At 37.1% G+C, this 55,411-nt stretch overlaps 2 protein-coding genes across 2 annotated transcripts; one reads left to right on the top strand and one right to left on the bottom strand.

Moving 5' to 3' along the window:
- The first annotated feature begins 23,585 nt into the window (after positions 1 to 23,585).
- LOC139708903 (cytochrome P450 2U1-like) lies at positions 23,586 to 30,305 on the top strand. Its single transcript, XM_071620868.1, has 7 exons — positions 23,586 to 23,746; positions 24,462 to 24,658; positions 25,160 to 25,308; positions 25,901 to 26,042; positions 27,630 to 27,829; positions 28,516 to 28,978; positions 30,121 to 30,305. The coding sequence occupies exons 1-7, from the start codon at positions 23,586 to 23,588 to the stop codon at positions 30,303 to 30,305; spliced, it is 1,497 nt and encodes a 498-aa protein (XP_071476969.1).
- An 8,834-nt stretch (positions 30,306 to 39,139) lies between these two features.
- Positions 39,140 to 53,654, bottom strand: LOC139708908 (actin-related protein 2/3 complex subunit 4). The gene is made up of 6 exons (XM_071620873.1): positions 53,582 to 53,654; positions 44,669 to 44,787; positions 43,845 to 43,956; positions 41,830 to 41,925; positions 40,041 to 40,211; positions 39,140 to 39,356 (listed from the first exon to the last, which is right to left on the bottom strand). Exons 1-6 carry the CDS (start codon positions 53,582 to 53,584, stop codon positions 39,351 to 39,353), a joined length of 507 nt encoding a protein of 168 aa, XP_071476974.1. The 5' UTR covers positions 53,585 to 53,654; the 3' UTR covers positions 39,140 to 39,350.
- Positions 53,655 to 55,411: the final 1,757 nt, after the last annotated feature.

Genomic DNA, 55,411 nt, shown 5'->3' with positions numbered 1-55,411 from the left:
GACGGTACTCGAAATATCGAGAAATTGAGAAAAAGGGGTTTCACGAACCGACGCAGTAAAGATACGCCGGTTCGTGAAACCCGAATTGCTAGGGTGAAGAGCAATGCGGGTTTTACGAACCGTCGCAGTTGCATTATTTTGAGCTTTGTTCAACTTACTGGCCTAGAATTAGGTTTTGGCCCTAATCCAGATCTCAGAGTGAGAACCAAATCTTCTGAAAGATAAATGACGACCTAAGCCAGCCCACTGTCCACGAGTGAAGTGAATGATAAGCTATAATCCTATTAAAATCATGCTCAAAATAACAGTTTCAGTTGGACTACCATAACCATTAATTGCGGTAGAGTGTAGTCCCATGTATTCAATCGCGTGATGCTTATGAAGCCTAGTCTGTAAACGCCATCCAATTTCAAATTAGATCCCAAATCATATTATTTATAGTTTCTTTTCAACTTATGTCGTTACTTCTGAGACTACTGAGTACTGTAGTCGTAACGTCTGTGTGCAAGACATGCAAGATGTCAAAGTCTCGAAGACACTCATGGCTATGCCTTGACTTTCCGAGTTGAAAATGAAATCATGAGATTGACAAAGTAGGCCTACTAAACTAAAAAAAAGTAAAAAGTCTAAAAGTAAAACTCAAAGGAAGAGCAAAGAATAAAGTTAGACATGTTAGACTTTAACTTTCAAGTTTAACTATTAAGTCTAAGTTAAGACTTTACTTGTAATGCCAGTTACTAAAACTAAGATCAGCTGAAGTCTAAGACCAAGTCAAATTAACACAGAGTCTATAGTCTAGCTCTAGATCTACATCTAGACTAGTGGTAATAGTAGGTAGAGTCCACCCATTTTCCCCCCAATTTTTACCGGTCCATTCCTGAAAAAGTTACTGGTCAGTGTCCAACAGTGATTTTTCCTGGTCAGGGACCGTCGGACCAGTGCCAGTGTGCAGCGTTGGTGTAGATGTCGTCTATGACAGTATGTGGTCTAGTGATACTACCTAAACACTACGAGTAGTACTCTACAGGTTAGGTGGCTTTCCTGTACAGTGCAGTGTTATAGTATACTTGTGAATTCAGCCCTAGTACCGTACTGTGTGTAGATATGTGACATTATGTCTAACGTTAGTTCGAGTGGAGTACCTTTGAAGCACAGCGGTGGGGCTTTTTTCCCCTAAAACTTGTGAATGCGGCCCAACCAAATGGCGTTTACATATTTACGCGTGATTGATAGTGATACAGTATAAGGTAGCGCTGTCGATTTCCACAGCAGCCATACATAATCTTTTGTCCTTTCTTCTTTCCTTTTTTTCCCTTTGTTCTTTCACCCGTTTTATTCTTGGAATCGAAGGACTTCTAAGAAATGTCCCTAGACTGATTTAACCAGGACTCTTGAGTCCTGGTAAACCTAACCTAACCGAGTAACCGTTAACATTTGTTAGGCCTAACATAACAGTAACACTGACTTAGCCCTGTATTGACTTTGTCTTTGGCCGACTTACTGAGATGGCGAGTCTAACTCTTTAACGTTAGTCTAAACGTAGTCGTTAGATCTGTCAGTGTCAGTGTCACCGGTTATTGTATATGGTGCCATCTCTAACGTACGTTAACAAGTTGATGTTAGTTATCTATGTCAACTTACTGATTCAGTAATAGTGGTACTGTCATCCTGTTGGATATCGCCGCAATATCATCCGTGACGTGTTAATTTCGTGTCACAAAGACAAAAGTTGCCAAGATCTAATAGTATTAGATGTCTAGATCTAGATGTAGTCTAGATCTATAATATAAATTTTGTGAACCACTGGTAACTTAAAAGTGAAAGGTCTAGACTTCACTTAGTCTATAATTAGACCAGACATTCATGAGGCAAAGGCCTATTTAGTAGATCTATTCTTATTCTATTTTAACGTCAATTCCTACTACTGTAACTCGCCACGTGTTATTCCTAAGGCCAAGGACTTCCGGGTTAGTGATTTTTTTTTTCATAAATACCAAACAGCAGACATGTTTCATTTGCATTCTTGCGCAGACTTCATGAAAATATGTGCAGTATCAAACAAATATGATGCACATGACAATGCCAGTGTTTTATAGGTGAATGGTTAATACCTTTAAAAGCTGAATGATAATGTAGAGTCTAGGTCTAATTAAGATGTTACAGTCTCTGATAAGAAACAGGTTTGATTGTCATAGACTGTTTCCCAAATGCAGGTACATGTAGTAATATTCAGCTATTTCAATGCAATGCCTTGTTTACAAATACATGTAGATTTATATTCATGTGAATGATAATTCAATTTCTACATGAGACATACTAAGTGCTAAACATAATATCTTGCATCAGTAAAATGTGTAAATGACGAGACAATTTGAATATGCATCAAATACGAACAGCAGCATTTTTGACATTCTTTGATCCTGCATAGGCCTACCATTTTGTTTTATGTTTAATATAAATAGAGCAAAATAATTTCAACTTTAGTTTTGTTGGCTGATTTTTTTTTTCATCTCAAAATTAAAGTTGTATCTTGTGCCATGATGTTTGATTTTAATCAAAAGTTCTTAATTTCTTTCTTTTCTTTCAGATGACTGGTGCCATGTAGTAGCAAAGAACTGGACTGTCTCAGAAAAGAAAAGGAAAAGTACAGGGTCGTGTACATCACCAACGGATGTGAATACAATGGTAATGTAGAGTCTAGGTCTAATTAAGATGTTAAAGTCTCTGATAATAAACAAGTTTGATTGTCGTAGACTGTTTCCCAAATGCAATTAGTAATATTCAGCTTTTTCAAAGCAATGCCTTGTTTACAAGGACATGCAGATTTATTCATGTGAATAATAATTTAAATTCTACATGAGACTTACTAAGTGCTAGACATAAGATCTTGCATCATTAAAATATGTAAAAGGCGAGACAATTTGAATATGCATCAAAGACGAACAGCAGTATTTTTTTGACATTCTTTGATCCTGTATACCGTTTTGTTTTATGTTTAATATAAATAGAGCAAAATAATTTCAACTACAGTTTGGTTGGCTGATTTCTTTTTCTCAAAATGAAAGTTGTATCTTGTATCATGATGTTTGATTTTAATCGAAAGTTCTTAATTTCTGTCTTTTCTTTCAGATGACTGATGCCATGCAGTAGCGAAGAGCTGGACTGTTTCAGAGAAGAAGAAAAAAGTACAGCATCGTGCTGATCATCAAGGAATGTGAATACAATGGCTTAGGAAAGAAGACAATCTACAGATAGGATAGAAGGGAGAAATTGGGATGAAGGGCGACAACATAAGGACGGTATATCTACAGTGAAATGTGATTGTAAAGTGGAAACATGAAAGGAGATCCTAAGATTGAAGGTGAAAACAATGCATTCCATTCTGTGATGTCGTAATTACAATTTTGCTACACTTTAATAACACTACAGAGAGACATTTATATCAAGGAAAGCTTCATGTGGATATGGAATGTTAGATTTTTTTAAGTGTTCATTGGTATGTATTTCATGATAATAAATCTTGAAGGTTTTATGTGGTAATCATAACCTTGTGATAAATCTTGATAGATTTCTAAGTGCACATTGGCAATATTTAGATGATGCTGTAATCAGATTAAGTTCTATTCTCCTTTATTCTGTTATTTATTGTTTTGTTGTCTTCAACCCACTTTGAATGTGTCACGTATGATTCTTATAAACATGGGAACATGCACTCCATGTAACTGATAGGACTTATAACAAATTGACATAATTATTCAACCATCACTAGACAGTTCTGTTATAAGATGTTCTTTATCTAACTAAAATTGTAAATTATGATACGTGTATGTTCCCATGCAAACTCACAACAAAATACAGAAATTTTATTTCTTTTAATAATAATTCATTATGTCTCTAAATTTACAATTAAAGAAAGTGATTGCAATAAGGATGTCAAACATTGTATATTAAAGTAATAGATTATTCATTTGTCTCCATCCGTAGTAACGCACGCAACTGCAGTGTGCAGTTTGTAGGCTGCTGTGAAAAAAAAAAAAAATCACAGGCAGCCCAAGCAGGATTCGAACCCACGACCTCTGGATTACTAGACCAGCGTCATAACCACTAGACCACCAGAGTGCCCTGGCGCTACCTTTACACATGAATAATTAAGTATAGAAGGGCTTGGGGGCGCTTCGAAGTTTACTGCTCTTATTAAATATGTACATGTCATTTGCAACTCAACTAAAGATGATTAAACACGCTGAAATTCTTACTTTAAATGATATTCATAATCTGTTTTTTTTTTCTTTAATAGCTTGGGATGTACACTTTATACACTGTATCGGTCTACATTTCGCCTACAATATGGAATTCTTTACTTCGAGACGTTTGTTTTTAACAAACAAAAAATTAAGAGTCCTTTAAAGGTGCTGTAAAACAGTGGTGTTTGTTTGTTTGTTTGTTTTTTGGTGGGGGGGGGGGGGAGTCAAATTAGCCTTGGCCCCTCTCCGCCGTCTTTTTTTTTTTTCCTTTAGCTGCATTTTTTTTAGTCATCACAAGAAAATTCGTCTGCATCCACCCCGTAGTTTTGCTGATGACCTTTCTTTTTAATTATTTTAGCCACACACAATTTTGGCTGAATTTCCCCACCCCTCTTGTGAATTTGCTAGTACATGTATTAAAACACATTCTCAGAATGTGTTTATAGTACTGGTGGATTAAGGATTCACAGGGAGGGGGGGGGGTCGGCCAAAATTTCTCTTTTCTCATATGTAACAAGCCTACGGGGCGAAAGGCTGATATTATGGGCTTTCTACACACATTTTTAGATGCTAATTATTGGTTAACATGAGCATGATCATTTATGTTGTGATTAATTTGTTTCCTTATATATGTATGACTTCTATTAGAGACTTAATTGGCTTGGCGCTCCTTACATCGACCTATTTTAGACACCCATTTCCTTCTCTCTCTCGTGCTTTTTCTCTACTGTCCTGTGAATAGTGTAACTACATGTACATGCAGTACCTCTTCTCTTTTGTATGATATACATCAAGTTTTTATCTGAGCATATGGGTGTTGCAGCACTTTCAAGCTTCATGCATATGCAGCAACATCTTTGTATGTTCATATACATAGTTATGCTTGATATATTAATTTGAGAATGTTATTCTTTCTCTTGTATATGTCCCGTCCGCATGTAAATGTACGATGTAAGATTTGGTGTGCATGTTCGAACTGTGATCCTCTTTTCGTGAACACACAAGAACTGATATAATAATGAACTTGAATTACACATATTCTTGAATCTTGATTCCATCTCCATTTGCCATTAGATATGTATTGATTTATGGAGCTCTTCCACAATTGTTATCCTTCCCATTGTCATTACTCATCTCTGAATAATTCAAATTTGATATTTTATTGAGGACCTGTGTTTCTTCGATTACATAATGTACCTCTTCAATATATTGCTGCAAAAGGCATAATAAAACATGACCATTATTATATATTTAAAATGAAGCTTGAAATTCTGATAGTGTTGATATTTATGTATTTTTAGGAGTTTATCAGTTTCGAAGAGTGCATGCAGGATGAGTTTTATGTTTTTATATGATCAGGTGCAGCTATCATAGAATCTGTTGAGCAGGAAAGAGAAAGATGGAAAATGAGGAATTATGAGTGAATTCGCATGCGAGCCAAATGACAATAATGACACTGATAAAAATTGTGACAAAGTAAATGACACAAATATGTGGAATAATAAGAAATAAAGAAATTAATATATTATTTCAGAGAAAGAAATAACAGAGTGCATGCATGAGTATGAAAGATGAGTAAATACAAGTAATCATTACTGACTGGCACGCCTTTTTCCCAAGATTTAGCGGTATCCTTCATCTTAGAACAAACATTCATAATTATTATGAAAGAAGTGAACTGAATTTGAATTAAAAATAATGTGAAAAAAATGAAAAAGTAAGTTAATAAAGTTTTAAAAAAAACAGTAAAAAGTAAAAAATATGAAACACAGTATACCGAGTAAATGTATTACCAAATGATAGATGTCCAAATGCAAAAGTGTTAAATAATAACATATCCACAAAAAAAAGGGGGGGCAAAGAAATCTTTGGAACGATCAACCACAGCTGTAATAACAATACATGCGTGTACTAAATGAAGATGAAAACAATGACAACACTCTTTTTAGAACAATTAAGAGAAACTGGCTTGTATTATCATCTTAATTATCACTAAATGTATTGTAATCATCACAACAATCATTACATGACAATTAATTTCAATCAATAAGGTTATTGTTGATAAGCAGGTATAGCCCTAATAGTATTTGTATGTAAACACATACGAAAATGAAATAGCGACGGTTCGTAAATACACGCGTATTGCACGTTACCTATTGTACAGGCCCTACAGCGCGGGTCTCACGAACCGGCGTAATACAACTTACGTCGGTTCGTGAGACCCGCGCTTAAGTACATAACCTATGGTGCGCGCAAGAAACGATGGATTTACGAACCGACGCAGTGAGTTTGAAGACAGAAATATCGTAAATTGTTTGAATTCACACTGAAATTACACTATGGATAGGAAGAATAAGTTCCACTCTCATCACCCTGTCAAAATTTTCACACACAAGACAGGAAAAGTCATTGAAAACGTTGTCTAAAACTTGTGAGATCTTTAAACGCGATTTTCTCAGAATTGCATTTTCGCTCAAAAACGAAATAGCGTCGGTTCGTGAAAACGCCGACGATTTATTCAAGACTATTACGATGGTTCACATAGTATCAATACGTATGGCAACAGGCTATCCAACTTAAAAGGGAACAGTGGCATCTGTATATTGACATTGATAAATTTTAAAACTAATATGACCGTAATGGTTCAAGAAATGGCGATCTAATTTACCCGGTTTTACTAAATGCATCTCAGTATCTGGCACTTGTCTGGTATCTAGTGTTTACTATACATCGGTCTATAGCTCGGACTAAAGGGCCGTTCACACTGGAGCGGTTTTGCGGCAGCGGCAGCGGCAGCGGCGTGCCGCAAAAATCCCTCGCGTGTTGTTCATGTACAACCGTTCACACTGGAGCGGTAGCGGTGACTTTTCAGAGCGGCAACCGCAAGCGGTTTTCTCGAATCGCTCCGCAGAGCGATTTTTCTAGTCTGCCGCTGCGGCGAGGTTGCTATTGACCAATCATGATAGAGTACAGTTCGTGACGTTATTATGTGGGTGGGGTCATAAACTTTAGCTTGAAAAAGAGTCTCGCGAAGGTGCAACACGTCGGTCGAAGAGCGGAACGAAGACGTCCAGAAAAGACAACTTTTGTACAATAAACTCAATTATGTTCACAAAAACACTCCTAAGGAAAATATCGAATTGGAGACCATTGGTGATGAAATCGGGCTAAATGGTAAGTTGCTCATTTGGTTTTCTCAAGGTTTTGCCATTTGTTTCGACCCTTGACAGCGGTCACTCTCTTGCAGAGGCTACATTGCAGATTGTAACTTTCCACGTATTTTGCCATAGACGCAGACTCGCCAGCGAAAGAAAGCAGTCTATCAATATCACAGTCCCATATACGCGTATCTATGTCTAGAGTATTCTGCCAACGTGGTACTGAAGCCTTGAAGTCTAGAGTAGATCTAGAACTACTAGGTCCAGTAAGCAGTAGGAGCACTCCTACTATCCGACTAGTCCCACACCTACTAATATGACCAGTAATGTATCCATGGGTCCATAGATGGGAAGGGCTTCTCATATGATAAATGGACCACAATATGGTCGATTGTATACCGGTAGGCAGGCGGTAGGGCCTGGCCCTATGTACATCCTCATTAAAAAAAAAAAAAAAAAGTTACGTAGGCAGGTGTATACAACATATTCAACGTTACAATATGCTTCTTATTACGCTAGTAGACTAGACACTCTAACGTGAGATATATTTGATATCATAGAGTATTTTTGAATTATTTCTAACAACGGTTGATAAAATTAAAATAATATAGGCCCTGCCTAGAGGGAAATTTTTTTTGAATTAGAAAGTAATTCATAAGTAAAAAATTGGCGTTAATTAGAGCTAATACGGGGAAAAAATGGTCAATAAACGGCAAATAAATTCAAATAAAAACAACAACAGAAACACCTAGCCTTTAGGCCTGATACTGTTATTGTTAATGTTAGACACAGTTCTAGACTCTAGTCTAAAGTTTCTAGACCTAATGTGCATTAGGCCCTTTAGGTATGTTCTGGGCATTGACTCTGCCTCTATACAGGCCTAGATCTAGGTCATGTACTACGTAGGTGTTTTTGTGCTGCCATACTGCAACCGCACTGGTATAAATGCATACACATAACCACAACTTTGTCCATTGGCATTGGCATGACAAAGACAATCTACGGTACGTTGAATTTCTACTTGCGTTCAGTCTCGCATCATCAGACAGGCAGTGAAGTACAACATTTGTAGGACTGATTTGTCTTGTTAGAAAGTGAATCAAATCCTCTCATGAGTCTCAGGCTGAGTCTGACCAAGTTAAGGGTAATGTTTTAAAATCACTTTAACTGTAACTGTCTAGCTGGTAAGCATACGTGTGCATTATCTTGTCTTGCCTTTCCAAAGATGCCCACATTTCCCACAATCAATAGACTTGGACGGTTTTTTCAATGTATGGTAAGGGTACCAGGTCAATTCCACCGAAAGGTTGCATTTTATGAAAATCAAGCTATTGAGTATAGATGATTAATGAAGCTTAATTAGATGATCTGGTATTGTTTACTCAAGGCAGCCTTTCACAACGGATATTTTGATACCTCATTTGTGAACATCGGTGAATGTGGAGTGGAGTTATGTCAGAAAAACCTTCATTTTTCATGAAAATTGCCAATTTTTGCAGAATTTATGTATCATTTCTGATACACTATTATGACCATAATACAGCTTGTGTAATTCTCAGATGGCTTATTTTCTGAATGTTCTTTGGTCATAGATTGGTTTTATGATGTTCTAGAACTTGTTCCGGCATGAGTAAATATTATTCTGTCAATCTCAAAATGTGGTAGTTGATAGCGTCCCATAAGTCACGTTTTTGTGTCCCATCAGTCACACTGGTTTTCCCTATCCTGCTACTGTACCAATGAGTAGATATTCATACCACTTGACTCAGGGTAAGCACCAACCCTTTGCTACATTCAGGAAAGAAAATATCTTTCCAGAGACTCTGTGTATAAGAATATTTCAGAACTTACTTTCCCATGTGAAAAACGGTGGTCCTCAGATGTCCCATAAGTCACGACAGCAATTTTTCGTTGCTGTACGTAATGCAATGATACTTTTCAAACTAAGTATGGTGTTTTCATAAACTGTGATATGATGGATCTAACCATGAACTGAGAAAAATGCATTTGATGCAACTATTTCCTCAAAATACTGGTTTGAAATTGCTGAAAATTGTCACTTTGTCCCATAAGTCACAATGGAATTGACCACCAGCTATCGGCAGGGTACATCGACACCCTGCGTATCATGGCTGTTTGCGTATAGAGCAAAAAGGTATGCGTGGGATTAAGTGCCATTTTATAGCTCTGAAAACAGTAACAAAGAAACGAAAATCAAGCCAACAAAACAAACTAAACACGTTTCAATTACACATCCACACAGTAACAGTAACTTGTTTCTTTACGTTCCATTACTTCCTCAAGACCCCTCCGTTCCTCCTCTACAATGCAATTGACTCCTGGACCACGTACTTCCACAAAATACGGTGATCGTGCTTTTTCTACAATTGCCCCTTCTCTCTGGAATTCTCTACCCGCCTATATACATCAAGCCACTTCCGTTAATCAGTTTAAGATTTTGCTTAAGACTTATCTTTTTAGTAGATAGTTCTTTGGAATAGTCCAGTTGTGGGTCGGTCAATGGAGGTGCACACTGGTTTTGATTTTCATTATTTATCGTAATTATACACTGTATCTATTTTTTTTTTCTTTTTGGTATGTTTGTACTTGTATTTTGGTATTTTTGTATTATTCTGGTATAGATATTAATTTTCCGGTAAACTGTGCGCTTAGAAACATCGGTATTAAGCGCCTTATAAATGTATTGTATTATTATTATTATTATTAACAACACATGACTATGAAATTCACATGAATTACCTATGGAGGGAAGGGGTGCAGATCGTGAGGTACCCTTTTTCAGCCACACGAAGAAAATGCATCGCACGTACTAAAATTGCATAATTTTACAACAGAGATTTGGATATCAACAGAACGGTCACAAGATTTGAAACTGCAGTATTTACAGCTTATTTGAGGAAAAACTTTGGTGAATTTGTTTTATACTTTTGGAATAAATGAGCTGCAAATTCATAGGGTGCCGATAGGTGGTACCCTCATTCATACAATTTAAATGCTAGTGATGCAGTGGTTGGTTAATTGCTGACCCTTGACATATGTATCAAGGGTTGAAGCAGCCATTAGCTCTTCTGGGAGGCTGTGCCAGTCCTTTGTGTTCCTCGGTAGGAAAGATGACCCTCTGTATTGTGTTCTGCAGGTAATTCAGTGCGTTAATTCATGTTGGTAGCAATACCAAATGTCTATTTTCATGAATAGTTTCATGAAGCACTTGGCATTTTAGTAGCACTTACACTGTACTGCAAAATGAGCAATTTAAGAGCAAAAAACAAATATCAAAAGTTCAGGCAATCAATTCCTGCATGTGGTGTTGGTTATGGGAGTGAAGGGCTAAGGTGCTTTTTAAAAGAGACCTGTTTATATTACATTTTCTTTGTGCTGAGTAAAAAGTTCCCCCATTCATGTAAGGAAATAACGTTATAATGCATTGTACATGTATAACACATCATTTGTATAACACCTCACTTGTATTCATGAATATTATTTACCCTCAGGTAAACAGTGATTGAATCTGCTTCCCTCCTATTCAGCGAATGCAGAAAGACCATGCAAAGGAGGCTGCATCCCTGACTAGGCTTTGATGCAAGCTCACTCATTGACTGGAAAGCTGTGAGTTTCAGCTTTCAGGATTTACTGAAAGTGCATTATTCAAAAGATTGACATTCTAGGTACATTTATACCATAACCATTGTTCAGAACTTGACCTTACTCCTGTGGGAGGAAAAAACAACAACTTTATTTTGGAAGTGATGGTACATGTATTGTACCGTACCTGATAATTCTAATGACAACACAGGTACATTATTTTGTATGTCACCTAGAACTAAAGAGTGAACTTAAATTAAGAGTGAAATTTCTGTGAAGGCACATCTTTTAATCTTTACCCTGCCCCTTCATTCAAGGAAATGTACATGTATGTAGATTCTTCTCTTTCTTTATAATGTATGGCAACATCCCATACATTTGACAGGTATGACAATATGCAGCATGCACCAATCAATCATTTTAATAGTGTATATTTTAGTGTACCATAGGTGCCTAGGTCTAGTAATTGGCCCATACCAATTTAATCAGTTTCAGAGGACATGAAAATGCATGTCAAATATAACTTTGAATGTAAAATTGTCTGTCACTTTTATTTTATTTTAATCTTTTTTTTTTGGGGGGGGGGTTGGTCCAAAAAAAATTGACTTAAGACAAAGTTACACTTCTTTGCAAAGACAGTTCTGGTTTGTAATTAAGCTAGACATGGGAAAAAACAAAGAAACAAACAAACAAACAAATAGCACCATGAAGGCCAGAATTGTGTGAATTGTTCTGTTGTGATCTGTAGCTTTCTTACAGGCCCGTTCTACCTCCCCATTCCCTTCTGAAACAATTTTGTCCCCTGTTTCCAGATATCATGTTTGACTCACTCCTGCATGTGCATAGTAGATCTTCAGCTTTAAAGAATGACCTTCTGATCTTGGTCACTCTTGCTCCTAGTTTGCTGGAGTTGCTAGTAAATATATGGTACAAAATTACTGGAAATATCATGTGTATAAGGTCTTGTTTCAGATCAATGGTGTAACTGATGGACAAAATGGCTAAAATTTAGAATTGCTTTTCATGCTTCGAAATGTTCGACATTTCACTTAGGGTTGGTATTTAATGGGAAAAAAAGTTTCAGAGCTCCCGTTTCAATGAAAAGGAAATTACAGGGAGGCATACTGAAGCATGGAGCTAATTTCATGAAAAATCCATTTTTCCATTTTTTGACATAGAAGCATAAAAATATTCAACTTCTCTTTCCATCATTATCAATATTTCATGCTTCCAATATAGACTACAAATTTTAGTCAACATTTTTTGATAAGGAGATGTAATTTTTTCATATTTGAGGAGGAAAACTTAAAATATGTCATTTTTTTACAAAATGACCGTTTCTTTTTTAAATTTCTTTATTAAAAATGAGAGAAAATGAATCACTAGTGGTATATACAAAACATGCTTAGGAAGTAACACAATGATATAGGTATCACCAGATTTCAGTCATTTTAACTTGTGGTGATATTTTTCTGACTCGGGTGTTTCGGACGTGACTGTTAACAAAATGTTATTGTTTCGGATGTGACACAGTAGTTAACATACAATTTAAGTGGAATAACAAAATCAATTTCATTAGAATTCAAATCTTAATGGTGGCCAAGCCACAGTTTATGCATAATTACCCTTTTAAAATGCATTCAACATATTAATAGTATACAATGTACACGCAGGACATTCGTTTCGGACATGACACACAATGTTTACACAAATTTGTGTCTCTAATGTTTGATACGAAGCCTTTCACAAAGCCTTAACTATTGTCCTGGCAACGCAACGCACTGTATCCCTCAAGCTTGCCTGCCACATTAAAGTGGTGAGGAAAAGCAAATCTATTACCAAATGTCCTATTAACTTGATGGAAAAAGCTGTAATAGCCAATTCATGCAAAGTATTCAGTTATCAAGAAGCCTGCCATTACACAAGTCGGTTACAGGTAATGTTGAGATACAGAAGGATTTTATAATAGTGATTCATGTCACCTACACAAATTTGAAAAAGGTCAGTTTTACAAGTCAGGAATAATGATTGAAGACCCACTAAGCTTTATAGATCAGTAAAATCCATAATGTTGTTTCGGACGTGACTCTTAAAAGTTTACATGACACAGAGTGAAATAAAGAGCTTGAAGAACGTAATATAGATACATGTGCATTCTATGCTGCCAAAAACTCAATCAACCCAGATTGTTCCGTACAAGTTTCCAAGAGTCATGAAGAATACAGGATGTACCTGTAGGTAGTTTTATGTCCTAGTGAGTGACCTGTGCTTTGTACATAACAACCAAGTTATGGCATCACTAGAATTTATAATCTCCTATTTATGATTTCTTACACAAATATTCAAGAATCAGTGCATAAATAATATGCATAAATTGCAACAACATTCTCCTGGTGAATTCAAACACATCCTTCAATTGAAGTAGAGCTCACTTGTCTGCTGAAATTGGTTACTAGCTAGATAGATTACTACAGTAGTTACCTTTAGAACATCTGTCCAGTTAACTCCTGCACATGCAAACATGCTCAATTATTCTGTGCATTTATGCATATTCAAAGTGAGGAATGCTGTTCTTTTTATTTTTGATACCTGTGACAAAGATCGAATCATGGCCTCCAAATTTTGTAGAACTGTACTGGAATCAATTGGTCCTGCGCTGTACCATCAGTAACAAGTAAAAAAAAAATGTTATTTGTAATAAAATGCTAAATATCCTGACTACCATGATATTTGTGACACTAGGAACACAAGTTAGGTAACATTATGCATACACATACACGTACAGCTGTATGTGCCATCAAATTTAAATATATTTATAGGGAACTTTAGCAGGCAAGATCATATTTACATCCCCTTATACCACTTTTACAATTAGTTGCCAGTTTGTTTGTTTTTTGTATGTGCCTATGTAATCATTAAATTCAAGTTTCGTTTTACATTTTCATTCACTTAAATTTATCTATTTACAAGTGCATTGCTTGTTCAAATATATTGCACTACCCTGTCTGTCTACAAATGTATGATGCAATGCCCTTTACTGTATGTGTTGGGACATCATATAACTAGCTCACTCGGGGATGTACAAGTACATTACTTACAATGTGTGTACATGTCCTTTAAACATTCATTTTTATCGGCTATTCTAATGCTAAATCAGCTTCTGGTTGGGAGTGGATGGTATATGATGTGATTTCAAGTTTACATCTCTTTCATTCAATTTGGAGTTTTGATTGTTCTCCATATACATTGTATTATATGTCCATATGCACAACCTGTAAAACTTGACTTGTCATATTTTGGTAGAGCAGATTGAGATGCACAAAAGAATGACCCTTATAGAATTGAGAAGGGGAGTTGTAAAAGTACCTTACTGCTCGTAGCCCTCTCCCAGTTATTAGTACTCACACTCTAGTTTCATACACCTTTAATAATATAGCAGTTCAACTGCGCAGTGCACTAAGGTGGAACTTCATGGGGGGGGGGGATAGTTGACTAAGGGTAACTTGTCTGGATAGTTACATTTCCAGATCATGTGATTATTCCTCACAAAAATGTTTATTAATGGATTGCAGTTTATCTGAAATCAGGATTGACCCTACTCATACACTGTACAAGTAGGGAGAGAAATCTGACATTTTGATTTTCACAGTATTCTTAGTACTACAGTTTGTGTGTTTACAGAAGTTGATGTAACGAAATATCAATGAATTATTAATGAAACTGATTCACTATTCACAGCACTTTAGCATGACACCAATTTAATAACATACATGTACTGCTGCAGCACACTTATGAGTCGCTGTGCACTATATTGTACAGACATATAACATGTGAATGTCCAATGAGAACATTATGCAATATACATGTCCATACATGTATCGGATATTCTTGACAAATAAAGGTGAAAAAGAAAGAAAAATAAGTAATGGTAAGTTAATTTTTTTCCAAATAGTTTGCCTTGCATTGGTATTTCAATGAAACTGACTTAAAACACAAATGGATATGAGCAAAATTGTATAGAATTCAAGTAAAAAGTAATGTTAACACTAATATGTCACGTCCGAAACAGTGTTTACTATAATGCAAACATTTGTTGCTGTTCAATCTACCAAGAATTTAAATAAACTGCAGAGAGACTATGTAAGAGATATCAAATATGAATTACATACTGAAGATATTACACATATTTCGAAACTCTACTCCCCATTTTCCCTCTGTGGATGAGGAAATGAAAGACACTCGGTTATCCCAATCCTATATTAAATTTAGGCATACTTGTGTCTCTGGGCAAGTAGGTGCCGTTAAATAATATTAGTTGTAGTTCATAACACATCTTGTACCCTGTAAATGATAACGATACAAGAAGAATGAGTGAACAAATGTATATTGCTGTGTCTGGTCCATTTGTCTAAATTGGTTGTTAACACGTCACGTCCGAAACACCCTTTGTTTACATTCATTACTCCAAAATGTACAAATGAACCTGAGCTGACATAATTCATGCATACATATAACCAGTGTGTTGTTATGAAAGTCAGACAAGCAACTAGTTACCTGGTAAGTCTTTTAGTGGAGAGCCTGACTTGAAAGTTATCATGTGTATGTTTCAGATGTGACACGGTGTTTCGGACATGACATGTGTTAAAGGAAAACGTAAAATTCCCAGAAAATTTTTATTAAAAAACGAATACTTTCCTAATATTCACAGACTCTTATGAGAGTAGCAGTGGTGATTTAGAAATGGTGAAAACTGTTTAGTTATGTTTTTTGGTATTGATTATCTCAATTTGAAATTTGTTTCGGACGTGACAAAAAGTTAACGGAAAATTGTTAACAAAAATTTATTTTTGAATGTTTTCTTTTCAAGCGTGGGTGATGCCTTCATACTGCTACATGTAAATCTACACATCATTGGTCATGCATTAAATAATGATTTGATGCTCTCTTTTTGAATTTACTTATTCCAAGCACTAATTCTACTAGACCCTAATTTGTTAACGGAAAATGTCACGTCCGAAACATCCCTTTAAAGGTGGTGTCACATGCACATGAGATGTTGTAGTGTTCCAATGGTGATAGGTATTTAGTATGACTCCTCCTCTTCTACAACAGCAATAATAAGATTTTAATTTTGGAAAGCTTCATAACATAATATTGATTACCCTAAAACCTTGTAAAATTTGTCCCTGAAGAATGGCACTTTTGGACCACATATGCCTCCCTGGCAAGGAGATGAATTGACCACACAAGTTTGTTATGCTACGGGAGGTAGCACTTTTGGTGCCCTTTCAAACCACCAAAGGAAAAGGGAATACGACTTTGTACTTATTTTTTAGAGTTCATAAAGTAGTCATTTTCAAAGTTACACCATTGATCTGAAACAAGACCATAAAGGCATAAGAAAATAGTGCACATCAATATGTCTTAAAATTTTTTACAGTGTTTCCATATATGCCTGCCTTTTTCGTTCTTCCAGGAAGGACTGTTTTAACTACTCATATGTGGTCGACACAGAACATCCGCAGTCACAGCCCTTCATCCTTCTTATTGGAGAATGCAAATTATACCCTCTTCAGGTACATGTATCTGCAGTTGTGGAGCACAGGGCATAGTCCTCAAGGCATTGTGGGTGCAGCTGATCTTGTCTTCAAATTGATCTTCGTTCTAAATCGCAACTACTGGCCACATTGCATGGCGGTGAGACCATTTTAAAAGGGACTCCTGTACAAACAAGGAGGATTTGAAACTTTGGCATCCATCCCTTATTTTCTAAATTTGCCGAGTCAACCATAATGCAACCATTTATTTATCATCTCCACCCTTCCCGTATCAAGTCTGCATAATAAAACAGCATTTGCTTGAGAAGTACATACAATGTTATAGGGAAATAGGCACTGACCCATTAATTGTGATCTCCTCATAACAGTGACCATGTTATTTCACAAGCCATTTGCCATTTGGATATTGTTGTATTTTGACTATACACCTGTACCATAAGGTACCTTCATATTGATACTATTAGTGGTTAATGCTTCTTTGAAACATGTACATGTATTCACTTTTCAAGGAGTTAGTTTTACTTATGATAATGTAGACAAGTATCGAATATGTGAAAAGCTGCTAATTCCATTATTACACACCACGCCCACACATAGTGTGTACAAGTTGACAAGGGATGTATAGAGCACCAAACTGTGACATTGCCATGGAGACTACCATAGACCTCGCCTGGCCTAAATATCTGTCAACAGTATTGTTGCTAACCATGCTTGCACCTGGTTCCAACCCAAGTTACAACAACTCTCTTGCTTTTTCAGGAGTTGACCTAGAACTTGGCATATGTGGCCACTATTACAGGTAAATGTGGTATGTAGTTAATGTGTTGCCATGGTAATGTAAAAAAATCTATAGAAAATCTAACCAAGATATTGTGGATCAAATTACTTTCAGTCTTTATAATGTGAATGGTAATTTGAAAACACAAGATATAATTGTCTTCAACTGGCATCCTTCATGTATCACTTGAGTAGTGAAGATGTACCCCACGCAATGTCATCTATGTTCGTAAGAAGTGATCAAGTTCTTCATGATTATCATACAAGGCAGGCTAGTGTGTATCACTTCGCAGTTAGAACTCGACTCTGGAGAAATGTGATAGCATAATACATGTACAGGTCCACAACACAAGAATTCTTTGAATTGCTCCCAGGTAGGCCAGTAGCCAACATACTATTCAAAAATGTGATGAAATTCCACCTTTTCACTATGTACCTACATAGTACCTGTCACATGTGTGTATTTGACTTTGGAGTATGGATGTAATATTGTATTATGCTGCATGGCAATGAGTAAAATGATTAGCAGTAGACCAAGCACTTTATAGTGTACCTGAAGCATGTTACTACAGATTTTTGAAAGCTTCAAGTTTATCTTGAAACCCAAATCTATGAATGTTGACATGGCATCGAATATTATTTTCATTACATGTATAATCTTGAATACTCAGTTTGTACCTTCCTTGCATTAAATTAGTATTTGATGTCAGACAACTCATAGCAGGTCATTGCGTTGGATATGCGTAATATGTTGCTATTCTGTTTGCTACTTAATTTTGTTATCTGACTAGCTAAATTGAACCATGTAAGCACCTAGGTGCCCATTTTTGTTGTATTCCTTTGCTTATCCTGATTTTCTTGTGTTTGTGTTTGTAACTTCAATACATGTCCATATCATTGTAAATCTCAAGCCTCATCCACCCCTATGTATCCGCTCTTTCTTGCTCACTTCATTTGATGAACTCTGTACTGCTCTGTTCTCTCAATCCTATTCTCTCCTATATTTTTCCTGTCCTACATGTATGTACATGCGTATCCAAGCAATTGCCCCAGAGGGCAATTACCCCCTGGCTAAATACTGGTTAGTGGTAAGGTTAGAGTAAAGATTAGGGTTAGGATTAGGTCAAGGGTTAGGAGTTTGGGTTAGGGTTAGGATTAGGTTCAGGATTAGGATTAGAACCACGGGAAGGGTCCGGGGTAATTGCCCAGTTGGTAATTGCCCTAGACCCATGTACATGTAATACAAGTACTTTTTGTTTCTTATTATACTTAGAAAGATTGGTCCTTATGAGGTTTGAAAGTGAAATGTAAACAACTGATTTGTTTTATGTTGTTAAGTATGCATTTCTGCTAGGAATTTGCACTGAATTAATTCTTCTTCTTTTTTCAGATGTAGGAGATGAGAATAATATGCTTGTAGAAAATTGGTCCAAGATACAAATTACATTGGTGTTAATTATCATACTTGTACTTCAATCATTCATAAAATCCAGTACCATACTACCATTACTGTATTGTTTTGACAACTCATGTCTGTCCATTCAGATTTACAAAGTTGCTCATACAGTGTCAGATCTTGTGAATTTTCATTTTACATGTGAATGTGTTATATTACTTCCCTTCGCAAATGTTAACAGTATATGTATACACTGTACTTTATTTCTGCAACAGACTGCCATATTAGATCACATCAAATGAGATTGTATGTTGCAACAATTGTCCTGAATTAGTGTCTCAAGTACTAAATTTGACATGTGTTGTTTGTATTAGTGTATGTACATTGTTTGATATGTATTTCGAGTGATGTTTGTCATTTACGGACGTAAGTTGGTTAAAATTCCTGTTAACTAATGTTTTCATTCGGTGGTTAAATTTCGAAGAAAAGATTTAGTGTAATTCCTCAAAACTTGCTTAAGATAAAACCGACCTCAGTTGGCTTTTGGTAATCACTTTACCCAACAGTTGTGTGGTTCACTTGGAAATCGACTGTCTGTTAAAATGCTATCCAGATTTCTGAAAGCGTAGATTTGATGGTGTAATGCAGATGTATGAATTTGACATCCAAACTGACATCGTGTGTGTGTGTGTGTGTGTGTGTGTGTGTGTAGTTTTTGTTTTTGTTTGTTTGTTTGTTTTTTCTAAGAGGATGCAAAACTGCCATTAATTTCTTCCCATGCATAATATAAAACACATGTTGTGGAGAGTGAAAATGCTACTCTTGTTTTTCCATAGCTGGGAGTACAGTAAGTGGGTGAGTTTATTATGGGCCGTTTGTGGATTACATTATACTCTACATACGTAGATCTAGTAGGTGTGAGTAGGAGAGTGAATGGTAGGCATATTCTCTAAAACATCCCCTCACCTTTGTAACTACACTTCCAAAAAGAGCATGAACTGACACAAATCAAATCAAACATTAACATTTCATCCATATAGAGTTCATCGGTAATAATGATAATAATACAGTGTACATTTAATGTGCCAATTCCACATGACTAACGTGCTCAAGGCGCAGTAGGAAAAGTGAGTTATGAAGTACAAAAATCATTACACAAACGTGCACATGAAAATGAATGACACAATCATGATGAACCAAAAAAAAAAAAAAAAATATATATATATATATACTTCTTTACTTGTCATTCCAATCTTTTACCATAGAATAGTATATATATATATATATATATATATATATATATATATATATATACTATTCTATGGTAAAAGATTGAAATGACAAGTAAAGAAGTATGTTGCTGGTTTTTTTTTTTAAGAGCTCATCTTTCATACAGTTGACTACTTTACCGACACCAGAAAAAAGAAATACTAGTAATTTTCTCGTTAACATGAAACAAGATAAGATATCATTACTTTGGATGCTGACTAATTTTGTAAAAAGAAAAAAAGAAAAAAACAAAAAACAAACAAGAACAAGGAAAATGTGACATTCGCAGATCATATTTGAGATATTGAGGTGTTGGATGTACATATTTTATGTACCGCCTTCTCAGTATATATGGCAGTGGTCCGATGCAATAATTTCTGCGTGCATACCAATATCAGTAACACAAGGGATATTTTGCAGTTTCATTGAACAGTCTGTGTTGAAAGTGTTCTTTTCTTTTTAAGCAAAAAGTTGAAAAGCTGAGATTCCAGTACTGATTGTCCAATAGTCTTCTTGCATGCTACGCATCCTTGATTTCCTTTATTGTTTGTTTCGTTTTGGAAAAGTGATTTTGTAAATTCTCAGATCCATGGGGAATGTATTCACGGTAAACATGTGCATGATAATTATGTAATTGATTACTAGTAAACTGCAGGTGCCCAAGGGCAACAATCTAATTTGCATATTACGCGCGGCAAACCGCTCCAGTGTGCACAGCGTGCCGCTGCGGCAAAGTTTAGCGGCAAACCGCCGCCGCTGCCGCTGCCGCAAAACCGCTCCAATGTGAACGGCCCTTAACACAGCCACTTTCCAATGACTAAAATATTGCGTGGAGAGAAAGTTGTCGGTACTGCCATATTGAAACATAGTTATTCAGATTCAAACGATACAATGATTGAAAAACATACAGGCTTAGAATGAGTGCAATATCTTGTCTTATAAGCCTTTAATATTCTTAATGATCTATATACATTACGCTTTGCTTATCATTGCACTTTGAATGTTAAAAGCAATTTCAATGGTGTGATAACAATGGCGATTGAAAATTATGATAATCATATTCATTTTTAAAATGGTAGGGTCCTAATTACATGGTCATCATCATTTTCAGCATTACCATTCTATTCAACCGCTCTTTCCAAGTATTCACGTTCTACTTTCTATCACTAATAGTGCCATCGTTATTGATATTACAGCTATTTATCTATTCTTCCGGCAGAAGGAAATCACTTTGTCCAAGGTACTAGTATAAGAAGACATGAATACCAAGGTATCGATGAGCACATGACGTCACAATGGAAGTGTGAGATGGAGAGTGTCGAGATGAATAGGTTACTGTTTTATGTTTTATTGATAGGTGACATTAAGGTACTGTTTACCATTGATAGCAGCGATTTGAATTTTTTTCGAGTTATCACATTTGATGCATTATGTGTAGGTCAGTTGTGTCACAAAACTTCTTCCGATATGAGTATTTTGCAATGAAGCCTAAAATATAAGGAGGTATCACTATTTTTCTCATTAAACCATAACTGTAGACGGTTTAGTCTGGAAACAATTTTTATAACTATATAATTGTTCACATTTTGTATATTTAACAATACTTAATGCTGATTGTACTTATCAAAGTTTTTATATTGATTGTTTCTATCCCCAGCTCACATTTTTAGAACTATTTTGAAGCACTACAGCTGGGTCTTTGTTTTAGCTGCTAATGGTAAATAATGCCTTTAAATCAGTAATTTGACTTGGCAACTCGTTAGTTCCTCGCTTACCCATAACACACTCAGCCTCAGGAAAACCTTTTGATCCCGCGGTTATACCGAACTAATCATGAGCTCGTAATGAGCCTACACAAGGATGTGTACCAAAGACGACCCATGATGTATCTTGATACTTATGGCATAATTTTTTATATACTGTGAATTTGTATTATATATCTGGTATTTCTGCTTCGTTGACTGCTTACAGAGGCTTGAATCAATTGAACTGAAGTATAGTTCCATATACATCAGCGGGCGCGACTGGCGAAGTGGGGTAGGGGGTGTCAAGGTTCAATAGAATTGATGTCCCCCCCCCCCCCTCCCTTATGTGCTTGTGTATTTAATAGTGAGTCACAATTACTATCATGCAACAATAAAATTTTGTATTCATTATGTATCTAACCATCCTAGAAAGGACATCGCATTGAAAAATAGTTTATTTTCCGCAACCTATATCCTTGGCGTATAGCTATCAGATAAATGCAGCTCAATGACATAGATCCAGACACGTTGCATAACAAACTCTGGATGTGTTACAACAGAGTATAGCAATGTCATTGATACCACTTCTTAAGAACATCCCAATGTAGCGTTAATGCCGCAGATCGTATTGGGTGTCCCTCGCAGACCGAGGAGTCATCTTTGTCAGCCAATGTCACAGAGAACACCATTCAGGCTTCACCAATTCCCGAAACCGCTCGCCGAGATGTCTGAATCGTTCGGGTTCATGTGCGCTTGGAAGGTAAGACTAAGAAGTTGTTGTGTCTAGACACCAGATTATTATGTAACCTTCTGATGCCACATGCCATTGTTATTTTCATCAGGCATGTTGCCTTACTAAAGTAATGCTACGATTTCGCATGGCTGTATTTATAGCTTCCATGCCCCGGTCTGTTCATAGGAAAGGTTACTAGTGTAATGACTGTCATGTCTGTGTTGCATGTTCCTTTGATGGTGGAGTCTACATAAAACACTTTAAGCAGCAATGATTTTTCTCTATTTCTCCATTACTTTGTCACTCATCTTATTCTAAGCTTCAGTTTACTATACAACATCATTTCTGGCGACAATGATGAAGTTAAACTAACACTTTTTACCGTGTGTTTCCGTCGTATAAAGCATTATGGGTTCCACCCATGAACTTCAGTTTATTTTTCTGCATCCCCAATTCACGGGGAATGAATACGTGCGCTGCCTACAGTCGGCGGAGCGTGCAGATTTTGAAGTTGTTCATTGATTTGATGACCTGGGAACTGTCAATCGTCGTATTGTCATAACATCAGTTTGTGACAGGTGTATTCATGGGGCCGAAGAGCATTCATACAAACTGATTACCTGCGTATTGACTACTTGGCCTCCACTAGCCTTGTCTTCATGCGTTTATCCAGATTATTAACCAAGAACCAATGTAGAATTCCACCGTTCTTATTAAGATTTAAAAAAAAAAACACTACTCAACAAATCAAAGGCAAATCAGACAAACTTCACCTGATGACTTTGATATAATCTATAAGTGACACACATCGTAGAGTCCGTTAAACGATGTCGTGACCCGTTGATTTTTGAAGATTAGTGTTCGGTGGTACTATAATTATGGACACAGCATTTTATATGCCCAACGATGTCACGCGTCACGCTTCCCAGTTTTCTTTGTTGAGTTGGTTCTCTCTAGGTGTGTGCTTTTTTTCCTGATGCATATAATGGATTATGCTCTCCTGCTGTTACAGCTCAAACAGTTCTCTAATTCACAACTTGTGTGTTTCTATTTATGGTATGAATGCCAGGTCTGCATTGCATGACATAAGAGGCTACAGAACATGGAGTCAACACTCTTGTCGGATCCATGGTTCTTGCTGACCATCCTCGTGGTCACCTTATCGGTGATCTGGATTCTGGCCAGCCGAAAGTGGACTCGAGCCAATTTACCACCTGGGCCTGCCAGCTGGCCCCTGCTCGGCAACATACCGACTTTAATCAGGTATTTATAACCTAGATTTACATGGTATATTGACTGTGCAGGTGTGTATATAAGTGCATTATCTGTGATTGTGTGTACGTGTGTGTGATATAACCGACCTAGTTTACCGAAAGTATACATCAGTATACATTCAGCTCTTCTTTGCAGAGTATACATTGCATGCTCCGTTAAATAAGTTTTAGCTCATGTTGAAGTTTATGCTTGCAAAACTCACGATCCATAATACTCACCTGCTCTTTTTCAGATTAGAAATAGATTAGAAATAAAAGCAAAGTACATTAGGCAAATGGGAAAAGGTATAAAAACGCAACGTAGCATACTTGTCTCATGAATATAACATATAAATCGCTTGATGTGGTTTAAGTTTAGGATGCTCACATTTCAAAACAACCATATAATGCTCCTTCAAACAATTTTGTAATGCACATTGTGTAATGTGCAAGTGAACCGAGGGTCAAATCGACAGTGTGATGAAACGCTACCAGTCCCGAGTGCAGGAGAATGGCAAAACACAATACTTATTCTATTCTAAAAGACATGATTGCGCCCCTAACTTTGGTATTTCTCAATACATCGTGTAGACAATGTGATTTTTGTTTTTCAATGCAGTCAAATGTGACAGAGCTGGCTGCTCTGACAGTGGCATTGGCTTTTGGAGGTATGGCGTAAATCTATCGTTTGTCTATTTCTGTGTTTCTTGTAATCTATGATGCAGCTCTGCCCTTTCACCCCTAAACCTGTTGACTGCGTTCGCTGACAAGTATGGCGACATCTACAGGCTGCGCATATTTACGACAGATGTTGTCATCCTCAACAGCTACGAGTTGATGAAGGACGCCTTCCAGAATCCAAACATTCTGGATCGACCTCGCATCGTCCCCATTGAGGACTTCTTCGATAGGAGGAATATTGGTGAGATTAACATTTCGAAATAGTTTGGATACTGATAGTATCCTCAATATCTCCACTTTTATTCATTCATCTTCCCTTGTACATTCCAGTACCATACTCTTCTTCACACTACACGTCGACGCAGTTATATCAGCAACATCAAAACAGCAAACGACTCATACTGATATGGAATCACATTTCTAGGAAAACCATTTCTTATTACCTATACTTACCCAGTATATAGCCGTCAGTAGAAAGGGTACGAAATAATGAAAGCGTGTGACAGATTAAGTCCACGGAAAGATCATTAAGTTTTGTACAATTACTTATAGGTTCATCCGACGGAAACTCTCTATAGTGCACTTCAAATTCTGTATTTCTTCTGTGTTGCTCTAAATTACTTCCAGTACATCTGTATTATAACATGAACTCCGTATTTGTTATTGTTTTGTTCTGTTCAATTATATGACTATTTAAAGTTGTTACTATACTGGTCTTATCTTACATCTTCCCTCCTGGCAGGCGTAGCTGGTTCTTCAGGTAAAGTTTGGAAGGATCATCGTCAGTTTGTCCACGGTGCCTTGAGGAAGCTAAACATGGGTCCTCGAACGATTGACGACATGATTCACGCCGAGGCTCGCACGCTTCTCGAAGAGGTCGCCAAAATTCTGGTGACTACTTACATACATAAGCAGATATGAATTCTATATAAAGAAAAGAAAGAAAAAAGAGGGAATGATTGTTCATTGTTAATACTGTTTTTATCATATCTTCATGATTATTGTATTTTTATCAATAGCATCATCATCATCATCTTGATATCTTTATCATTTTCTCCGTTTTGACGTACATGTTAAGACATCACAATATTAAAGTAGCTTACCACCGCCCGAGATATAACATCATTTCCAGATTTGCAACACATCCACCGCTCACAACATTGACACTTCACTTATGCACTTAGATAAGTCGATTGCGGGTCTGTTTAAAGTATCTCTTTTCGAGTTCATTGAGATGTTTTCATGACAAAACTGAACTGAATGGTGTTTAAGAAATGTTACATTTTCATAATTTTGTGAAAAAAAAAAGTTGTCCGTGTTCACATATAAAATTGGCTAATTCTTTTGCTTATATAGGTACTATATCTATATCTAGATCTATCATGAAAACCATTGGAAATGGTGAGTCATCCGCTTTCTATAAAAAAATCCAAATCGAGATCTGACTTTCAGTAATTCAAATTCATTTTCTATTGTATGAAAGGATCACCCTCTCAATCCACAAAAGCTTTTCAACTGCGCCGTTTCCAACGTGATTTCTGTGCTGCTGTTTGGGAGAAGTTTCAAGTACACAGAGCCTGCCTTCAATCAACTCCAGGAAATCATCAACGAGAACCTCAAGCTAGGTACAGTCTGAAGAAGTAATATATCTTTATAGGATACTGTATTGGAGACTCTGTCTTTCTTTAAAAAAAATGAAATTGAATATTTTAAACAAAGATAATGCGCTGGTGAGATTTCGCCCGTTCAAGTTGAATGCGATACCACGAATTCAATTTGATTTGACTCGAGATGCAGCTTTCTAATTCAAGCAAAATTCAGGTTAGGTGGTCATTATAATAATATCATAATATTTCTTTACTATGGTTTCGGTATATGTTCACTCTTATTGACTTGAACCTGTCACAGAAGGCAGCTAGTTACGTAACGATTCCATTATCAAGATGCCTACAAACAAAACCTGCTCAGAAATTTGTGAGATTTTCAACGAATTAGCCCATTGTGTTATACATGATTACCACATATTATCTTTCGAAATAACATTCGGACTTTGTGACGGACTTCGAGACGAAATACTAGTAATCTCTCGAAAACAATATGCCAGTACAAAACATATCATATTACAATATAGAGAATCTTCATCCTGGGTTTTAATAGATACTAGAATAATGATATGCCCTGTGAAGGCCTATAGCAGAAAAAAAAAGTCAACAACAAAAACCGGGGACAAGGTCAGTATACCAGCCGAATTTAGAAAGAAATAGATATGAAGCACTTATATCTTAAGCGATAGTGATAAGCTGTAATGGCGGAAGAGGAAACGGAGGTGAAACTTTTTACCTCATCATGAATTCAAGTTCTGATATCAACTGTGTTTGACTGATAAGTACACGCAGTGCATAAAGAAGCTTGACATAGCATTAGTTACGTGATATGGATGTCGTCTGACATGCATTATTTTTTTCCCCCGAACTATTGGTGGTGGTTTTTTTTTTTTCAGATGTGATGACGATGATCTTTAGTTATTCAACAGGTATGCTGTTTGTAGCATCATTTTCAATAACTGTCAACTTGAGCATGTCATGTATTATTACATTGTGCTTTCTTTGGTATTTTTACCTCAGATTGGCATGAACAGGTTCCACATTAGATTTTAGCTGATAGGGATTCCCATGTAATGTTAATTTGCCCACGGTTTTCAGGAAAACAGCGATCTCGTAACGCTTCTTTTGTATCAGGTCGATGTTCGGAACTCTCGAAAAACACTTTGGAAGCACCGTGATTACATATTTTAAGTTTTGCTCACCCTGTGTTGGATTCTTGCCACGTGCGCGTATCAGATTTATGACAAGGTGGTTACCCACTTTATCCCGGTGTAGGAATGGGTGCTGAAGCCGGGGTGAACATGATGACAGGATTATCCAAAAGATCAGCGTAGATATTAAAGATGCTGCCATGTGCAGAGAAGACACCATTGGTTTCCTCTTGTCGTTGATTTTGCAACAATTGTTATCAAACTTCGCAAAACAAACTAACAAACAATCAAACAAACCGACAACTGGATATATTGTATCTACTTTTTCATTATAAACGGAAAACTAACAAAAGCATGTGAATGGCACAGTGCAATTTGCGATTTAGTTAAAAATGAACAGCTCGCTTTGTAATTAGAAGCATTTAATCAATTTTCTGGTCTCTGCCATTGTCCACAGCTGCGTCGGGTGGGATTTTCATCTTCATACCGATCCTAGCGAAAGTTCCTTTCAGCCCAGCCAACAAGATCAAGAAAGGCGTGGAGAATTTCACGCGCGTCATTGAGAAGATCGTCAATGAACATCGGAACCAGCCCGAACCCAAGGATCTTCGAGATTTCATTGATCTCTACCTCTCTGAGATTCAAAGAACGAGTGAGGTATAAGCCCTTCTGTTTGTTTGTTTGTTTTTTTTTTTTTATGGTGTGTGCTTGTGTCGGGGGGGTGGGGAGAGTTATTGGATCAAAATTTCAAATTCAATGAGAAGAATTACTCGTTGCGTATTTCTGTCTAAATTTCTTATGGAATAGTTATTTTGACGGCTGTGAACTGCTGCCTTAGGTTGGTGTCTACTTGGTGGAGACTCGAGTCTCGTTGGTCGCGGAAATATCTCCGCCATGTCTCCGCGACGCCTCTTGAGGCTAGCCTGGGCTCCGGAGAGCTGCGTTACTTTTTCCAGTCTCCACAAGATGGTCGCGGAGATGTCTCCGAGGCGATGTCTTCTTAAAGTCGCGACCAAGTCGTTTAGACTAATTTTGTCCGAGACGTCTCCGCAACCTTGGAGAGACCTATTGGCGACCTCCTGAGAAAAAGAAAAAGAAAAAAAAAGGTTGTCACCTTGTTTGGTTGCAGACGTCTCGGAGGTCACCCTGCAGATGTAGTCGCCTTCTTGGTGAGGGCGCAAGCCAGTTTTTGGTGTTTGTAAAGTTACACGGGTCGGTGGCCCTTTAGCCATCACATGACGCATTAGAATTTTCCTAGATAAGAGGCTTTTTCTAAGCAAATCCGCACCTTTTTGAATATTCAGTGAAAGGATATTTTTGTTATACCATTCTTCTCCAAATAGGACAGTACGTCGTCATTCGATGAGGTCAACCTCAAAGTTTGTATTGGAGATATGTTTGGTGCAGGCACCGAGACAACGACCGCCTCCTTGAAGTGGAGCATTCTCTACATGGTGGTCCATCCAGATGTCCAGACACGAGTACAGGACGAGCTTGATCGAGTCGTTGGTCGAGACAGACTTCCAACGCTCTCCGATCGTCCTAGTCTCCCATTCACAGAAGCAACCTTACAGGAGATCCAGCGTATGGCACCAGCAGTACCCCTTGGTGTACCACACACGTGTCGGACAGATACGAAGGTGGGTGGCTATGGCATTCGCGCAGGAACGCTCGTGGTGTCCAACCTGTGGAGAGTCGCAAGAGACGGCAGAGTCTGGGACTCCCCTGATGAGTTCAGGCCAGAGCGATTCATCAGTGATGTTGGTGAATGCGTCAAACCGGAAGAATTCATCCCATTCTGTACAGGTGCGTACCTTTCTTGTTGGTCACTGCTCGTGCACTGCATGCATTTTTGTTATCAGTGCTCCCAGGTCCCATACACGTATCATTAAAACGCATTTGAAAAATCACCAAGTCAAAAATCTATGCAGCAGGGATCGAGGTGTTATACTATTGCTCTCCTTTGAAGTTATGCTCGACATCGCGTCGAGTAGTCGAGTGTCCAGATGCTTTGACAAAGATCCGCATCAGTTATGAGGAGCTTTCATGGTAGAAGAGATCTCCCTGCTGCAGTTACTTCGCTTTCTCTTACAATGTGCTGGCACGAATCATGCATCTGTAGGCTTTGAATTGGAGCAGCAAATCAAAATGCAGAGTAAATATTACAGTTTTACGAGCAAGAAGTAGAAAAACGCGCGATTGAAACGAGCTTTATAGTGGAGTGCTTTAAACGAAAGATCAAAATTGTATATGCCATCAGATTAAGACAGGAAATTAACACAAGCAAAAATGTGCGCATCGTGGAGATCAGTTCAGAGGACCTACACGACCTAATTTTCATTTCATTCCGATTTGCGCATTACGTGGAGAACAGAAATATATGTGTACAACTTAAAATTCTTTCCTAAACTGTTCCAAACAAATTCTAGTATTTCATTCAAAATGTTACTTTGAAGTACAGCTGCTTGTATTCTGAGAAAATATGAAACTTTTTCTTCGTCTCCGAATTTCGTCTTGGAGCTTGAGCGGCGCCAGGCATTACTCTAAAGCGTACAGAAATGTTACACACCTCTTTGCAATGCTATAAAACTCAAACATGGATTTGCGTGGATTAAAAAAAAAAGTTGTCATTCCATCTCCCTGCTACCAGATACACGTATCAGTTTCCCACAATATGAAATCGTATGCGGTATGTTTAAATGTGAGGAACAGAGTGCATGGGAAAAGTTTCGGGAAAGGTGCATTTGTTTCAATTACGACATGAAAAGAAGGAGAGAGAGAGAGAGAGAGAGAGAGAGAGAGAAACATTTTCAGTGTTTCAGTGACAGATTTTACATTGAATCGTGAATTTCCTGATAATGAGCCTCGTGCTTATGCCTCGTTATATGTGATTCTGATTAACGTAAACCGTCAATTCACCTCTCTTTGTTTGTTTTTTTGTTGATCAGGTAAACGAATCTGCATCGGAAAGTCTTTGGCTCGGAGGCAGATATTCGTCTTCTTCACTAATCTCCTGCATCGATTCACATTCAGGAGAGTGGAAGAATCGTCTTCCCCTTTATCACTCGAGGGTCGTCTAGGATTTGTCTATGACACCCCGGTCTTCCAAGTTTGGGTGTGCGACCGCATGTAGCGATATCATCGGCTACCGGCATTACGGTTCCTCTTCACTTGCAGAGACTGTCTTCCAGGAACCTTTCACCTTAAATAAAATCTCCTTTTTGGGTTGTTTTATACGAGGATGTCTTTAAGTTTGCTTCCTAGGAAACAAATTTCCCTGGCTGGTATTTCGTGGTTAGGTTCTCTTCCGTTCACCACTTGAATGTATGTCTCTTTTTGGTCAAATTTGTGATGCATACTCACAAATACACATACACACACACACACACACACACACACACACACACACACACACTATATGACTGATATCTATATATTACATGTATATATACATATACATACAAATAAAGGTTTACAGACAAAAGAAAATATCCCTTTTCATGCCAATTCTCACATATTATTGCCGCATGGATTTGTCTATTATCAGTTCGTGGACCTCATTGTGTTTTTTAACAGTCACCTCAACATGAATAGTCGCACAAATAAAATTTGCCGTCGCTGATCCTTTGCCTTGAGGACAATAAGGAAAGTTCTTTGTTTCGTCCACAAATTCACTGAAATAGTGGTTTTACCCTTGTCACATCGATTTTGGATTGTTGTAACAGTCTTTTCATCCTCCGGGGCAAGCAGGTCTCTATAAGCTTCAAAGAATTCAAAATTCTGCTTCCCGCCTCGTTATTCTTTATTGTTAACAAGCGTAAACATATCCCAAATCTTTCAAGATCTGCACTGGCTTCCTGCTACACTGTAAAAACATCGGTGTTAGATTTAACACCATGGGTGTTAAATCTAACACCGATCAAACTTCAGTAGAGGACCACACCCACAGGTGTAGAAAATGCACTGCGATGGTGTTGAAAAGTGTTCACCTGACACTTCGTGGTGTTAATTTGACACTGTACCTGGTGTTATTTTGACACTGTACTGGTGTTAACTCAAAAATGACACCACATGGTGTTGATTTGATATTTGTTGGTGTTAATATCAATGGTTTAACACCCGTCCAGCTTCAATAAGAGACCACACCAGCTGGTGTTACTGTGGTGTAAATTTATTTTCACATTTTTTCAAAAATCTAGTATTTTAATGTAAAATTCTTGATCGTCTTGTTTAAATTAAAAATCAACAAGAAGTGCAGTTACTAAGAAACTCTTCAAAAAACAGTTTTATATTTGGAAATGACACCCGGAGGTGCTAATTTAACACCATAAATGAGCACCGAAAATTTAACACCAGCTCGGTGTTCACTATTTAACACCGGACTTTTTGCAGTGTAAGTATCGCAGTCAGCACAGGATTCTTCTCGTAACCTTTCAAAGCAGTGCATGGAACAGCCAGGGAGGTGAGATAACTCCCTGGAACAGCCCAGCATTAAGCTGAACTCATAATTTCGCATAATCCTTCTACACAATGTCTCCGGTCCTCTGCTCGAAAACTTACAAGTGGTATATACACCCTCCATCCGTTCAAGTGTTATGGGGAGAAGGCGTTTATTGCACCAACACTTTGGAACTCTCTACAAGACCCATGCACTGAGAAGTGAGATGCTGATTGATAATTCCATGCAGAAACACTAAACTCACTTGACAAATTTGCATGCGCTCATTATATTTTAATTCATACACATAAATAATTATGTCGAACATATAAAAAGCTTCAAGCTGTTATGCATACTTGCATGCATGCCATTTATTTATTTATTTATTCCGTCATATTTAAACAGGGTAGTCCCCTCAGTTTCACAACTGCTTTCCAGGGGAGCCCTGTGTACATATACATGATAAAAACATTGGATTACAATAGACTTAATAAAAAGAAAAAAACATATACAAGAGTAACACATATACACAAAACAATACAAGCTTTAAGAGATACTTTAGACCATGGAGACTGACTTAAAATGTATTCTGAATTCGGCATAAACAAAATGTATTATTTAAAATAAAAAAAAAATTATTTACATTGGCATTGTAAGTTTCGTTATAATGTACTATTTCATAATTTGTCTTTGTAAAGCGCATTTATTGTAAATTCTTTACAGGTCTGAAATTTGCTTTATGAAAACTTGCTATTGTTATCATCATCATAATTGTTATTATTACTATTGACACAAACATTATCATCTCTAAGATGTATATAGGCCCATGCTTGGGATAGAAAGTGCCGGCATTCTCCATTGTTGTACTATGTCATCACTAATGGTACTGAATATTACTTTTCTGTATTATGAAGGTGTTTGCAAAGCTTGATGAATTCTGCTTTTTAACATCCTCAATCTAATGTTACTTTTGTGATCTTGAAACTCCGTTTCACTTGATCTTGATGAAAATCGCATTTATCAAATTTGTTAAGACAGACGTCTTATACACTGATCACCAAAATAAAACCATTATCGCATACCCTGTATGGATTTCAAGCATGACAAATTTTCGAGTACGTATCAGTTTAGGTAATTATTGCGTCGTGTAGACCTACGTTACATGTGACTCTTATTCTGTTTGATGATTATTGTTGAAGTTAAATCTTTGGTAATCACGTGCTTGAAATTATTATTTGTTGTTGTTGTTGTTCAGTTCTTTATATGTTTTGGCTGCTGAAATAAGATTATATAACCAGCTGATAACGGTGTGCGTTATATATGGATTTCTGATATTTTCATATTCAGAAAATAATCTTACGTATATTCAGCTCTCGTAATCCTTAACTAGTCTGCACTTCTTCTTTTTTTATAACTCCAAAAATCTGTCAAAAACGAAAGAGCCGTATGAGGCAAAGTGCAAAGGTGTTCGAATAATTTTCTGCAAACAACAAAATCATGAGTAAGGTCACTAAATTTTTATGTTGAAATGTGATGATAACTGATGTATCAGCTCGGTATATGAAGTGTCGTGAATGGAAAAAAAAAAAGAATCCACGCTGTTCAAGCTTGTTCCAGCCATATAGCTTGCTTAATCGCAGACTGGTGTTGATTCTGTTGTTCTTCTATTGTGGTATATAATTATGTCTTATCAAGATATTCAACATTTATGTTTGTTTGTATAATAGCTCTAATTACTTTATCAGAATTATGAACCAAACCACTAGGAATTCATACTGCAACCTCGGTATAGACATGTATTTTATCAGCTGTATGCATAGTGCAACTGACTTTTAATCCTGAAATCACTGACCTTTCACCTTCCACTGAGATATATGCTTGTATATCAAGATTATAGAAATTATATATTGGTGATATAATCACACATTGTGTATTACTATTGCGTTTACTAAATATAAAATTCAACTGTAAAAAAGGAAATGACGTGAATTTGAATCAATAAAAAATATATTACTGGTATTTGGAAACGACGTATCATCATTTCAAGAGTCCAGTTGAAACTAATGCGGAGAGCACCGAATTTGTGGCACATTATCAGGTATTACAATTTTTCCTTCTGGAGGTTACACCTTCAGAAAATCATGAACCACTCTTCCTTCTGAAAGGCATAGCTGCCGAAGAGTGTGTGCTCGCTTGAATTTTTGTTTCTTCTCTGCGTAGTGTCACACAGGTCATGCCATCCGCAAAATTAATATCATGTGCAAAAGATAATCTTCACCATACTGATCGTTCCTTTTCTGTATACTGTATATGACTTCATGCGGCAATATGACACAATAATACGTATCATATAGGCTTACTAATTTTTAATGAGTGTTTGCACAAATTACGTCCTGAGATTGACTTTGTTTGAAGAGTGATAGAGTGATAAACACGCTGGTGAACATTCTCCAAAGTTCACTCCCCCGTTTCCCTATATATATATATATATATATATATATATATATATATATATATATAATTACATGTATGTAAGAAGATCAAAAATGTAAAAACTGGCCCCAAATTTGGTCCCGGCCCCATGGGGGCCATCCCTGGATCTACCATAAACAAACTTGAAAGGACCCTTACTCGCTAATGTAAATTGTCTTTACTTAAAATGTCTCTGGTTTTATAGAAGACATTTTCAATGACTCTCTAATTTGGGGTTCTGGGCTCCCTGCGAAGCAAATAATTGCCCATTTTGGTGGAAATTCGACCATGCGTTTTCATAAAGATAAAAGTGTGAAAATTGAGCAACGACTTAGTGCTCCCAGGCCCTTAAGGGAGTACCCTTGGATCCGTAATGAACAAACTTGAAACTATGCAGTCAACAAAAGCTCATAACACCAACTAAAAGCTCAGCCACTTCTGGTTCAAGAGAAAATTATTACAGATTCTATAGCCCTTTGGGGCTTTTGGGAGGGGTGGGAGGGCATGGTGCCCAATTTATTACGATCCTAGGGATGATACCTGCCAAGTCAAGTGAAAACCTGTCCCGGGTTTTAAAGAAGAAGCTGAAATGTGAAAATTTGGCCGAAGTGCCGGGATGCTACCTGCCAAGTTTGGTGGAAAGAAGCTGAAAAAGCACGAGGCACAACGGACCGCGCACGACGGACGCCGACCTACATGAAAGATAAGCTGTACATGTAATTGTTTTCATTACTTGTTTCTTAAGTTACCCTTTCCCCCTACGTCGTCAAGGTTTCCTCTAATCACTATTAAATCACACTCACCAAATACAATGTATACCATCTCACAACTCCAGGTATAGCAATATCCATGATATACAAGTTTCTTTATTATTGTGCAAAGACTTTATTTTCATAACTCTGTATATAATAATACCATGATTCACAATGCAAAAATTTTGTCAAGTCTGCCTTGTTTTGATTCATCAATAAACTTACATGATAAAGCTCTACATTGTGTCATTTTACTGTGAAGATTACAAATGTTTATAAAAGAACAGATTACAAAGAGGTGGCATGGTTGACAAAATAAAACAGGTTTTTCATGGATTGCCAGGTGCAAGCATGCTACGTGTGAAAGTTTGAATAAAATATTTAGCTTCAAGTGTCCATTTTACAAATGTGTCTACATTAACATGGCCGAGTAAATATTACACGGTCATAAGGTAGACTCCACCCTCACAGAAGTAACTTTAAAGAATCAGAATTGAATCTAGCTGGAGAAAGGATGCCATCTTTACAACCAGAATGCTGCCATACCACCACAGGCTTCCTTTCTCAGCCTGACTACATCAAAGGGGATGGATGGTCTGAGGAGGTTTGTTGATGGTGTAGGAAATAAAATGGTTGCATTTAATGGCATGTGCATCAGAACACTGATTCCCTTTTAGTAGGCCTATTTCAACATTTTTTGCAAGAGAATCATGTGAAGAAGTAAAATAAAGAAGTGTATTTCGAGGATTTTCTTCTGGTGAACATGTTTTTACATGAAATGTGATTAAAGCTTTGATCATGTGACTCTCCTTTTACTTACCAGTCATCATCTCTGTTCAGAATAGTTAAGATTAGTCCAGAAAACATACGACTTATGTGAACATAAGAAACTGGAAATGAATCACATTGAGTCAAATATGAAACATTCTTGATCGAACAATTTCTCAGTTATCAATTTTCCACACTGGCCAGTCATCAATCTTTGCTTATGTCGCAGTCTTATCATTCTGTGAAAGACACATGAAAATAAAATGTTACACTTTACTGTACATGATATGTCCACACACTATAGTGTACATACTAAGGGGTTTGTGACATATGTACATAATTATGCTGCATGCACAAATATAGGCTTCTTGACTTTACATATGGGAGTCTCATTTCATTTTGAGTGACAAAAGAGGTCATTTTGCTGGTACATGTGTACACGTACTTCTAAATCATTTTTCTTTTCCACAATATGGAACTTCTGCATTTATCCATTCAGATCACATAATGTTACCTGACATTGTTTAACCCACAAAACAATGTCATGACTCTTAATGTGTAACAAAGGATCAAACAAACTACACTCTTGGAATGTTCTTGGTCTGCTCTTCTTTTTTTTTTCTGTAGGAAATGTAAAGATTCATCTAGTCATCAGAAATAATACCACCACAGTAAAATCAAAATAAGCTATGGAAATATTGATATACTGCACTCTTGCCTTCTGGATTTAACTTGCATGCTCTACCTTTAATTCAATCTATGTTCATGGCACCTTTGATCAAGTAGGACCAATAGAAACATATACTATAGTAATATATTTAAATATCTCCACAAACATGACACAGGCTGCCAGTGAATGGAACATGACGAGATCTATAGAAGAGATGAGAAATCATGTCCAGGTTTGCATCTTGGATAACCAACACATTCTCTAGTAGGCACAACCATGCCTACATTTGTAGATTCTTAACTGCCCAGAAGACAAGACTCAAATACAGAGTCTGGAAAAGTGATATACTATGATTCCATTAATCCTACTGCCATCCCCTGTACTCATCTTGTTTTACAGACGTAATAAAGAAACAAATATGCATTTTCAAATACAATTTAGACTAGTAGAAAAATTAGAACTTTGTTAAATTCTACATCAATAAATCATCTCCTGCCCCATTCCCCTTTTTCCTAAAGCATTGAATCGGGTGGTATTAATGCATCATTATGTAACAGCCGGTGGTTCAGTGCAAATCTGTCGTAGGATGCATGAATAACACTCAAGCAGTACCTAGTACACTGGCTACGATTCTGAAGTACAAAATGTACCAATCAATTTAGATTACTACTGAGGTAAGCAACAAATCTTACACTGTGGCATGATTTGTTAATGACAGCTGAACTTGTCCTAGACCGTCAGTGTTCAGTCATTGTATTGGTCTGCACAGATTTGCATCTAATTTCACAGGTTAACTGGCGGTGGATGTCTTGCCTAGCTCAAGTGTGGATGTCTTCCCTAGCTCAGATGTAGACTGCACACAAGCTGCTAAAGTCCATACAAGCAAATCTTACTGCCCTCCACCCACCAGGCACAGGAACTGAAATGCCCCTGATAACTTACTTCTGGCTCCAGCTGATTTTAAGTACAGAAACAATTTGATGTATGCTAGCTATGTACAGAAAAGCAGGTAAAATAAAATATACATCTTGTATTTTTCATATAAGTCTTCATTTATATCCAAAAGATAAGAATATTTGAAGCATCAGAGTGACTACAGCATGTTTAGAAAGCAATGACCCCAATGCACTACACACTCTAGGCTGACTTAAGTCAGATGATGAATGAACTTGAGGAGTGACCAAACACACAGAACAATGTAAAGCATTTTCTTGCCATTCCTGTACCTCAATGATCAGATATTCCTGCACATATCAGTCCATTAATGTCACAACTCATTTTAATCTTAGTATACTACAACGAATCCTAGAGAAGTAACTCATTACATAATCTTTCCTAAAAAAAGAACAAAAAAGTCATGTCATACATGCATAATCATGAATGTATGTGATAAGGACAAGACAAAGGACTTTTTATCTTTTCCTCTCATAGTACAATCATTTTAACCAATCCTACAATAGATTTCACTTTCATGGCGGGGATACCTACTTCATGTGCAATTGGGTGTAAGTTACTTTACATAGTCTATGTGGACATATAGGCAAAGGGAATAATAGAAATGAACAGATGAGAATGCAGTACATGAAAAATGAATGAAATTCTGTCTACAGTTGGTTACTTAACTTATAGAGCTGATGGCGCTTCATTGCATTCAACATCTATTACTCTCTCTTACCAACTGAGCATTTAAAATGAGCATAATCTTTCAAAACGAACAACCCTGAAGTTTTTGTCTCACAGACAAGCAAGTCACTGGACAATTCACACCAAAACAAGCCAATCACATCAAAAGGAACCACATTTGAGTTGCAATGTTTTTGGACATGCAAAAAAGTCATATATCCAGACATATCCAAACATTGAAACATCCTCCCTTGTTTTTGTTTTTGATTTTCGCCTGTAACAAATGGCAACATTAGACAATTCAAGTAATACTTGTCTAATTGGGATAAATTGACAAATATCAATTACACTTATATGAAGATGTTTGTTTCAGGATTGCTGTCCTTCATATATCAATTGTTGAAGTGAACTTCAATGCCGGGAATTGATAAATGTACTATTGACACAGTCTCTAGTGCACATTATTCCTCTATTAGATTAAACACTGCTATGAAATTTAATAGACACATTTAGGAAAGCACTTATTGGCTTAAATAGTCTTGCATTATTCTCGTTCAAGGATGATAATTCAAATCATGTTGCACTAAAACCTATTTGTCTCTATGGCAACAAGCAACAATGCACTGAATGTCCTCAAAATACACAAAATCTTTTTCGTGAAAAATGCAATACATAACCAAGGCTTACATGACTTATCAGATAATGAAAAATACCTATCTTTATCATTGATTTTATTCCTAGTCTTGCAGAGCACTTGCACAAATAAATGACATTCCATAGTTTTTAAATGAAATCACATAACTGAGTACTTCATTAAATCATACTCTTTTTACACTTCTGGAAAAAAACAACAACAACATGAAGTGAAATGCATGCCATGCTATGACCATAACTGGTATCACACATGGTGGTGCTATAGAGGTTATTGAGTTTAAAGGACAGGAACAACCAAGAAACATAAATGCAAGTACAACTGGTGTAGTCTAAACTGGTCATTAGGCTGCTCTTTTATGAGTGTGACGTATGAGTGACTGTTTTATTGCTGCCACATGCATAGACTTAGGCACAGTCTGATCATGGCTTACATTTTGAGTGCCCACTGGATTCTTAGCTTTGTCCCAAGATTTTGTTTTGTTTTTGTTGCAGCTAATTGAAAACCATGCTACCACAATTATACCTAGCCCTGTTCTGTCATTTTTAAAAAACACAAATGACAGCTACTATGACTGAATGTAGACACAACTTATTCTTACATTGAAATTTGACTTGCAGGAGAGGTTAAAGGGCAGAGGTGCCTTTTAGCCTAGTTTGGAAGAGTCAGCTGTATTGATGACAAGGTGTTCCAATTCCATATATGACCATCAGGCCTATCTTATACCGCCAGCTAGGATCAAAGATACTCAACTAGGATGAGGATGGTGTAAAAAAGGACAAAATACTAAGATGTGACGTTCCTCAAAACTGCAGAAAGAGAGAGAGAGAGAGAAAGAGTGAAAAATAAAGAGAAATATAGACAGCCATTTTTCTTTCTGTCAATTGCACTCTTGTTCTTAAAAAGACATCAATAAGCTGCACAAATTTAGTTTTACGTATGATCTATGTAAACAATCAAGCTTGGCCATCATTTATTAACAAATAGTTCAAAATGGCCAATATTACAGAAACTGCATTGAAGTGCATCACAGAATTAACACCATGACAATGTTCTGCAGTCAAATTTAGTTCCTAAATAACCCTCATGGTGGCAATATCTATTTGCATGTTCAAGTACTCTACAGTATGAGACATTATCAATGAAATGCAAATGGATATAACACATGCTACATGAAACTATCAGTAGTAAACCAAAGAAAGAGGGAAACAACAGGGTAAAATAGGGGAATTCTTGCCCACTATTTCTCTCTTGACCACCTGAGCACACAAAAAATATTGATTTTCATTCTCTTCTAACCAATTTGTATGTACAACAACTTTTTCAACAGACCATTTATTTGGGAGTCACCTTCTTTTTTCTTTCTCATGACTGGCCTAGAAAGGCAGATATAGTTTGCATGAAACATTAACACTCAAAGTTACCATTTTATATGAAAAAAGCACATTTACAGTGACTCTGTAAAGAGATAATCAGATGAAGTGAATGCCTACCTTCTTGAGGAACTCCTCGGCACAAATCCTGGCTCGGGCGTTGATGCACAGCTTCATCTCACTGATCTCCTTGTCGATCTCCTCCATGAACTGGATGATGAAGTCCACCAACTTGTGCTTCAACATGGCCTCTGTGTGGAAGTTGGTGATCAGGAAGCTGATGTCGTAACCCTGGACGAAAGAACAGTTTGAGCAACAATTGTACATAATATATCACTTACAGATATGTAAAATATAATAATAATAATAATGATAATAATAGTAGTGGCTACTTGTATAGCGCACAGGTCCACTTTTCAGTGCTCATGGCGCTTCTAAAATGAAAAGATATCATATATTTACATGCATATACATATTCAAACATTTCAACAAATAAGAAAATGGTAAACAAAAACAAATATATTCCAAATAAAGAATACAACATATACCAATTAAAAATACAATATTGATCCAATATTAATAACATACAGCAATTACAGTCCTCAGTATTAAAGGAACAGATAAGTTTTAAGTTTGGATTTGAATGACTCTGTAGATGACAGTTCCCTTAACTGAAGAGGTAACTGATTCCACAATTTTGGTCCCATAATGGAAAAAGCACGATCACCATACCCATGTTTTACTCTGGGTGTTTGTGTTTGCATCAAATATAAGATCATTAGTGAGCTGCACGCCCCCAAGAGAAACCTAACATCAAACTCCTTGTTTCATACATTTATTACATGTGTACACCACTTTGTTGCCTTGCCCAGCTGAGGGCTTGCTGGCTCAAAAAAAAAAGAAAAAAGAAAAAAAGTGATAATTGCATCATATGAAAGAATTTTCAAAACTCTTTCAATTATGTTGTGAAAAAAAATGAGATTTTTGTGTGTAATTTCATGCAATGGCCTTTCTGTCAGGCAGGCGACAGCTAACAAAATGCACAAATATGAAGTGCTTTGCTACATACAGGTCTACATAGTCTAAGACCTGAGTCATTCTTATCACTGTCATCATCACTACATCTAATATCATATCAAAGGCTACCAAACTCAATGTCCCTCTAAAAACATACTGACACACAGTGAAAAACATATCTTGAAGACAAAAATCCAGGGCTTGAATTAATTGATGGCCGTCGATGTCTCTTTGCTTGGCCGTGATGCCCCCCCCCAAAAAAAAATATATATTATATTAAATTAAAATTTACATGCCCTTTTCCTCTTGCCCATCATGCCCCTTGGCCGTCGTTTCTCTGTCATGTCACGCATACTGAACGACCAATGAATTTATTCAGAGTTTTTTGTACATAAATGCAGCATCGCTATGTGTGTGTGTTTGTGTGTGTTTGTGTGTGTGTGTGTGTGTGTGTGTGTGTATGTGTGTGTGTTATATTACAATTCTGGTACCGAAGTGCCTTACATTGCGCAAATTGTCATTTCAGAAAAAAATGGTCTTGGTGCCCTTTTGACTAGAATTAGCTGCCCTTTAAAAGTGGCCATAATGCCCTTTTGAATAGCTTTGATGCAGCTTGAAATTTTGGAGTACCACGGGCCACTTTGCCCCAAGCTGAAAGTGCCCTTTTAAAACTGAATGACCTTAATGAATGATCTTATTTTGAGCCCTGAAAATCATAAATAAATAACATAATAATAATTAGAAAATTGCACAAACAATGGAAGTTTACTCAAATTAAAGAAAAAACACATTTTTCAGTAAAGAAGAAGCGTAATATTCTCTGCATACAATACAAATATTGTAACAACATATTAGATGGCAGCTCTGGCATCATGGATACTGAAATACTGACCTCTACTGGTTTTCTTCTGAGGATGAAGAAGTTTTCTGCCCTGAGCATCATGAAGCGGGTGAATTTGTGACAGAGGATCTTTTCGATTTCATCGGCCTGTTAGAGACAAAGAGTAAGACAATTTGACAGAGAGATTGTATGTATCATGAATTACATAACTAACTGTTGATGTGGCGGATGGAAGAATATACTGAATAAAATCACTAATATTGTTGATCTGGGTGGTGGAAGTATATCATGAATAAAATCTCTACCTGATTACCAGTCTCTAAATGAGGAATCTTCAGAGGTTTTAAAGTCAGATTACGTATTCAATTTCTACATTTTCACAACAACAAAAAAGTCAGACTTGTAATTCATCACAAAGAGACAGAAGCACGCTCTAAGGCAGCAAAACTTACAGAGATAGTGCAACTGATATTGTGTCTTGATTCTCATGAAGAAAATGTGGATTTACAGAAAAGACATATGAAGAGTTTGTTCGCAAAAACCGATAAGTCCATATTTGCCAAATGGAGCTATTTGCAATTAAAGGTCAAGATATATAAAGAGGATAATAAGAAAATTTTTGCTTCTTTTGACCATAACTTCAAAAATGTACCTTTATATGAAGTGACCAATATATCATTTAAAAGATATTATTTTGTACTCTATGACAGAGACTGTACTTTAAAATCTTCAAAAATGGACTTATCGGTTTTTGCAAACAAACTCTTCATATATTTAATGAAATTTGTTGTTCCTGTCCATTCATATCATAAGAAATAGTTTTGAGTTTACAAGGAATTTTTATAGGCAAATGTAGTTACACAGAAAACTGCATCTGGCAATGCACAAGCTGATCTTCATGGAAATCTTAAAGGACAAGTCCACCTTCATATACATGTGGTTTGAGTGAATGCAACAAATTAGTAGAACACATCAGTGAAAGTTTGGGGAAAATCTGACAATCCGTTCAAAAGTTATGAACTTCTTAAGTAATTGTGCAGTCACTGCTGGATGAAAAGACTACTACAGTGTGTGATGTCACATCCGTACAGCGATATAAGGAAAATAAAAAAAGAATTTCACAAAACTTTACTTTTTGAATAAAGTGCACATTTCTTCGACTTGTTACTGACGTATTTTAAGGGTAATATTATTCCCCCTGTCTTCTGAAAGAGAGAAGTCGAGCATTCTTTTGTTATGAGAGAAAAGTGAAAATATGTTGAATTTTCTTTATTCTTTCTTTATATTGTTGTACACATGTGACATCACAAGCTAAAGTAGTCTTCTCATCCAGCTGTGACTGAGCAGGAACTTCAAAAATTCATAACTTTTGAACGGATCGTCCGATTTTCCTGAAACTCTCACTGATGTGTTCTACTAATATTGCTGCATTCTCTCAACCCACATGTCTATGAAGGTGAACTTGTCCTTTAATGTATAAAACTGGTGCAGTTTTTAGTTTTCTGTAAAAACTTGCACAGTGAGCAGTTCAGAGCATACTGTAGTCTTTACCTCAGACCAGAGATGCCAACTTTTTGACATAGAAAAACAGATGGAATATCCAAAAAATCAGATTTTTGAGAGGAAAATCAGATTTTCATGAAATCTTGATGCCATCACTAGCCCGTTGGCTCTGGGCAAGTGAAATGTCAGAAAAAAACATGTTTCCCCAAAGAACAGGCATGTAAAAATGTTGCTACTTCATCAACATTGATGAGAAAAATGTAAAGCATCCGTGCATTTCCCGCCCATTTAGGCTCATTATTCAATGCTTTTGTAGGGGTTGCAGGTATTTAGTAGTATATCTTTCTATATGATAACGCTGTTTTCTGCAGTTCTCTGTGGTTGATATTGGCTTCATTTTAAATTTTACTCGAAAGATGAAAAGTCGTACTTTCAGGAGGCAATATCGTATTATCGTATTTCACACTGCTTATCATACTAAATACTTTAAAATCGAATTGGTTGGCATCTCTGCCAGACCCACTGGTTAGTCCTCTAGGGATACCTCTAAGTAAGTTACTCACCTGTTTGATAGCAATGCTAATTCTGAGCGAGTTGATGGAGCCCTCTATCAGAACTTTCTCCCTCTCATTTCTACTGATTATCTGTGGTGCCAGTAATAACTCTTTACTACTCCTGTAACATAAAATAGAACAAGTAGAACAAAACAGTGATAATGTTTGTATCGCAATTTGATCAGGTACGACAATTTGAGACTGGAGTTGGAATCGCAGAATGGAACGGGAGTTACTATCTTCTGGAAGACAGTTTTATTCTCCTTACTGTGAGTATTCTTATCTTAGAATGACAAATAGAAAAATGAAAGATACACAAAAGCTATATCCTAAGTATATCTTGTCATCTTGTGAGAGTCATGTTTCTATTGTGCTTTGGAATTGAGAGATTCCATCTTATAAAGCTATTTGAACAGCACTGAGACATTGCTTATTTCATGTGCCTGGAAAGTCAGAACCCCACTTAAACATGTTTAGATGGTCACAAAGTTGAAATATAACTCGATTCTCTGCAGCAAACAAAATACACGTTGGCCCTCGATCATGTCATGATTTTTATGACAACACTATCAACTAACACACTACCATGAATATTAGCTTCCCTAAAGTTAGTTGGTTATCTCATTGCTTTGATATCTGCAAGATAATAAATTATAAGGAATGAACTTTGCTCCCTTATGGTCCAATGAGTGAATGCTGAAGCTAGCTTCTTCCCATGGAAGGCAAGCCATGATTTATCCTCACACTACTTTCACTCTCTCTGCACACTGAATTCTGGAAAAGTCTTTCCTCCTGACTCTGGTTAGCTCCAAGTCTCTACTCCTACAGCTCACCTTACTTCAACTTCTGGCTTGTTGTGTCTTTCTACAACCTGGGAGGAGAAATTCTCCAGGCACATAGCAGCGGTCAAGGTTGACCTCACAGCATTCAGGTATGGTCTCAGAGTTGCAGCCTGGTGATTGAAACAGACATAATATTCAGTAAACAAGGAGAGAAGATAACAGATGCAAGAGACCCCTTATACAAAGCCACAAACAGGTAGATCACAGCTTTAAATTTCAAAGTTTGGGTCTTTCATATGCCAAGGCATACTAACCTTGCAGATGCAATGTAAAACAAATATTTAAAGAAACAACAACAAAACAAAACAATAGTCATATGGTGAAGGCAAAATCACACTTACTGTAGGTTAGAATACGAGAAAACTGCTGAATCATACTTAGCATGCTAAACCAAATATTAGAAATGTACTATTGAGTAATTGGCAGCTCCGATGCCTTCGAAAACAAACTTAAATCCCTGAACATTGTAAATGCCATTAACTGCCATCAAGAACAGTTGGTAGATAAGAGTGGCATCACGCTGGATGCCATGACAGCAAAGTCAAACTTTCTACTTGAAGGAAATAAAGTTTGAAGCATGGCACAGCAAGGTAGGTGCCATTAAAGAAACAACTGCAAAAATATTCACGAGTACTAAATACAACATACTTCAAAATAAGCCCCCCCCCAAAAAAAAACAAAAAAAACAAAAAACAAAAAACAAAAAACAAAAAAACAAAAACAAACGTAAAAACACACAAAAAAACAACAGCAACAAATTTGTTGTATTGGCATATTGTATACACCGAATATTTGGGAAGGCTTTTATTTTCGGGAATTTCGCAAGTCAGATACTATTCATGAATTCAAAAGCCTATAAAATATCTAATCCCGACATGAATGTGACGTGCATGCATACATTTCTCTGTTTAGTACAGTGCTCCACAATCGCGAACTGAACCACTCCCGATATTGTCGAGAAGTTCAGATTCGCAAAAAAATTAGACTCGTTAAATATATGGCATATACGGTAACCTGTCCAACCCTGAAAACAAGCTCCCCATTTTTTTGTTAGTTTGTTTATTAACTTGTTATTGATGTCATGTATGATTGTGCTGCCTTTACAATGGCAATTGAGTTTCCTGTGCAGAAAACCCATTGTAGTGTTGCAGACAGAGTATCTTTTCCCCGTCTTACCCCGTTAAAGACGAGTCCCGAGAATACTCGGGCAGGTGTCTATGGGAAATGCGTGTTATAGCAAAATCAGTCCAGTGCTTTGAGGGTTTCGCTGAGGTGTTTACCTTCTCTCTATTTTTTTTTTCTCACAAATATGCCCATTGCTGCTTGTTTGGGCAATATCTGTGTCCATATTACCGCAAATCTCATTCCACCAGGAAACCCTTGCAAAGTGCATGCATGCTCCATGAAAAATAATAATAATTCACACACAAAACCCCCCAGAAAAATTGGCCATAACCTTTATACATGTTACCCGTTTGTCAGTGACTCGTTACTCTTATACATTTGTATGCGTGTTGTTGTTGTTTTTTTTTTGCTTTTTTTTTTTTTGCCTAATGTACTACTGTAGTTAAATCATTGTTATCATACATTAAACCATTACTTGGTATACTTCAAGCACTATATATGCACCTGACAGCGATTGAAGATCCTTATTACAACTGTAGGTTGACTGATCATGAAATAAGGGAAGGCAAAACATGGCTGATCTGTAGTATGACACTCACTTCCTCCTACAGAGTCATTTATGACACCATAGACTATGAGGAACACCTTCTACAGTATAGCCTCACAGCGTTGGTAACACTGTGCGTGAAACGGAACACAGTGAGACGAACACATGTGGGCCAGATTTATCTCCCTATTTCCTTCTTACCACTTACATTAAGGAAACTATCCAAGCTTCACTTGTGCACTGCACTGTCAATTCACACTTGTCTGCTGGTATCTAAACTTCCTCTTCATCTTACAATAAAATCTCCTCAAACCCATTTTCTTTACATGTGATTTGAAATCCCTCTCTATTTATCTCTATTATCTCTGTTTTTTCCTTTTTTTTTGATAGCAAGTAAAGCATGTTTCCTTTTCTGTTCTTGCTAAGCTCCTGATGCCATTCCTTCAAAATATAGACCTCTGTATTCCATTCCCTACACCAGGGCTTTGGTCCTTTATTCTTTCTCTTTCTCTCTCTTGCATATCTAAAAAGTGAATATAATCTATTTTTTCACAAACATGAACATATGTACGCTCATGAACACAATTATCCACATAAAAAGAGGTACCCTGCACGCAAAAACGAAAACACACAGCAGAAAAGAGACACTATGAATAGGCAAGTCCAGGAAGCTAACCATTTTAATTGTATGAAAGACAGTGTGCAATTATCTATTATGGATTGTCACCAAATGGGGGCTGCTCTACGAATCTTTATAATATGCCTCCTGTTCAGACGAAACCACGTATAAAGAATCACCGTATAGCCAACAGATTGTTCAGACGATAATCTCAACTATTCTGGAAAATGTTGTATTAGACGTGCAGTTTCCCACTGTGTGTGTTGTTATGACGTCGCCGCTAGTGAGAGGAGTACACTGTAGGTCACCTTTTGTGCGCGCTCACATCAAGCCCCGCCTAGTTATACCATTCTATGGTTGCCATACAATTAGACGTACATCTGTACAAGGAATGCCGACTCATTATCGAGTTCTAGTTTGAAACGATGCTCTGACCGTTGTTTCGTTATACTTCGTTTCGCAAAATACATCCGTTTTGTTAGTCAGCGTTCAGACGTATAAATTCATTGTATAGCTATACCCTTTAAATATAAATTCTTTGCATCTGAACACCCTGTTAGTGTGAACACATCAAAGATGAGACCCATCAAGATGTGCTGGAGGGAAGTGCCTGGAATGAGTAAGCCAGCCTTTATAAATATGTTTCAATGCCATATGGCAGTCTATGGCGTGAACTAATAGCACCTGATTTAAGGTGGCTTCTACATGTACATGGACTGTACCTGATGTGCAATACATGTACTTTGCTATACTGCAGTTGGATATGTACACTATTATGTACAATATATTGCAAAATGTCCAAGAAAAAAAAAATCAAAGAAAGGAAAGGAGGGGGTAGAGGTATAAACTAATACATAGTACCAACTTGTAAGATATCAAACAAAGTGTCTATCAAAAAAATTAGCATGAAAATTGGGATTTAGTGTTTGCGAGTACATGCTAGTCCCTCCTTGGTTTCACTGCAAGTACAATTTGTACTGTATGGCCCGAATTCACAAAGGTGGTACAAAGGGATCGTATAGTTTTGGGGGAGACGTACACCGCGTAACTTCAGGTTTCTAACATTTTTGGGTGAGATAATGAGAAACCTCTTATGAAATATGAAATAGCATGTAATTCCAAGAGGAATTAATGTTTATTTGATGAAAATTGGTTATGAAATGGCTGAGATAGCCAAAACAGAGCAATCCTAATGAAAGGTGGGACCCACCTTTTATAATGATCGCTTTGTTTTACTTTGTTTTTGGATGTCTCAGCCATTCCAAAACCGATTTTCATTAAATAAACTTTGAATTCCTCTTAGAATGATATGCTCTGTACTATTTTATGTGGTTTCTTGGTATCCTACAAAAAGTTGAAAGCCCAATCCTCAGCTCCATCAATACTATACCATCCCTTTAAACCATGGACAAGATTGTACCACCTTGGTGAATTCGGGCCAAAGTGTATTTCTTGTACCAAATGGAGGCCTATTGGAAGGGGGTATGTGAGTGGCAGACTACCATGAATCTGTATGTAAATGCGATGTATCTTTTATTGCAGTGTTTTTGTTTTCATAAGCTTCAAGAGTCAACCACTATTCAGGAAAATATTGCCTCCTGTAACAAATATACAGTACTTATGCATTGTACATCTTCAAGGTGGGAAATTCCTCACTTTTCTTTCAAAAAGTGATACTTCTCTTTCATCCTGTCAATGTGATTAGTTACCAATCCGAAATTCAACCATTTGCCAATTTCTCTTACAAGTTCTTTTGACATATACTTGTAAGATATTGTATAATACAGTAAGAAAATGTGACACACGTTTTTACACCTTAATATTGTAGGAGTACATCTACATAGCCAGAACATACAGTACATACAATGTACACCATGTATGTGCAATCACTAGGTAAAAAGTGTCAATTCTCAGTTGAATTTCATTGTCTATTTGCATGACATTTTGCTTTGAATCACACACTGACCCTTTGAAGAAGAGCTGCAGCAAACAAATCTTTGATATATTAATATCTTTTAAAAGGTATACCAAAAATTTGATGCAATGCAGACTTCTATGCTTGAAGCCCCCGAATTTGATGCTTACAATTACGTTTTATTTTAATTTTTTTTCAGTGAATTGAGTGGGAGAACCAGCTGAGAATATGCTACAATGCAGCATCAGATTCCATTACAAATTAAACCACTTTCATAGTACATTGGTCATCACTTAATTGGGAGGGGTTGGGAGACAAGCTTTTCTCCCGTTTATGCAGTGCTCCCATTTAAGCGGTGGCTGGTATTGGCCTGTGCAAACCACACAACACGAAGCCCAGTATGTGGGCTTTGCATTAAACATGCACAGTTATTAAACCCCCTTATAACCGCAGCAACAAGTACACATGCGCTACAACACTTAGACACATAAGGGTGACAAAAAAGACACAGCAGTCTCATAATTTTGGCACATGTATCATCGGAACAAACCTGTGTTCATTTGATCCATAAAATAACCCTTAGTTAGTAGAGTTCACAGTACATCAAGTCACAATGCCTAGCAGCACTGCTTACTTTAACACGTTAACAACATGCACATTACAACGACACTGATTGTGACAAACATTTTCTCATATCAGGGCTGCCAACACTGGAAACTAGTTGACAGTGAGACTCCCATAGGCCAATGCTATAATTTAGGAGTCAAAATGAGTGAGACAAATAGAAATGCATGCAAATGAAATAAAGTTTTAGAGAAAGGACCAAAATGTGTGAGTCTCACGCTCAATGCGTGAGAGTTGGCAGCCCTGTCGTATTCATGCCTCCTTCATGCTGTCTGTCACACACATAAACACACACGCTACATGCAAAAATAGGGAGACTAAGGGTTGCACAAGGCGAAGGCAACTCTCCATATTTTACTGAAGGTTTGGAAAGTGCATGAGCAGAAGTTGATAATGCTGGACATGACCACCTGCACTACATCCTAATGCCTAACGGCAAATGTGACCCACTACAACAAAAGGATCCGAAAGTCGGGTGAGGACAATTTTCTGAAAATGGCATGATATTATTTCCATACTCTTCTACTTTAATTTCATATACAGCACAACTCATAAAAGTACTCAGTTGTGGAGATATAGATGATTTTATCAGCGCATGTCAAGTGGTTGAGGAAATCAGAATTTCGAGAAAAACGCCTTCAAAGTTGTCCTTCCGATGCTATCATGGTCATGGGAAGGCGAGACAGTCTTCACCGCTTGACAATATAGAAGGCACGCTCCTAGCGACCTCCGCCATGTTCAGTCAAGCTTAGCGCCAGCGGTCTACGCATGACCAATCGGTAATCAGGATGCCATGCACTGACCAATAAGATCAGTCCCTCGTTGCTAGAGGTGGGGTCTAGCTGCAGCGCTAAATCCAAATCTTCGGACACGTTTCTCTAAAATTGAAAGTTGGAAGATCATGGCCAAGAGAAACGCTAATTTCTTGCCTTTCCTTTGATCATTTAGCTTCGAAATTTCGGCAGATGATGGACAAAACATTAGACTACAAAATTATGCCAAAAACAGAAATCTGATTGTTTTGACCAATTTTGATGATGTGACTTCAAACTCGATTTGTTCAGCTCGGCCGTCAGCGACTTTAGGATCCTTTTGTTGTAGCGGGTCACAAATGTTTTAAACTGTGCAATTAGCATACTCTACAGTTGTATCTGGAATTGGTTAGAAAATAACCCTTCTGGTGAGGAAATGAAATCCCTGCTATCATTTCTAAGGATATAATTATCATTTTTAGACATTAAGTATGCATGTTTCAGCCAGAATTTGTCCCTAAAGTGGTGGAAATAACAAGTGAAAAATGTATCACACCAAGTTTACGGGGTGAGCACTGTATTGTGTAGATATTACTGACTCTATGAAGTCTCCTCTGGCAATTTAAGGTTGTAAGGGGATGGTGGATTGACTATGATATCACTGTATGATTCAGATTATGATACAAATAAGGACAGATCCTGGGTTACTGTACACACTTTGATCGAAGGAAAGAGTGTGAGATTTCATACAAATCACACAGTCACAGAGGGTCTAACGAAGCTAACAAACTGGTCAACTTACTTTCATGTCAAACTATACGGTCTTTACAGTAGGTATCTACATATCTTCAAACTCAAGTCAGTCAGAAGACAGACTTGAATCTATTAAAACTTATTGTTCTTGCAAGAAGCAGGAGAGGGGGAAAATGCTCCCCCCTCCAAATAGGGCCAAATTCGTTTGCTTTCCATGTCAGCATGAGACAGATAGTGGTTCTAGTGTACTTTTGCACCTCCTCGTCAAAATGATTTCAAAACATGCACAAACTCACCCTAGTTATTTAGTAACCTATTTGCGCCTGAGTCTCCAAAGTCGAATAGAAGTTAAGTTTGAATACTTTTACAAGTGTCAGAAAATGTTGATTGCTTTAAAATGCTGCTCTTTACACAAGCGATCGGCACAGTATGAATATCTTCAGCGCATGCAGTAAGAGGTGATTGTTTGATCTGATTGTAGCGATCACAGCAGCTTTTTCTATGGTGTCTTTGAAAAGCTAAAATTTGTAATTGTATTTCCCTTTTCCTCAGGCAAGTCTCGCAGTAGCAGTTGCAGCTTCTATACAATTTGCAGTTGAACGTGTGTGTGCGTGTGTGTGCAGCCCTTCATATCTTTCTCTTTCATTTTCAGGTATTCCTAACTTTCCCTTTCCTTCCTATTATTAAATCATTTCTTAGTGGGTTTCCTCTTGTCTAACTTTCTCAATTTCCTATTTGGTCTTACTTTCTGCCTACCAGACCATCTAATTGGTGGTTTTTTTTTTAAATTCCTTCATGAGTTATCTATCCTTCCATCTACCTTTCTTTCCTCTCCAATATCTTTTTTCTATGTTTTGTTCTGATGTATCCATTTCTTAATTTCCTTTTCAACCTGTATAATTCTTTCTTTCCTTCCAATTCATCTTTGCTTTCATTCGGTTTTGATTCATCTCTCATTCTATCATTCGAACTCTAGTGCTTTTTTTTTCAATCTTTAATTCTTCTAGATGCTTTCCACTTTTCTTTTCAAACATGTCCATCTCTCCTTTGCTTTCCTTTATCACGCAAATTTCTCTACTTTCTTTCCTTCCATTATCTTTTGTTTTTATTTTAAGTGTACTTTCTATTTTGCAAACCTTTTGTTTCATAATTTCCAAGTTTACCTTTTTTTGTATCTTTTCATTCATTTCCTCTCCCTCTTTTCCTTCCCTTTCTCTTTATATTGTGTCACCCTTGCCTTCTAACCACATTTGCACAATCTTCTTTCATTCCCACACACACCCTCAGGCCTCACACACACACCCACAGGCACACATATACATACACAACACGAACAACAACCCCAAATCTCAATCAATCGCTACTGCAAGACTCAGTACAAAATGAGGGAAAGGCGGAAAAAAAGTTTATCTTTGTAACTTAGATAACAGAGTCTACAAGAACCTGCTGTGATCGCTTTGACAGAGATCGCTACATTCAGATCAATCGTTGTGCTCACTGCCGTGCCATGAACATGTTTTGTATACCATGCTGCGCCATCTGCTCCTGTGCAACGCAGTTATCGCAGAGCGAACTAGGCTAGCTGCGATCGACATATTCCAACAGGTGTAAAAGTGTCAAAACAGAAAAAAATTCATTTCTTCTGGACTTGGGTTTTACTCAATTATGCAAATATTCATGGTTGTTTGATATTTAGAGCGAGTTTGTGCATGCATTTCGCATGTTTGAAGATCACTTCAATTGACGAGGAGGTGCGAAAGTACACTAGTATTAAACAAAGAATCAAATACCTCCTACTCCTAGCCCTATCTAGAGTCTATGCACTATTACTATTCTCAATCAGCTCATTAACATACGTACATTATATGTCATATAATATGAATATTTTGTCACTACTGAGCCACTGGCTCTGCACATAATCAGAGCCTAGTGAGCCTCTGAATGTACAAAAAAAAAGTTAATACATAATCTAAAAAGTTAGAAAGTAGGTCTATATATGTAAGAATACAAATGTAGCTATCAGTATGGCCACAATTTGCACAAGGTAGACTTTAAGAGCATGTTAACACAGTCACAAACACTCGATACCCACAATATTAAGCACGACATGAATGTTGTTTGCCGTGTTTGAACTTTGAAAGCAAATCTCAATTGTTGTCACAGCTTGTGAGTTTGACTAGACAACAGCTCTGCTATTAAGGAGTGTCAGCAGTATTTCCAGTACTCTACAAGGACCAAGAAAGCAAGTTGTGTGTCAATATTATCATACCGGAAGTTCCTACACAGGCTACAAGCAGTGTAAATGCACGTATACTACGCCGCCGTTGCCGCTCTAACCTGCGGCGTGCACTAGGCAAAGATACTACTGTTCTCTTGCATTGCTTCGCGCGGGTACATGTGTGTGGAGAGACCAAGGCAGAACGCTCTTTCCGCGTTACTAAAAGGTCCTTGCTTTCGGGGTACTCACAGAGGCAGAACCAGTTACTGTAAATTTCAAATCGTATGACTTCATGCGATTTCACCAAGTTTACACATATCCAATTAATGCTAAATAAGACACAAAACTTACCATTTTGGAGTATACTTCCTATGTATTACGCCGAAGGAAACGCCCGGCTTCCAACACGGTAGCATAGAGAACCACAGAAGAGTTCTGTGATAGAGAACACATAAAATCGTATTGGCTGTAATTGAACAAGTGAGGGCGCTAGAGTTAATGACACGATCACACTGACCAGCAGAGCCGTACAAATTTACTGAATACTTTATGTACTGAGTAAGGATGTACATAATCTGCGCCCCCGCCCCCCCTCCCACCACCATGCACCACCACCACCACCGCCACCGCTGCCACCACCTCATGCAGCACCACAAGTACGTTTGTTGTTGTTGTCGTTGTTTCTTTTGTTTTTGATTTATTTTCTTTTTCAAGGACGGGATAGGGAGGAGCAAACTTTCCCTGGACATTGGCGTTGAAATAAAAAAAAAAAGAGAGAAAAAGGAATGAAATAACTTTGTCCGGAATTTCCTTTGAAGGTGTTTAGGTACTCATGTTTCAGGCTTGAGAGGTAGCTCCCGGCAGTGAAAACCCTTCTCTCTCATTGTTAAATTCTGTACTCAAGTAGGTGTGTGATAGGGTGATGTTGTCATGGGTGCACGTCACGAGACCGACACCCACGAGCCATACAGCCTACTAGTTATACAGCCCACAAGTCATATACAGCTCATGAGTTCGACACTAAGCAAACAAGGCCCACGAGACGTAACCCCGTGTTGTATCTGTCGAACTCGTGGGCTGTTTTTACCTAGTGTCGGTCTCATGGGCTTTCTCTGCCAAGTGTCGAACTCGTGGGCTGTAGGACTCGTGGGCTGTATGACTCGTGCATGGGTGTCTGTCTTGTGAGATGACCCCGATGTGATCACCCCCATGCAGTCAGAGTGACACGGACACAAATCTTTGCTAGTGCTATATTAGGCCTGACGTGAATTTTAGACATGAATTTCACGGTGTTGATTTAAATTTATATTGGAATTGTACTGAATTTGCCATAAAAGAGGAGTTTTAATAGAAGTTCGAGAACTCGCTTTTTTTGTATTAAGCTGAAGGAAAACTTTTAAAGCAATGCCACTCTTCTGTCTATCGCATGAATGCAGAAGAAGACCTTCCACTTTTCAGTAAAACCATGTGAAACTCATAAATAAGTTTCAAAGAATCTTTCACAATTTTATTAGCTTATTCTGGTTATCCAAAATTGCACTTCATTGAAGTGCGAGTTTAGGTTGATGTTCATTGTACTTGGCACAGGTTGGAAAGACTCTATAAAATTCCTCTCTTCATTTCTGTGTGTCATTAGATATAAATATGGCTGTACATAATTTACTTTTCTCACTTTTCTCAGTGGGCTATATCAGCTGACGAAAACAAAGATAATAGTATTGAATAATAATAATAATAATAATGATTTATCAATTTATAAAGCGCAAAACCTATAGACATAGTATTCTTCTGCGCTGTAAAAGCTTCTGATGTGCTTGATAATAATGAACAGTTAAATGAAAAGATGTGTTTTGAGTCGTGATTTAAAGACTGCTACAGTTGGGGAGTCCGGACAGCTATGGTCCACCATGCAGTATTCATTCAGACCTCACGAAGTTGTCATTTCATTCATACCGTATATTTGAAGTAGCAATTAAAGGCCTACTGTTTTGCGTGGTCAGAACTATAATATAGTTCTCACCATAGACACAACGATATGATGCTCTCTGTGCGACGCACATTACATTGTACATTCACTCTAACAAATTAAATGGTATATCCAACATTATGAATGATGTCACTCTTATATTCGAACCATTGGTAAATGTTGGATTTAACACTCAAAATGTTCGATTTACCGTT

Source organism: Diadema antillarum, unplaced genomic scaffold (assembly GCF_040938485.1).
Source record: "Diadema antillarum isolate AM-2024a unplaced genomic scaffold, OU_Dant_1.0 seq00001386_RagTag, whole genome shotgun sequence".
In the NCBI taxonomy this organism is placed as follows: Eukaryota; Metazoa; Echinodermata; class Echinoidea; order Diadematoida; family Diadematidae; genus Diadema; species Diadema antillarum.
This window is presented reverse-complemented; position numbering and strand designations above follow the sequence as displayed.

Bases quoted from the DNA above. Each gene is read 5' to 3' on its own strand.
- LOC139708903 (XM_071620868.1), top strand. From the start codon at position 23,586: ATGGAGTCAACACTCTTGTCGGATCCATGGTTCTTGCTGACCATCCTC. The intron at 23,747-24,461 runs GTATTTATAACC...TCTATGATGCAG, and splicing joins AACATACCGACTTTAATCAG to CTCTGCCCTTTCACCCCTAA. The intron at 25,309-25,900 runs GTGACTACTTAC...ATTGTATGAAAG, and splicing joins AAGAGGTCGCCAAAATTCTG to GATCACCCTCTCAATCCACA.
- LOC139708908 (XM_071620873.1), bottom strand. The intron at 41,926-43,844 runs GTGAGTAACTTA...TGTCTCTAACAG, and splicing joins TTAGCATTGCTATCAAACAG to GCCGATGAAATCGAAAAGAT. The intron at 40,212-41,829 runs GTCAGTATTTCA...TCTTTCGTCCAG, and splicing joins TCAGAAGAAAACCAGTAGAG to GGTTACGACATCAGCTTCCT.